Consider the following 69,470-nt stretch of genomic DNA (forward strand, 5'->3'; position numbering starts at 1 on the left):
ACCAAGGTATAGAGGGACAGATCCACCCACACTGCTGATGGACACGTGGCAGGCTCAGGCACCAGTGACGGGAAGAAGACAGGATTCACACAGATCTGGGGACCAGACACATGGCCTGGGCCGACATGTGAAAGCAGCAGGTAGGTAACCATGTGTTCTCAAAGGGAGCAAACCTTGGTTTTTGAGATGGGTAAATTTTTAGATGCTACAATGATTCCTTAAAGAGCCACAGTACATAATCATATATACAATGTATCTGTAGTCTTAGAACTTCAAGGGCAGGGGGTGGAGCCGGCAGGGGCAATTTGGTAAAACTCTGTCTAAAAAGTTTCCTTCCAAAACCAAACCAAGCCTCTTGCAGTCCGGTCAATTCCGACTCATAGCTACCCTACAGAACAGAGTGTAACTGTCCCATAGGGTTTCTAAGGAGCACTGGTGGATTCAAACTGCCGACTTTTTGGTTAGCATCTGAGCTCTTAACCACCGCACTACCAGGGCTCCAGAACGTTTCCTTAGGGAGACAATAATATAAAAATGGCTGAGAAACATTGATGTTGACTGAGATTCACACAGGGGCGGTGCATGTGTATGCTAGTGGGCACGCACACACACACAACACACAACACACACACACACACACACACACCTGTTGTGAGTCTACAAGCTGGAACTTGCTCACTCACAGCCCGCTGCCCCCACCCATCTCCTAGATCACAGGATGCAGGTGGCTGGTCACCTGGACGTCCTTCTGCTCTTCACCCAGTCCCAGGCCACTTCCGTCCCCATCTTTTCCAAACTTGGGAGCTTCAGATCAGCTGTGCCTACAGAACCTCCAGGCACATGGGGTGCTGAGGGGGACTCTTGTTCTTTCCTTCTATGGCTCCTCCCCAAAGCCCCATCACTGTCCCTGCCATACTCCCAACCCATTCCCAAAGCCACTGTCCTAAATTAGTGGCAGTTTGCAGTGACCATCCACCCTCCAGACACCTGACCTTGCACAGGCCTCCGGGCGCCCTGCCCCATGGCTCACTCCCTCACCCCCGCCCTGTCTCTGCTGCAGTACTCACTTGGATGAGCTTGCTCCTGCACCCTCTGCTCTGCCGGCCGGCCCAGCTCACAGTCCCCCAGCCACCCAGGGTCTAGGCCCCCACTTGCCGGCCCCTCCCTTGCCCCCCGGGTGCCAGGGGCCGCCTGCCTCCAGGGCTCAGCTCCTCCCTGCCCCCGGGGGAGGGGGGCACAAAGGGGCCCTTGTCACCATGGGGCTCGGACTGGGCAGCCTGACGCCTGGGTTCTCCTAGCTCCTTCCTAGAGGGGATTGGGGAGGGGGGTGGCTGCCTCACTTGCTCCCCCCTCCTCCATCACCATGCACCCTGATTCTGGGTCCCTGGGAGGAGGTTCTAATCCCTCTGAAAATTTCAGGTGAAGGACAGAAGGCTTTGTCCTCAGCTCCTAGGGAATCTTGGTGGCAATGTTAGGTGTAACCCTGGTCCTGAGAAGACAGCAGAGGCCAGTGTGGGCAGGAGGAGGAGGCAGAACCTTCCCATTCTCCACCTCAGTGTCAAATCCACTCTCTCTAGAGTCACTGTCCCTCAGTTATTCTTGGTCCACTCAGCCTGGTCTATTTTCTTCCAGGTTCTTACCGTCATCTGAAATGATCTTATGTATTAACTGTCTCCTCTTCTCAGAACATGGAGCCCTGGTGGTGCAGAGGTTAAGAGTTTGGCTACTAGCCAAAAGGTTGCTAGTTCGAATCCACCAGCTGCTCCTTGGGAACCCTACAGGGCAGTTGTACTCTCTCCTATAGGGTCACTGGTAATCAGACTCTATTCCATGGCAATGAGCTTGTTTTTTGTTTTTTCTCCTCAGAACACAATGTCCCTGAGGGCAGCAGGTTCTATTCTCAGTCTATCCCAGCTCATAGCACAGCTCTGGCGCAGAGCTAAGCTGAGTTGGTGTAGAGGGTGGGTGACCATGTTCCTCAAGCACCCTGCAGCACTTAACAACTCAAGGCCTTTGTGCTCGTTCCTCTTTGCCCCAGAAAGCTCTCCCCACCGCATCCCACTCCCCACTGGCCACAGCCCATTCCTCTTTCAGGCTCCTCAGCTCAGATGCCACCTGCCCTGAAAGCCATTCCTGACTCCGGCACCAAGCCAAGCCCCTCCGCTTAAAGGCTGTCTTTTCTCTCCGCAGCCCTCAGCTCCATTTGTCCGTTTGCTCGCTCTGTGTACTGAATCAGGGGCTAGCTTCCCCACCACCAGCACAGAGCTCTAGAGGGCAGGCTTCCTGTTTGTCTGTCTTGTTCACTGTTTCCCTAGAACACTGCCTGATGCACAGACGGGCTGCCTTGACTTTTGGGGCTGTGAGGACCTACTGCCACCTCAGCCTCACCCATTGTCAGGGGGTGTATGGAAGGGGAAGCTGGGGGTGGTGTGGTTATGTGTGGTAGTGGTTTGACCCCGCCCTGTTTGTTTAGCCACATTGTACATCTTCTGTTCTTCTCTAGGCCAGTGCAGTGGGGAGGAAGAGAGGGTCCTTTCTCCCAGGGAGAACCCGGGAGTGAGGGGTGGGGAAATCCCTCAGACCAGGGAGTGAGGAGCGGGGAAGGCTGGGAGGGGAAGGGGAGTCCCACCCCCTCCTCAGGCTCCATGATGTCAGCCTCTGCCTGTGCCTTTCCCAGTCAGGGACAAAGGCCCATTGAGAGTGGGGTGGGGCTTGAACACTCAGGTCCTGGAGAAGAGAGGGGCCTGGTGCCTGAGCTTTGGGTGAGGATGCCCAGACCCTGGGTGCTCATGTGCCACGGCCTCAGAGTCAACACCAACCCCTTGGAATTGTGCGCCTGTGCAGTCTGGAACTCCATATCCTCACTAGGTGTGACCTGAGGCTGCTCCTGGGTCGAGGTACACAGGCGCGTGCATCCAAGATCAGCGTTGGCAGCTGTCACTGAAATCGGAAATTCCCGGTCTGCAGACCACAGGAGTGAGGCCGGTGGAGTGAGTGTGTGGGCTGGGTGAGGGCTCCAGGGAACTGAAGAGCAGGTGCACTGTCTAAAGGGGTCAGCCACCCCTAGGTCCAGCTTCCAGGGTTGCCAGATCACCTGATCTTTTCAGAAAAGGCAGGAATCCAGGCTTTTGTGTGAAATGACCTAACTTTTAGGACTAAATTTCAACTAAAACATTGTACATTGTTGTTTTTGTTGTTAGGTGCCATCGAGTTGGTTCCAACTCATAACGACACTGTGTGCAAAAGAATGAAACACTGCCTGATCCTGTGCCATTCTCACAATCCTTGATATGCTCGAGCCCATTGTTGCAGCCAGTGTGTCAATCCATTTCATTGAGGGGCTTCCTATTTTTCACTGACCCTCTACTTTACCAAGCATGACACGCTTCTCCAGGGTCTGATCCCTCCTGATAAGATGTCCAAAGTATGTGAGAAGATGTCTCACCATCCTAGCTTCTAAGGAGTATTCTGGTTGTACTTCTTCCAAGATAGATTTGTTCGTTCTTTTGGCAGTCCATGGTATATTCAATATTCTTCAGCAACACCACAGTTCAAAGGCGTCAATTCCACTTTGGTCTTCCTTATTCATCATCCAGCTTTTGCATGCACAGGAGCGGATGAAAACACCATGGCTTGGGTCAGGCGCACTTTAGTCTTCATGGTGACATCTTTGCTTTTCAACACTTTAAAGAGGTCTTTTGCAGAAGATTTGCCCAGTGCAATACATTTTTTGATTTCTTAACTGCTGCTTCCATGGGTGTTGAGTGTGAATCCAAGTAAAATGAAATATTTGATGACTTAAATCTTCTGTTTACCATGATATTTCTTAGACCAAGCAAAACTCATCTCCAGCATTGAGCCCTCAGGCCCACCACTTAACGGTCTCCTGAATCAGATCTGGAACTTGGTCCAACCAAGAGGCACATGCTTCCCTCAGCCAGAGCTCGTAGCTTCACACCTGTGGTCCTCAAAGTGTGGGCCCTGAACCAGCAGCATCAGTGTCATCTAAGAACTCATTAAAAATACAAGTTCTGGGCCCCATTCTGCACCTACTCAATTGGGATTTCTAGGGGTGGGACCCAGTGATCTGAATTTTCACAAGCCCTCCAGGAGATTCTGATGCCCATTAACGTTTGAGAACCTCTGCTTCACACCTTCTCCCATTTCTAGGACCACCTTGGAGAAACTGCTTGCTAAGATGTGAGAAGCACACCAGTGTCATTAAACGTAATTAGCAACTTCAAATTTCCCACCTCCTAGTACCACCCTCCCCTCTTAACACAGGTAGTCCCCAACTTCCGAGGTATTGAGTTATGATGAACCACACTTACTACTGCCTGTTTTCTTGTACATCTTATTGTTAGTAATATGTACTACATATAGCCCTGCAGCATATAATTTGCTGATTTATCATTCTCAGATGGTCGCTCCCAGATGTTCAGTGTTATGATTTACTGTTCAAAACACTGCCATATAGCAGTTATAAAAAATAAAAATAAAGAAGACGTACTCCACTTACGTCAGAATTGACTTAAGACGGAGTCATGGGAGTGGAACCCCATCGTAAGTCGGGGACTACTGCACTATTCCTTTAACCTTTGAGGCTTTTGATGATTCCCAAAGCAATTTTACACTCATCCTCTTGTCTGAGCAGCTCAACAGCCAGAAGAGCTGAGTGCTGTACAGACACTTCTCTCCTTTAACAGATCAGGGGAAGAGTTTCAGAGTGGGGAGAAGCCGCATGGAGGATTGGGAAACTAAGAGAAAGCTAAGCTCTCTACTCAGGAGACCTTTTCTGCCAGTGCTTCAGAGGACAAGTCTCTCATAGCTTTTGAGGCAAAAGACAAAGTTGCTGGTGTACTAAGGATGAATGGGCCCCCAATCTGTGTGTATGAGACTGACTGGGCTTCCAGTCGGTGTATATAAGACTGACTATGCTCACAACAGAGGGTCCTGGACAGCGCTGGAGGAAAATGAAGAACAAAATTCTAAGTCACAAAAGAAGACCAGACTTAGTGGCCTGATAGAGACTGGAGAAACCCTGAGAGTTTGGCTCTTGGGCACCTTTTCAGCTCAGTAATGAGGCCGCTCCTAAGATTCACCCTTCAGCCAAAGATTGAACAGGCCCGTGGGACGAAACAAGACTAAAGGGACACACCAGCCCTGGGGCAGGGACTGGAAGGCAGAAGGGAACAGGAAAGCTGGTATTAGGGAACCCAGGGTTGAGAAGAGAGAGTGTTGACATGTCATAGGGTTGTTAACCAATGTCATAGAACAATGTGTATACTGTTTAATGAGAAACTAGTTTGTTCTGCAAACTTTCATCTAAAGTACAATAATAAAAATAATAATACCTTCCCTACCAAAAAAGAAAAAAAAAAAAATAGACTAACTGGATTCTCAGATGGTGTGTACAAGACTGACTGGGGTCCCAGGTGGTGTGTACAAGACCAACTAAGCTCCTAGTTGGTATGCAAAAGATTGACTGGGCTCCCAGGTGGTGTGTACAAGACTGACTGGGCTTCTAGTCACTGTGTACAAGACTGACTGGGCTCCCAGGTGGTGTGTACAAGACTGACTGGGCTCCCAGGTGGTGTGTACAAGACCAACTAAGCTCCTAGTTGGTATGCAAAAGATTGGCTGGGCTCCCAGGTGGTGTGTACAAGACTGACTGGGCTTCTAGTCACTGTGTACAAGACTGACTGGGCTTCTAGTCACTGTGTACAAGACTGAGTGGGCTCCCAGGTGGTGTATACAAGATTGACTGGGCTCCCAGGTGGTGTGTACAAGACTGACTGGGCTCCCAGGTGGTGTGTACAAGACTGACTGGGCTCCCAGGTGGTGTGTACAAGACTGACTGGGCTCCCAGGTGGTGTGTACAAGACTGACTTGACTCTCAGGTGGTGTACAAGACTGACTAGGCTCCCCGTCAGTGTGTACAAGAGTGATCTAGCTCCCAGTTGGTGCTACGAGTCTGAGCAGGCTCCCAGACAGTGTGTATGAGACTGACCAGGCTCCCAATCATTGTGTACAAGACTGACCAGGCTCCTAGTTGTGTACAAAACTGACTGTGCTCCCCGTTAGTGTGTGCAAGAGTGATCGGGCTCCCAGTGAGTGTTATGAGACTGACTGTGCTCTCCGTCAGTGTGTGTGAGACTGATCGGGCTCCCAGCTCCTGTGTACAAGACTAACTAGGCTCCCAGTTGGGTTTATTTTGGCCCACAGAGTATTGATTTAAAAAACAAATACCTTTATCAGTTGCCAATATTTTTAAAAATTAGGAAATTTCACATCAAAATTAGATTACCATTCACTTGAAAAACCAGAATCTCTAGCCACGTTGGGCGTGCCTTTGGGCATGGAAGCGATCTCCTGGAACCCCCTTCAGATGGGGCTCCAGACCACACCGCTCCTAGTTGATACCCAACATTGAGGTCAAGTGGCTGATGCTCATTATCATCACACCAGTGCTGTTGTTTTCTTGCGCGCTAAGAAGAAAATGAAATACTTCCTGCACCTCAGCTTTTCTCAGAAGTGGGAAAATCAGAGAGAGAGGTGTACAGTTTTCAACAACAGGGGAGAACTTAATTCCTGGTGGAAGTGGAGAATATTCTTATGCATTTCGTATGCAAAGTGAATCCTTGTTGAGAGACCGTAACTTAAGATACTCTTATTTAACAAAGCCAGCATGCCTCACTCATTTACTGTGCCTGTCTGGTCCCCAAAGTTCAGTGGTTCTCAAAGTTTTTGGTCTACAGAACCCCTCTACACTCTTAAAAATTATTGAGGACCCCAAATTCTTTTAAGTGAGTAATATCTATAGTTGTTTAACATATAGAAGTTGAAACTGGGAACATTTGGAAGGACAAGCTACACAAGCACAGAATGGGTAGGCCATCCGTGATAATGTCATCATGTGTCACGTAGCCTCTAGAAAACTCCACTGTATGCTCATGACAGTGAATGAGAGTGAAAACAGCAAGTAGCGTCTTAGTAGTTTCCACTCTGTGGATCCCTGGGAGGGGTTCCTGGATCTCACTTGGAACACTCTTGCTAAGCATTTGAGTTTGTTACCTGTTTTAATAAGGCTTCAAGGAAAGGAAACTTTAAAATGTTTATCCCCTGCTGTTGCAAGGTGAATTCCAAGACTTTTGAAGGGAGAAAGAAGAGAAAACAAATTTGCTTCATTAAACTTCCTGCAACCCCCAACACAGCCCACCAAGTACTGGCCCAAGCCTCTGGCATAGACCCTTGGCAGGAAGAAGGAACAACAGACACTCTAGTTTGGAAAATAAAAGAACCAGCCATTTTATTTCAAGACCTTTCAGCTCGCGTTGGAGAGCAGCAGGAATAAATAAGGAAGGGGGGCCAGGGTGGGGGCGGGGGGCTCTATGTCTTGCAGCACATCCCACACTTGGATCTGTGACAGCAGCCGCAGCAGAACATGCAGATGGGGAAGTGGGTGTCTCGGCTCCTTCGCCTCTGGATCACAGACTGTGGGCAGGAACGGGGAGTCGGTGAGGCATGGGCGCAGCCAGGGAAGGGGGGGTGGGTGGCTCGGAAGGGAGTCTTAAGTGGTCTCACCGTCAAGCTGGCCTTGGCTTCAGCTGAGTCCTGGGCCTGGAGGTCTGCAAGCTGTTTTGTCTGCGAAACAAGAGGGTGTTGAAGATGGAAGTGAGCCTGGCAGAGCTTAGAGTTGCCCCTACCCCCTGGATGGCATCCCACTGCTCAGCTGGAATCCTAGGACTGGTCTTGCTTTCTTATTTGTCTCACCTCTCACGGGAAGTTCTCCTACCCCAACACATCCCAGATCTGTCCCTTTCTTTTCCACAGTTGCTACCCTTCTTCAGGACGTCCTCCTCTCTTGCCTGGACAGCGAGAACAGCCTCGTAACAAGTGTCCCCATGTCTCTCCCTCCTTACAATCCATTCTCCACACAGCGGAGTGACTCACGTTATCAGCCAGATCATGTCTCTCACTGTCTTACAGCCCTTGCACTCAGAGGAGAACCAGCGCCTGCACAGCTGCCCACTGGACTGTGGGTGTTTGTCCGCCGGCCGCGCCTCCACCTCATCTCCAAGTCCCCTCTCCCTCGCTGGCTAAGCTGCCTGACCCTGGGGCTGCCCTGTGTTGCCCTCATCTTCTGCATGGTGTCCCTTTCGCCTGGACCATCCAAGCTATAGCTTAAGTGTCACTTTCTGACAAAGCAGCCTCACTTGACTGCCAGGCCCTTGACTCTAGCACCTAAAGCACCCCCCTCCCCCCGCCATGGTCACTCTACCACCCTCTTTTGTTGGAGCCCTGGTGGCGCAGTGGTTAAGAGCCACAGCTATTAAACAAAAAGGTCAGCAGTTTAAATCCACCAGCTGCTCCTTGGAAACCCTACGGGCAGTTCTACTCTGCTCCAAGTGATTGGGCATCCCCAGCTATCCTCAGGGTCCCCTCCCAAGGGTCTGGGTCTACAGCCCCTGTAGGTCCTGTAGGCTCTCACCTGGTGGGGGAGGACCGAGCCGCTGGTCAGGCTGGCGAGGAGGAGGAGCAGGAGGCAGGCAGCCTGGATCTGAATGTTCATTGCCACTGCGTGTCTGCCTGGCTGTCCTGCTGTTGAGTCCAGGACTTGCTCCGTGTCTGGGGTCCAGTGACAGTCACTTTTATGGGACCTGCTGGAGGGGCGGGGGTGCTGAGCCCCCTCCCCTTTGCCCTGACTCATTTCCAAGAAGGTGGTGGCGCCGAAGAGGTGGAAGAGATAAGCGGGAACAGACGACAGGGAACAGGGTTGTGTCACCCTCAGCCAGTGGAGGTGTGTCTTGGGGGTGGGGCAGATGGGGCCACAGACATGCACCTCCAGCCTGCCACCTGGGGACCCTTTCTCCAACAGGACATCACCCTATTGAGTTTAGAAAAATCTCACTTTTTTTTTTTTTTTCCCGGAAGCCGAACAGCTTGGTGAGCAGAAGCACAGTGGCCCCTCATCCCCTACCTTTCCCAGACACCTACATCCAAGTGTAAGACAGCTGTCACTTACGGGACGCCTCAGGAGTGCCTGGCATAGTTTAGGGGAGCTTCCCACTGCTTTGGGCTCTCTTCACACATGGAGATTCCCGGAGGAACCCTCGGAGAGCAAGATGCAGGGCGTTTCTACCAGTGTGAGCCTCCAAACTCACGCGGTGTTTTCTAAGTGTCAGCATTGTAAAAGTGGTCCTGCTATCTGAAGAACGAATGTAGGCAGGAACTTTTGACCAAAAAAGACAGCAATAACAGTCACAGCTAATATCTGATGGATGCATCCTATATGCCAGGCATTGCCCTAAGCATGTGTACTGACTTCGGTGTTCACTCAGCTGGCCCCCCTGTTCTCTATAAGCAGCTCCCAGCTGCCCAGGCCACCCTGAGCCCTGAGCTGAATTCAAAGCCCCAGCTGCCTTCTCAGCCACCCAACCCTGCTTCCTCTTAGGAGCCTCCTTAACCCACCATCCTCTGAGACATTTTCTTCACTTTACAGAAGAGGAACTGAAGGCAGAGAGAGGCACTGCCTAAGCTTGCCCAGCCTGGGGCAGAGCAGGAGTTTAGCCTGGGAAGCCCCCTCTGAGGCTGCTGCTGGTATCACCAGGCTTTCCTGCTGCTCAGCAGACACTGCAGGGTGCAGATGTGCTGGAGCTGGCTCTCAGGAGCAGACTGTGCGCATCCCACCTCTGCGTTCAGGGCATCCTTCTGGGGCTTTGATATCAGCCATGGCTGGAGTATTCACACAACAAAGATCTGAACACTACAAACCGGGGCTTTTTTGTTGTAGAGAGCACTGCTTCCCCAGCACACCCCTGGACAGGGATGACCTGAGGCTGCCTGGCTGCGGTGCCTTGATCCTCCACTGAACGTGGCCCACAGCCCAGACCCTTACCCACTCCGCCATCTTGCCTCTCCACCTCAACCCTATTACCTGGCTGGCTGCTAACTATAAAGGTCGGCAGTTCGAATCCACCAGCCTCTCCTTGGAAACTCTATGAGGCGGTTTTACTCCATCTTATAGGGTATGAGTTGGAATCGGCTCAACCGCAATGGCTTCAGCACCAATGCTGTCCAGGAATGAACACTTCCTCCTGGCCTACTCAAAGCCACGAAAAAGGAAGGGCCCCTATGACTGCCCTGACAGGTAACACCACAGAGAACCCCTGATAGAGCAGAACAGTGGGGTGCAGACCTCATAGTCCAGTAAAAAGACCAGACTTAATGGTCTGACTGAGACTGGAGGGACCCCAGAAGTCATGGCCCCTGGACTGTTAGCCCAAAACTAAAGCCATTCCTCGAGCCAACTCTTCAGACAAAAATTACACAGGACTATAAGACAGACTATGACACTGGTGAGGAGTGTGCTTCTCGGCTCAAGTAGACACATGAGACTATGTGGGCAGCTCCCGCCTGGAGGTGAGATGAGAAGGCAGAGAGGACAGGAGCTGGTTGAATGGACACAGGAAATACAGGGTGAAGAAGAGTGTGTTGTCACATTGTAGGGAGAGCAACTAGGGTCACATAACAATGTGTGTGTAAGTTTTTGTATGAGAAACTGACTTGAATTATAAACTTCCACTTAAAGCACAATTAAAAAAAAAAAAGGAAAGTCCCCTGAAGACTGCTTCCTGCCATCGGCCTCCCCACCCACTCCACCAGGGGCTCCTCCTCACTGTCCTGCAAGCATACCCTCTCAAAGACGAACCCTAACAGGGGAAAGCCATGAGGAGGAGGGCGGGTGGGTTCTCAGAGAAGAGCAAGACCAGCTGGGGCCATCTGGGGAGGGGAAGCGGGGAGAGCTCCGAATGTGCCAGACTAGCAGGCCTAGATCCTGCGAGCCAGTGGAATTGAGCGGGGGCAGCAGGACGAGGCAGGGCCCAGAGAATGGCCACGGGCTCACCCACAAGGAGACACAACAGCATCCCCCAGTTCTGCAGGCGTCTCTGCATCTCCGCTCAGGCCAGGTTTCATCATCAGTCAGGGGCAGGGGTCACAGCACAGGCGCCAGAGCCGTAGCTCCAGGCGACAGGCTGACGGGCCAAGCCTGGCTTCCTGGCCCTTGGCCCTCCCTGGGGGTGAGGGGCTCAAGGCCAGGCCCCATCATTGGCTGGCGCAGAGGGGAGGGCTTCAGCCGAGCAGGCAAGGCCAGGAGCCAGGCCTGATGTTAAGAACTGCTGACATGGGAGACCCCAGCTTCCCCCCCAACATCATGGGACTTGTCCTTGACCCCACCCTCGCATATGCACACCTGGGGCCTCAAAGAGGACATTCATTCCTTCATTCCTCCATCCAACCAACGGACTGGGTCTGGGTGGTACAGGGTGCAGGGACTGGCATGCAGTTGTGAACATGAGAGCTGAAGCCTGCCCGCACGGAGCTCCGCAGGCCTCAGCCGGCCCACCCATGAGATGGACAGACAGACAAGGCGGGGGCCACATGGGGCCAGTTTATTGCAGTTAAATACCTCTCTATTTTTTTTTTTTTTTTTTGTCCATTTTTCCATAAAGAAAATTAAAACACACACACCCAAAGGGGAGCGGGGATCCAGAAACAAGAGGTGGGGGTGGGACATGGCCTCCCTGCTTAGGTCCAGGCCTGGGGAGGACCCCCCCAAAGGCCCCCCGCCTTCCCATGAGCACCTTGTCTCAGCACCTCTAGAGACCAAGGAGGCAGCGGGATTTGGCGGGGCCCCGTCCCCTTCCCTCTTGCCTCCAGGCAGGACAGATGTGCCAGGGCTTAGTGGGGGCTGAGAGACGGGAGACAGACAGACAGATGGTGGGGATGTCGGTTCCAAGTTGAGGTGGGCGATGGGTGCTGTATCCACAGAAATGCATCATTTCTCCCCGTTTTTGTTAAAAATCTACTATAAAAAAACGCAGCTGGGGGAGGGGCATCTGTCCCTCTCTGTGCTAAGGGCTGGGGAAGGGGGCAGCAGAGGGCCCAGCGGAGGCTCCTGTTTGCACGGTGGGCTGGACGTCACTGCCGGGTGCTCTCGCTCACCATTTCTAGGTTGTGTTGCTGCAGCTGGGCTCGAAGCAGGGCGTTCTCATTCTTCAGCTCCTCTATCTGGTAGACACACAAGAGGGTGCGAGGGAGCAGGCTGCCTCCTTGTGTCTCAGGGGCTTCCAGCCCCCCGCCCAGCCCCAGGTCCTGGCACTCACCTGTTGCCTCAAGAGCTCGTTGTCCACCTGCAGCCGCTCAGCCTCCTTGAAGGTCTCCTGCATGCGCTGGTTTGTCTGGCGTAGCTCCCGGATGTAGTCGCAGGCCTTGGACAGAATCCCTCCTTTACTCTGGGGTGGGAAAGAGCAGCAGAGTGGGCACTCACCACCAGCCCCTGCCCCCCGACCACCCAGGACAACTCCTGCGCCTGGCGGGCAGGTGGTCTTCCGAGACAGGGTTGGGGAGCTGGGCCTACAGCAGCAACTGAGGTTCAGGGGGCACTCACCGCTCCCGTCTTGCTATTGTCTGCGTTACAGTCTGGAATGATTTTTGAAAGCTGGACGATCCAGTTGTTGATCTTGTCCCTCCGCCTCCGCTCCACTGTGGGGACGACAGCAACAGGACGGCTGTGCTTCCAGCGCTCACTGCGTGCCTGGCACGCTGCTAAGCCATTTACCTCTGGGGGAGGGTGCTGCCAGGCCTCAGCACACCGGGGCACGCGCAGGCCCCGTCCCAAATCGTACAGCTAGTGAGAGGCAGGGCCAAGATTCGACCCCAGGCAGCCTGGCTTCTGTGCCCACTTCATATTCCTTTTCCAGAGGAACACAAAAATCCTGACCCACAAACTCCCCACACACCTCTAGGGCAGAAATCAAAGCTGGGGACTGTAGGTGTGTTTTGCTGGCCTGCCCAGCATGTTTTTAAAAATTAAAACAAATTGAGCCAGCATTTAAAAATTGGAAAATTTGCCATAATAATTGGCATAAAAAATGGACTTCTGGCTATGCTGGGCACATAGTTTGGGAGGTACATTCCAATGGGTTTCTCTTCTATGTGGCCTTTCTGACCTTGGGTTTATAATTCTGCCCAAAATAAGTGGATGGGCCACAGCCTGCCCTGTGATTAGTCTATTTTACACAGCTTGCAGAGACTGGTCAGTTTACTATGCAAATTAGGCGACTCTGTGTCTACTGAGGGGGTTGGTCAGTTTTGCCATCCTGCTAGGCTTAAAAGGACCAATCGCACAGAGGTTGAGGGGGACCTCACTACTATCAAGAAAGGTCTGGAGCAGAGTATGTCCATCAGACCCAGGGTCCCTGCACTGAGAAACTCCTAGGCCCAGAAGACATAAACAGCTGTAACACTGGAAAACAGCTGTAACACTGGAGACGGTGCCAGACAGCCGCAGTAGGCTTACCAACCCATAGAGCAAGAGAGCTGAGCACATGCGGGCAGGAGGCTTGCTGGCAGAGTGGGGTGCCCCTAGGCATGTGTCAGCAGAGCTAAAGGTCTGTAACACTTGCCCAAGCAGGACAGATGCCAGGGACAGTGAGGCCCGGTGGCCGCAGGCCCAGAAGAAGGGCCTGCCTGTGGGCACGGCCGAGAAGCTGAGAGCTGTCATGGTTGGAAACTGCCCTGATTAAAGAATTGTATCCTGTCTCCCGAGCTGTATCCTCTTGTTTCCAAGTTGATCCTGATCCTGAATTGCAGCCTGTTACTTCCCCAATAAACCACAGAATCCTGAGTACGGTCTGTGAGTTGTGTGGCCGTTGCAACAAATTATCGAACCCAGCAGAGAAGTAGAGAGTGCCGTGGGGAGAACAGCTGGTGTCACGAAAGGTGAAAAAGTTGACAGTGGAGGGAGGTATGTCTGACCTCCACCTCACAGGACTCAGCTTTGTGCTGGTCTTGATTCTCATCCCTCCCTGTGAAACGAGGTGAGTTCAGACGTCACTTGATCACAGTAGGCAAGAACAGGCAGTAGCCCACCATACAGACCTGACTGCCTGCTCTCTAGTTCTCTATAGCCCCTCAAGTTTGGTCCCCATAGTCCTTGGTCTCCCCAAAGCTCTTAGCACCTTGATTTTATTTTTTCCTCATCTTTAAAACCGAAGTCCAACCAGGTCTTACCCCTACTTAAAATCCTTCCCAGGTGCCTCAGCATCAAGTGCCAGTTCCCCAGACTGGCACTGGTGGCTCTAGGTCTGGCCCCACAAGGGCCAATATGAACCCTACCCTGGAGACCAGTGATGACAAACCAAGAGAAGTACCCAGATTTGTGACTTTACTTGACTAAACTCTATAATCTCCATCAAGCTACCTCAGCTGGGCCGAGTGGCAGCTTCCTCCCTTCAGACAGGGTGCATGCTCCCTTCCTCTGGCCCATGCCACATCCTGGTGACACTGCCTGGGTCTGTTCACATCAGAGCCTGAGACCCTGGTTCAGGGCTAATGAAGCAAGGCTGTCTCAGCCCTTCGCTACCTTCCACGCACACAGCATTCAGGGCACACACGGCACTCAGGGTGGGCAGCAACAGCAAGCCCAGCTGCTCCCTCACCTCTGCCCCACACCCCCTAGTTCTCCTGCCGGACGGCTCCTGAAGGAGGCCCTTGTGGAGAGAAGAAACCCACCAGGTCCCACAGGGCTGGCAGGGGCCTGGGCCTACATCTAGGTGGGATTTGGGAAGGAGGGCAAAGGAGCATTTTCTAGGGCTGGGCGGTAGTGATGAGAGATTGGGGTGGGGGTGGTTTCAGGTAGGAGTGAGACAAGAGGGGTGAGCTCCTTACTCCTCACCCTCGGGCCCGCACTTCCTCTGGGGCAATCTCTAAGTTGTGTCCTGCCCCCAGTTTCAAGATGAATGGACATTGATGAGTCAGCAGCAATGCTTTCCCCCTCTTATGCTGCTGCCTCAGTCAAGTGCCTTTCATGTTTGTGGTACCTCGGAGTAGCATTCCATGCTTGTCTGGTGCCTCCTTGGACTTGCACCCCTTCTGCCCCCACCTCGCTATGCCTCTGATCTACTCCAAACCCTGCCATTCCCTCAAAGGACACTCATGACCCGCTAACAGGCAAATCCCGGTATCTTTTCTCACTAGTTGGTTTCATCCCCTTCCTACTGGCCAGCTCCTCCCCACCTCCAAGTGCCCCCTCGCAATGGCCTGGGTGACACGGCCCTCCACCTGGATTTCCCTCCTCCCTGGCCCCTTTCACCTTCCTCTTTCTTCCAAAAACCTCCCAAAAAACCCAAACCCGTTGCCGTCATATCGATTCCAACTCATGGCGAACCTATAGGACAGAGCAGAACTGCCCACAGGGTTTCCAAGCAGCGCTTGGTGGATTTGAACTGCTGACATTTTGGTTAGCAGCCATAGCTCTTTAAGCACTACACCCACCAGGACTCCAAGTACTAAGCTTCCTCCTGGCCCAGCCCTTGGCTCATTGAGTGCTACACACCTGGAGCACCATCACTATTGTGGTGAACCATCAAGGATGGCCAGGTTCTCAGTCTTCAGGAACTCCGTTGTCAGACGGGTGAAGTTACTGCCCAACAGAAGCAGCAGCATTGAGAGTCCCACCCAGGCCTGGCTGCACTGCCCACCACCTCCCTTGGCAGCACGCTCCATTCCCAACATTTCAGCTGAGGAAGTCTATGGCAGACGGCTTTTCAACTTCTTTCTCTACCTTCCTGCAGTTCAGTCTTCATGAGCTTGGGCACCGTGCCGCAGGTTGGCTCCATCCTCATCCCAAGCCATCGTGGGCAGGGACAGGGAGGGGAGGTGTGTCTCCTCCCCCTGCACTTGCTCCTTACCAATCATCTGCCTGCCCTGCTGGGTACACGGCACACCACAACGTCTGTGCCAACAGCGGGATGGGTCCCAGCCTCCATCCTCTGGTGCTCCCAACACCACTATGAAAGGCTGGCGAGCAGACATACTCACACCGCAGGGTGCGTGCTCTAACCAATAACATGCAAAGGGACCAGGGAATGGCAGGGGTAGAGCAATGATTTCTGTATGGGGATCGGGGTGTGAGGGAATTACCTTCAGAGAAAGGCTCAGAGAGGAAACATTTGGGCTGCTTCCTTGGAGCAAGGATATCAGACAGATAGGTGCCAAGATCCCAGAAATGGGGACAGGAAAGTACACTTGGGGTATGTGTGGTGGGCGAGGCGGGGGAGGGAAACGAGAGCCTGTGAAAATGCACTGTCAAGGCCTTGAACGTCACGCTGACGGGCCCGGACCTTGTGCTTTAGGAATCCAGGGCCTTCATTAAGGCGGGTGGCAACGTGGGCAGGCCTGTGGTTTACGAAGGCCAATACGGTACATTTGAAATGGAGGAAGATGCATTACGACCAAGGCTACATGTCTTCCACAGAAGTGCTTCAGTTATACCCACGTAACTTTCAAAACACAGCTTAGAGTCAAAACCTGCCAGAACTGAAGGGAGAAATAGATAATTCTGCCAATAAAGTTAGAGACTTCAACACTTCTCTTTCAATAATTGACAAAACAAAAACAGAACCAAACCCATTGCCGTTGAGTCAATTCCGACTAATAGGGACCCTACAGGATAAAGGAGAACTGCCCCATAGGGTTTACAAGGAGTGGCTGGTGGATTCGAACTGCTGACCTTTGGGTTAGCCGCTGTAGCACTTAACCACTGAGCCACCAGGGTTTTCTAACAAAACAAGTACATGAAAATGGGGATATAGGTAATCACCAACTTATAACATGTTTGGGTTACAATAAACCACACTTATGACCATCTGGTTTTTTGTTTTGTTTTGTTAAAGCCAATAGGCAGACTTGGGAAGCAATGAGATGTCACCATAAAATATATGAAGAAAAAAGAGAAGGACCATACAGGCAATTCTCACTAATTTTCTGACTAGAAATGCTATCCCCATTCCCAGGGATGATCCAGATGGTCCAGAACCTTCCACAAGTGGAGTTATTACTGCAGCTGACAAAACGCCAATGTTGTTCAACTCTTCTTCGTCAGTAAATTTTTATGACTTGTGTACTTTTTTTACATTTGCGTTAAATTATATCTGTAAATTTATATGTAATTTTTCCAACCCCCAAAGACAAAGGGATTGGATTTATAGGGACTGATGATAAAAAAGAATGATGATGAAAACTAAAAAAAAAAAAAAAAAAAGAGGTGGTCGACTTATGACAGAACTAGCTTACAATGGAGTCATGGAAACAAAACCCGGTTGAGTCAGGGACTACCTGTAGAGAAAACGTGAACACCATCAACCACGTGACCTAACAGAAGGTCATGGAACGTTCTACCCACCAGCAGCAGAACACACACCCTTCACCAAGACAGACCATCGGCTGTAAAATGCTGCTGTTGTTAGGTGCCATCAAAGATTCCGACCCGTAGCGACCCCGTGCGACGGCAGAGAACTGCCCTGTGGAGTTCTCTTAGCTGTAATTGTTACGGAAGCAGATCGCCAGTTCTTCCTCCTGTGGAGCCACGGGTGAGTTCAAACAGCCAATCTGTATTAGCAGTTGAGCGCTTAACTGTTTGCACCACCATTGCTCCATGGCCATACAGGTATCTGTAAATACCAAAAGACTGAAATCCCGCGGAGTAGGTTCTCTGACCACCACAGAATTGAAATAAATCAAAATCAGTAACAAAAAAAAATCCAGAAAATGCACAAATATTTGGAAATTAAGCAATACGCTTCTAAACAACCCACGGGTCAACAAAGCCACAGAAAAACTGGAAAATATTTTGATCTGAATGTCAATGAAAACACAACATATTCCAATGGGAAGCAGCTAAGTGTTAGAGAGAAATTTACAACTATAAAGGCTTGTTATTAGAAAAAAAATTTAGGCTTAAAGTCACTTTTAAAAGCTGGGGGAAAAAAAATCTGGCAAATTAAAACCATAGTATGTAGCAAACCAAAAAAAAGAAAACCAAACCCTTGCCATTGAGTCAATTCTGACTCACAGCAACCATTAGTAATATTAAAAGTGGAAACCAATAAGACAGAAAAAGCAATTCAATCCAGCCCTTAAAGACCAGATTTCACATACAGATCTAGACTTCTGGTTTCTCAGAAGTTGCGGCAACAGTGGGCCCCAATTCTGACAATGAGCTGGCCCTGAGCAAGGGCTGCCCTTCATTCACACCGGACACACATGTCCCAGTTCACTGGTAGCCCACAACTCCCCTTTCTGCCACACCAAGTGCTCTGTGCTCCTGCCAGTACCCAGGATCACTGGGGAAGAGAAAAAGGAGAAAAGGAAGGGGATCTGAAAGCCACAACAGCACAGATCCTGAGGTCTGCAGATGTGAGGCAAAGAGGAGAGAGCGAAGCTGAAGATGGCTCTGGCTTTCGTTTCTGCCTTGGGTACTTGCAAAGGGAGTGCCTTTCAGGGGGAGAGAAGTGATGCATGCGAGGGAAGACGGCACGTTTAGTTTTGAATAAGTTGGGTCTGAGGTGTCTCATCCAGGGATGGAGATTTTGAATGGGTTCAAAATATGGGTCTGGAGTTAGAAAGAGAAAAATGGAGCTTTGAGCATTACCAGCGCCCGGGTGGTACGGGACGCCCGAGGACCCTGTGAAGCAGTTCTTCCCGTTTTGTGGGTCACGTGCCCTCTTCCAGAGAAAACTAACAGGCCCCCTCACTCCAAAAAAATGACCAACACCTGCAGTTAGGGATAGTGTTTTGGGGATACTGACAAGAGCCTGGAGGGTCATCCCTGGGCTTATGGTTTCACATTTCTGAGACTGACAGAGGAGGTGGCCAGACCTTAAGAAACACCAAGAGCCAAAGTACTTTCTCAGACTCATGCACACTGAAGAATCACCTGAGGGCCTGTTGAAAATCCAGATTCCCGGGCCTTCCCCCGACCTACTCTGCCAGAACCTCCTGGAAAGAGTCCTGGACAGAGGTTGATATTTAACGAGCTTTCCAGGAAAGTTTGGGAAGCCTTGCTTTGCAGGGCAGGCCAGGAAAAAGCAAAGCGCACAGGAGAATCAGAGAGGGCAGAGCAGCGAGGAACATTCCCGCAAGGAGGGGAAAGGGCAGGGTTAGATGCTTGGAGCTCGGACAGGAAAGGAAGCCAGTGGATTTGGCAATGAAGTCATCACTAGGTGACCTTAAACAGAGCCGTCTGGCAGAGAAATGAGCCAGCCTGCCGAGCATACAGGGCAGATGGGCAGATGGTAGGTCAAACATTCTGCAGGTTAGGAGAGGAAGAGGGGCAGGATATACCTGGAGGGAAAGAGCCAGGCTAATTAAAAGATTGTTTTTATAGAACGAGAAAGATTCAAGACCATGTGCAAGTGGATTAACGCAGAGACGGGGCGGGCGGGCGGGGGGCGGGGCGGGCTGGATGATACCACCAGATAGGTTTACTGCATTGTTTCTACCCGGCACACCATACCTCTGCTAAGAGCCTCACATGTCACAACTCACTGAAACCCACTAGGAGCCTCCAAGGTAGCTGTGTCAACATCAGTTTACAAAGAAACAAACAGGTGCGGAGTTAAGGACCAGCCTACGATCATACAGCCAGTGAGTGTGGGCACCAGCCTCAGACTCACCCTACCCAAAACCAGGCCCAGGCTCACCTTCTTCCCTTCTAACCAGCTCTCCCCCTTGACCGTTCTCCCACGAGGCCCACCTAACTCCAGCGTGAAACCCAGATTCATGAAATCCTCATTCTTCAGTCCTGTTAACCACTGCATCTGAGCTCAGTGAGCTGCCTAAAACCAGGGCTTCCAACCCGTTCTGCTAATTTGCATTGCTAACAAGTTCCCAAACCAAAACCCACTGCCTGCTGAAGTTGGTACTCAGCCCTCTGCATGTACTCTTTCACTGAATCCTCACATAACCCAGAGCTAACCCACTGCCATGGAGTCGATTCCAACTCATAGCAACCCTATAGGACCTCACAGAACTGCCCCATAGAGTTTCCAAGGGGTGGCTGGTGGATTTGAACTGCCGACCTTTTGGCTAGCAGCCGTAGCTCTTGACCACTACACCACACTCGGCTGGAAAGGTTGGCCGTTTGAACCTACCAGCCATTCCACAGGAGAAAGATGTGACAGTCTGCTTCTGTAAAGATTTACAGCCTTGGAAACCCTGTGGGGCAGTTCTACTCTGTTCTGTGGGGTCACTAGGAGCTGGGACGGACTCCACAGCTACAGGGTTGAATGCTGCTGGTTAGGGATCAATTCTGACTAGTTCTCAAAATTTATCACACATGAGAATCTTGTTAAAACATAGATTCTGATTCAGCATATCTAGAATGAAAATACAAATTCTCGGTAAAAGTTGGAACCAGAATGAACCAGTTCAAAGCTCTGCCTAAAACACAACTTCACAGGCCAACCCTCGCCACCCTCACACCCTCTGCCACGAGCAAACCAGCGGCAGCTGCAGCAACCTGGCTCCACTCTGCCTTCCCCCTCCAATCTGTGCTCCCCTCTGCCTGACAGGCATTTCCAAAGACCACTTCCCTGAGGATGCTTCACCTAACCTCCCTACCGGTCAGAAACAAGTCCCCGCTCTTCCAAAATCCCCAAACACTTCGGATCAGGCTCCAGACCTGGCACAGGACACATGCTACTCAGCCCGGAATCCACGTTAGTAAATATTTGCTGAATGACGGGTGCTTGGGTGTGAAGTGTCCCTCTGGCCCTTGCATGCGGCTGTAAGGACTGATGTGGGACTAGGGGAACCTTTGCCAGCTACAACGAACTCAGGCTGGGATCTGGTGTTTCTGGGAAGGGCACATCTCTGGCCTTGGTCGGCCAGAAGCAGTTCCCTCGGGCTTGCTCCCCATCCAACAAGCACAGCCTCTGGGTGCCAGGCAGGTGGTGGAATGAGGATGGGCTAAACAGCTGCCGACCAGACCCTCTCAGGCAGCCTTGGTGGGGCTCACACCCCAGGAGGAGCACTCCACACCTGCAGTGGCTGCCCTATGCAAAGGTGGGTCTCAGGGAACCTAGTCACCCAATATTTCAAGGGGAGCACAAAATCCGTATGTGAGTAAGAAATCTCCCATTCGGGATATTGGCCGTTAATTCCAAATCACCGGCCAGGCATGACAAAACCTGGCCGATTCCAGTTCACGCCCCCTGCCGAACTGTTTCTATGAGGTCGACACCCTTCCCGTTCACTTTCTATCTCCCTGGTGGCATTCAACAAACAGCCGTCCGGCACCTGTGTGCCCAGGAATGGGCTAGAGTTGCTTCCCTCTTTGTGCCTCCAAATACCAGGACTGACGATGCCTGCATGGGCGGTGGCCTGGCCCGGCACAGGAGCCCCACCTGGTCCTTACCTTCATTGTGCTGAGCTCTCCTTCTCTCGTCCCGGGGCGTTCTGGTTCCATCAATTTTCCTGGAAAAACAAAAAAAACCGGCACGTGACATCTCAGGTCTTATTTACCCGAGTACTTGTTAAGCCATCAGACTTAAAAATTACCTTTGTAAGATCGATCTGGATTCAGAGAAAGAAAAGAAAGGAAGTTCTCTTTACTTACACAACAGAAGCAAAAATAAAACAGATACATCAAGTGCCTGCTGTGTGCTAAACTGCCCAGGTCCCAGCCCAGAAAGCCTTCTTTTCCACTAGGCCCAACCTCGGGCCCTCCCAGGATCCCCTGGCCCTGGGAGCAAAGCTCCTGTACGTACGGGGAATAGGGGTGTGTCCGGGGTGCAATCGTCCTCTGTGTTCCTGTCTGAAGCACATCCTGGGGGGTCATCATGACGTAGAATTGGCCTGCAGGAAAAGTAGCGGTTAGTGTCACAGGTAGAGCAAAACTGGCACTGGCTGGGGGCTTCCTTCCCTGCTAGGACTGCTGTCCCCCTTGGCCCTCTGTCCTGGCCCCTTTCTCCCCTTACCTCCGGCCTGCAAGCTCTGGTCTGTGGTCTGTACCGACACAGCCGTAGTATCTCCCACGCTGGAGGCTGGGAAATAGGCAAACCGTGCCTCCCCACTGACAGCCTCGGCTGCCGGGCTGCCACCATTACTGAAGGGGTTTTGGATTACAGCCTGGGTATAGGATACAGAGGTCACCCGTAACTATCTCTACTGCCCCCTTCCCAGCCCCCTGTAGGTGTATCTGATGTTTGCTATGCCTTCTGTGTTGACGAGGAACATCTGTGTGTGCCACTCTGTCCCATGCGTCCAGAGAGTCCTGGCACTTGGCAGATACTCAGCAAGCACTTGCTGAGACAAGAGACTATCCTGTTACCATCAAGCCCATTTTAGTGGGAAAAGCTTGAGGCCTGGACTGAGGATCTTGCCCCAGGTTTCGCCTTGCATAACAGGAATTTGACCCCAGATGACCTGAAGGTAGCACCTGTGTCCCATCTGCCCCACCCCCTGGGACTCCCAAACCTAGTATCCCTCTCCACGCCCCAGGGGCTGCTGGGTACCTACCAGAGGAAAGGGTGCTGCAGGACCTGGGGGCACAGAAGCAGCGGTGGGGCCCGGGCGCTGAGCCGCCCCGTCCACACCCACCTGGGTCACAGCCTGCTGACCCCCCGTGAAGGCAGCCGTAGACACCACACTGACCGCGCCAGCAGCGTCCCCCTGGCCATCCAGCTGACCATCAGTCACCTGGACTACACGGTATGTCACCTGCAGGGGGCGGCACAACAGCGAGGCCTGCCTGGGGCTTGGGCAGGGGGCCAGGCCCAAGCCCCCTCCCGGCTCTGGGCTCACCTATCAGCCTGCCCGCCCGTCCGCCTGCCCACCCGGCTCCCGGCCCATGCCTCACCTGTCCTCCATTATTCTCTGTGCGGAACTGGTACTGGATGTTGTGGTCGCCGAACGCCGCCTGCTGGACGCTGGCGATGGCCACTGCCGTCTGCTCCTCCGCCCCAGGGCCGTCCCCGCCTGGACTCGGTCGGAGGAGGGCAGGGGGTGGTCAGCGCGGGCCGGGCCAGGGCGCCCCGTCTCCCGTCCCCGGGCGGGCGCCAGCCGCAGCCCCAGCGGGCCCGCGCGCACTCACCTTCCTGCAGCTCGACAGCCTCTTCTGCTTCGGGTCCCTTGTCGTGGCTGCAGGGGGTCGGGGGAAGCGGGGTCAGGGCCGTCCGCCCCCGCCCCTCCGCTCAGGTGCAGGGTCTCCACGCCGCCCGGCGCGCTCCGGGGCGGGGGGCGCCCCTCGGGCCGGGGGCCGGAGTGCGGGGCGCCGGGTACCCCTCCCTCGCGGCCTCCATTTTGAGCTGGGCCCAGCGGCCACTCGGGATCATGGCGGCCCGGCCACCAGGCCGAAGGGCCGGGGCCCGAGCGCGCGGGGCGCGGGCCCGCCTGGCGCCCTTACCTGGCGGCGGCGGCAGCGGTGGCCGAGGCAGCGGGGTCCAGACCCGGGTCCAGCATGTCCATGGGGGGGTGGGGGCGGGGGGGGCCCGGGGCCCGGGGGGGAGGGGAGGGGAGGGGAGGGGAGGGGAGGGGGGGGAAGGGGCGGGGGGCAGGGGGGGCCCCTACCCCGGCGCTCACGCCGCGCGGCAGGAGGGGACGGAGGAGACACGGGAGCCGCTCGCGCTGATCACGGGGACAAACAGTGGGGTCATGTGAGGAGGCGATGCCGCCGCCGCCGCCGCTCCCGCCGCCGCCGCCGCTCGCGCCGCCGCCGCCTCCGCCCGCGCGCCGGCTCCGGGCGGCTCCAGGCTCCGGGGCGCAGCGCGGCCGCCCCCCGCCCGCGGCACGCGGCCCTCCTTCCCGGAGCAGCCGCCGCCGCGACTTTCCTCCTTCCCACAGGGCCCTGCCCGGCGGCCGCCTCCGCCCGGGTCGCCCGCTGGCTGGCGCGCCCGTGCGGCCTGGCCGGGTCCGGGGCGGGAGCTGCCGCAGCCAACGCCGCTTTCTACTGCCCCCCCCCCCTTTTTTCCTCCTTTACTGGAGCTGCGCGCACGCGGCGGCGGCGGCGCGGGCCCGGGACCGACGCGCGGGGGGAGGGCGGCCCCGGGGAGCGCGCGCGCCGGCTCGGACGGCGGCGGGCGCGCGCGGGCCCGGGTCTCCGCGGGCCGGGGCGTCGCTATTGTGTCCCGCGGCCGCCGGGCGCCAGCCAGCGCTCTGCCCTGGCAGGACGCGCGCCCGGAGGCAACACTGGGGACCCGGAGAGGGGTCCGGCCGCCCGGGACGAGGCAGGTCGCTGGGCTTTGGGGACAGTAAAGTAGGTCGGGGGGGCGGGGGCGGGTGCTGAACGGGGTGGAAGGGAAGCGGGCGCGCACGCGCGCTCCCGGCGCCCCGGTTGTTGTGGGCGAAGGCGGAGGCCCCGGCGCATGCGCACGTCTGGGCGGGGCCGGGCGCGCACGCAGGGCCTGGCGGAAGCAACGTGGGGCACGTCCTCAGGGCTGGAGGAGAGGGAGGAGGCGGGCCGGGTCCTGTCCTCACCCCGGACGGAAAGTTCAGGGCTGGGGGCGGGGAGGACGGGAGACGGGGGACCCCTGGCGGCGCCGCGCAAACCCGGGCCCGGAGAGGCCGCCCGCCCGCCCGCCCGGGTCCTCCTCTGCCCGGGTGCTCTGCCCACCTCGCGCCGCAGAGCGAGCTCTTCCAGACTTAGGCTCTGTCGTTACACATTTTATTAGATTCAGGAGGAGAGAGACCATCAGTAGACCCTCCTCGAATTAAAAAAAAAAATGTACAAAAAGCTACATATAAAACATGAGGTCAGACGACTAAACTTTCTCGACTCGGGGCCAAGTTCTGCAAGAGAAAAGGGAGGAGAGGGTGAAGGGGGGACGGGGTGCGGGGGGGCCGGGGTGCGGGGACGGGGTGCGGAGGGGACGGGGTGCGGGGCGGCTGGGGGGCGGGGACGGGGTGCGGGGGGACGGGGTGCGGGGACGGGGTGCGGAGGGGACGGGGTGCGGGGCGGCTGGGGGGCGGGGACGGGGTGCGGGGGGACGGGGTGCGGGGCGGCTGGGGGGCGGGGACGGGGTGCGGGGGGACGGGGTGCGGGGACGGGGTGCGGAGGGGACGGGGTGCGGGGCGGCTGGGGGGCGGGGACGGGGTGCGGGGGGACGGGGTGCGGGGCGGCTGGGGGGCGGGGACGGGGTGCGGGGGGACGGGGTGCGGGGACGGGGTGCGGAGGGGACGGGGTGCGGGGCGGCTGGGGGGCGGGGACGGGGTGCGGGGGGACGGGGTGCGGGGACGGGGTGCGGAGGGGACGGGGTGCGGGGCGGCTGGGGGGCGGGGACGGGGTGCGGGGGGACGGGGTGCGGGGACGGGGTGCGGAGGGGACGGGGTGCGGGGCGGCTGGGGGGCGGGGACGGGGTGCGGGGGGACGGGGTGCGGGGCGGCTGGGGGGCGGGGACGGGGTGCGGGGGGACGGGGTGCGGGGACGGGGTGCGGAGGGGACGGGGTGCGGGGCGGCTGGGGGGCGGGGACGGGGTGCGGGGGGACGGGGTGCGGGGCGGCTGGGGGGCGGGGACGGGGTGCGGGGGGGCCGGGGTGCGGGGACGGGGTGCGGAGGGGACGGGGTGCGGGGCGGCTGGGGGGCGGGGACGGGGTGCGGGGGGACGGGGTGCGGGGACGGGGTGCGGAGGGGACGGGGTGCGGGGCGGCTGGGGGGCGGGGACGGGGTGCGGGGGGACGGGGTGCGGGGCGGCTGGGGGGCGGGGACGGGGTGCGGAGGGGACGGGGTGCGGGGACGGGGTGCGGAGGGGACGGGGTGCGGGGCGGCTGGGGGGCGGGGACGGGGTGCGGGGGGACGGGGTGCGGGGCGGCTGGGGGGCGGGGACGGGGTGCGGGGGGACGGGGTGCGGGGCGGCTGGGGGGCGGGGACGGGGTGCGGGGGGACGGGGTGCGGGGCGGCTGGGGGGCGGGGACGGGGTGCGGGGCGGCCGGGGGGGGCGGGGACGGGGTGCGGGGCGGCCGGGGGTGCGGGGCGGCCGGGGACGGGGTTGGGGGGCGGGCGGGGACAGGGTGCGGGGCGGCCGGGGTGCTCACCCTTCTCAGCCTCCGCTCCCGCGACGCCTGCGACTCGGTCTCCGAGTAGGGCGTGTAGGGTGGAGGCTCTGACCCGCAGTAGGCCTCATCCTCGTCCTCCCTGCAGGCTCGCCTCCTCTCTCCAGCCCCCTTCCTCCTCAAGGCCTCCTCCAGCTGCCGCCTGTCATAGTGGGGACTCCCGGACCTGCGGCCGTCCTCCGGAGGGTCCCGGGAACGGGCGTGGGGGGCCCCGGAGTCAGCCTGCGGGCGGCCCCCAGACCTGAACTCAGCATAGTGAGGACCCCAGGCGTGTGGGAAGTCCCTCGAGTCATCTTGATAGTAGAGGTCATCGCGGCTGCGGCTTCTCGGGACTGCAGAGGCCCGGCCTCTCCTCCCGCTACTTGGGGGAGACCTCTCCGATTCAGGGGAGCCCGGCCGCGTCCGATCATCCAGAGCATCCACAGAGTGGGCTCGGGGCCGCCGAACCCCCCAGCCTCCCCCTGGCTGCTCTGCCAGGGGCTCCTGCTCCCACCTCCTGGGGCTCCGGGGGGAGCGTCGGCCCCATTCCTTATCCCGGACGGGGGTGAAAGCAGGGCCCCTGAAAGGCTGGGATCGCGAGTCGTCCTCGTGGAGGGAGGTGATTTCACTCAAGGCTGCAGAGAAGGGGGTGTCACTAACCGCTGGCAGGAGCCCCTGGATCCAGCAGTGTCAGCCCCACGGCTCATGCACTCTAGGGGCCCCAAGGCTTCTCATCTATTAAATGACGATATACACGGTCCTGTCCACGTCTCACTGTGGTGCTGGGAGGGAGGGGCTATGTCCTACTAATCCCACCTAGTAGGAAGCCCTCATTAGCCTTTACTCAGTGGTAAAGCCTCAATAGCAGTGGGTGTTGGGCTCCCTGAGGAGCCAGCAGGGGCTGTGGCCACCGCAGAAGTAACAGACCCAGTTAGGGAGTTCTCGGGGGCCTCACGATGGAGGATGTGTGGCCCTGGGACAGGCATCTGCAGTTCTGGCCTCAGCCCCAGGCTTAATTCATGGGGTATCAGGGAGATGGGATTCCCCCACACCCTCAGACCCCAAGGCTCCTGCTCACCCCGCTCCACACGGCCATTGGGCGGACCATGTCGTGAAGGGTCAAAGTTGGCCAACTCTTTCTCCATGTAATACAGGACCCGCATGGAGTCATCCTGCTGATTGGCCTGAATCCGGTAGCCGCTTCGCACCTCTAGGAGCAGGAGGCAGAGGTGACAGGCCTCAGTTTGGGAGGACAAAAGCTGACCCAGCCCCCTCCCCAACCCACATGTACCACCTGGTGACGATCAGTTCTCACCGGAGGTCACACTGCTGTCCGTGTCACGAAGCAGGGGCACCTGGGAGCTGTGGCCACCGACTAGGGGAGACTGGTTGTCGGTGGCTGCCCCCCTGGAGCCACCCCACATCTCCAGCCCCCTCCCAATTCCCTCTTCCTTCCAGCCCCAGGTTTCTCTTGGTGCCTAAATGCCCAGCCTACCCTTCCCCCCAGCTGCTCCTGGCTCACCCAGGCCTCACCTGAGCTGTTCCTGTCAAAATCTCCAGGGTAACCGTTGTAGACAGGGGCCATGGGAATCATGGCTGGTGGTGGCGGGGTCTTGGTAGCGGAGAAGTAGGCATAGGTGTCAGGGCTGTAGATGCTGGGGGCTCCTGAGGTGGCCGCTTTGCCAGCAACATACACTAGGGACACAGAGTCAGCATGAGAGACAGCCAGGAGCTGTGCTGCTCCGCACTGCAACAGGGCTTCTGGAGGGAGGTACGTCTGGACCTCCTTCCCGATGCCCTGGCTGTGCAGTCTCCCTGAGCAAATGGGCACTGCCAGTCCTCATTCCGTTTCTGCAGGGTGCTTGAGGCTAGGGGACCTCAGCTTCCAGGGGCCTTGAGGCTAGGGGACCTCAGCTTCCAGGGGCCTTGAGGCTAGGGGACCTCAGCTTCCAGGGGCCTTGAGGCTAGGGGACCTGTTTCATTGAATCCTCGCCTGTCGTACGGCTCCCCATAGAGATTCAGTGGAGTGCACCCTGGCCACCCGCAGCCCCAATCTGTCAGGCCGGTATGTTTTGTTTGGATAGTATGGTAACAGGCCAACATTGCATGATCAAAAGGTTTCACGTAAAATCCCAACTCTCCGGCCACCCTATCAAAAGATACCGGAACACTCTGGGCCTGTATTCTTACAGGGCGACAGTGGGTGAAGCTGGGCAGCACCTGCCCCTTCAGACAAGGCCTGTGTGCTGGGTCCACCACTCTTCCCACAAGCCAGGTCACGTATCCCTGGCTCTAAGAAAAAGGCTCATCTGGGGGCGCCCCACGCCCGCTCCCCTCTCGTGCCTGCTGGGTCCTCAACCCAGATGCACAGGAAAGGAGTCTAAGGCAAGAGCCTAAGGGCCTCAGGAGTTGATTTGCCTCAGCCCTGGCAGCAAAACATCTCCAGTTACTGTTTCCAACCCTTGGGCCACACCCACCTCCACCCTCCCCCACCACTGCTCCAGGCAAGAGACCTCAAGGCCAAGGCCAAGGCCAAAGCCTTCTTGCTGCTTCCACCCCACTGCAAGAAGCTGTGTGCTGCTCTTGCAGCAGTCCGTGGGCCCTAGGCAAGTCCCTTTCTTGGACTCCCAACTGGAAAATACAGTGTACAGACGGGCTCAGAGAGGCCCCCTTCACCTTCTGTTCAGAAGCAAGAGGCTGAGTGCTCAGCCCCACCTAGCAGGAAGCCCTCCTTAGCGTTTACTCATTGGTAATGCCTCCCTAGCAGTGGATGGCAAGACTTCCTCTCACGTACTCTGGGCATTTTATCAGGAGGATTCAGTCCCCGGAGAAGGACATCATGGTTGGTAGAGGGTCAGCAAAAAAAAAAAAAAAAAGGAAGACCCTCGATGAGATGGACTGACACAGTGGCTGCGACAGTGGGCTCAAACGTAGCAAGGATTGTGAGGATGGCACGGGACCAGGCAGAGTTTCCTTCTGTTGTACGTAGGGTGGCTGTGAGTCACAACAGACTTGACCACACCTAACAACAACAAAGTAGTGGCTACTGGACTCCCTGAAAGGCCAGCAGGGACTGTGGGCATGGCAGGAATAACAGACCCCCTATTCGGGGAGTTTGCAGGGCCTCAGGATAGAAGATGAGCAGCCTTGGGACATGGGATCTTGGGGACTTGGGGCTGCATTGACACCAGCTCAAGGCCAGGAGGATGATGAAGAGGGTGGCGACTAGGGCCTTGGCACTGGCACCTGCATTCCTGGCCCCGGCCCCAGCCTTAATTCGGGGGTGACTGCAAACGTTGTTGCAGCGCTTGGGGTTCCCTTCCCCTCTGTGAAATGGACTAACGTGCATCGCCTGAGCAAGAACTCTGCACTAAAAATGACAGAAAGGGCATGGCTGGCATAAGCCTCCGAAAAACCAAACCCGCTGTCAGTGAGTCGATTCCGACTCATAGCGACCCTACAGGACAGAGTAGAACTGCCCCATAGGGCTTCCAAGGAGTGCCTGGTGGATTCCAACTGCAGACCTTTTGGTTAGCAGCTGAGCTCTTAACCACTGCACCACCAGGGCTCCAGGGGGAGGTGGCTGTTTTCCAAGGAAGTGATATTTTGAGGAACCAGGTTACCCACCGAGTTCAATGCCTGTGGTGAACTCACACGCACAGCGCTTAGTGTGAGCCTGGCCTGTGTTAGAATTTCCACACCCATCAGCTATTAGAACATCACAGCTGTCGGTGTCAGTACTGACTGGGCCAGGACTCTCCCCGAAGCCGTGTTTCACAGAGGAAGCTGAGGCTTGGAGATGGGAAGTCACTCACTTGGCTTCCAAGCAGGTAAGTCATCAAGCCGGGCCTCAAACCTACACTGCCGTGCTTGCAACACTCACACCTGTTATTTTACTGTTAACGCATCCGGCACTGGGCCATGGGGATGCTGGTGTGCCCGGGCTCTCTGCAGGAATCCTAGGAGCTGGTAAGAGCTGTGGTCCCAAGGAGGGGGGATGGGCCAGTGGTAGGAGGAAGACTCTGTGTTCTTCTTTTCTTTCCCTTCTGTTTTACGTGTTTCTTTCCCCTCCTCATCTCTGGTCCAAGTTCTGCTCCCAGACACCCACAGGTACCCAGTTTTACTTACTGGATACGTCCTTAAACAAAGTTGTTGTGTTGCTGTTGTTGTTGTGTACCGACAAGTTTTTTCCAACTCACAGAGACCCTAGAGGACAGAACAATACTGCCCTGTAGGGTTTCCTAGGCTGTAAATCTTTATGGGAGCAGATTGCCAGGTCTTTTCTCCTGAGGAGCAGCTGGTGGATTTGAACCACCGACCTTGCAGTTAGTGTGGCCTAGCACTTAACAGTTGTACCACCAGAGCTCCATAAACATAGTGGTGGTGGTGTTGTTAGGTGTCATCAAGTTGGTTCTGACTCATAGCGACCCCACGTACACAGAACGAAACACTGCCTGGTTCTGCGCCATCCTCACAATGGTTGCTGTGTTTGAGCCCATTGTTGCAGCCACTGTGTCGGTCCATCTTGTTGAGGGGCTTCTCTTTTTCACTGACTCTACCAAGCTTGATGTCCTTCTCCAGGGACTGGTCTTTCCTGATAATATATTCAAAGTAAGTGAGGTGCAGTCTTGCCATCCTTGCTTCTAAGGAGCATTTTGGCTGTATTTCCAAGGCAGATTTGTTTGTTCTTTGGGCAGTCCATCGTATATTCAGTATTCTCTGCCAACACCGTAATTCAAAGGCGTCAATTCTTTGGTCTTCCTTATTCATTGTCCAGCTTTTGCATAAATATGAGATGATTGAAAATACCATCGCTTGGGTCATGCGCACCCTAGTCCTCAAAGTGACATCTTTGCTTTTCAACACTTTAAAGAGATCTTTTGCAGCAGATTTACCCAATGTAATGCGTCTTTTGATTTCTTGACTGCTGCTTCCATGGTATTGACTGCGGATCCAAGTAAAATGAAATCCTGCGCAACTTCAATCTTTTCTCCATTTATCATGATGTTGCTTATTGGTCCAGTTGTGAGGATTTTTATTTTCTTTATGTTGAGGTATAATCCATACTGAAGGCTGTGGTCTTCGATCTTCATCAGTAAGTCCTTCAAGTCCTCCTCACTTTCAGCAAGCAGGGTTGTGTCATCTGTATAACATGGGTTATTAATGAGTCTTCCTCCAATCCTGATGCCCCGTTCTTCTTCATATAGTCCAGCTTCTCGGATTTTTGTTTTCTTTATGTTGAGGTGTAATCCACACTGAAGGCTGTGGTCGTTGGTCGTCATCAGTAAGTGCTTCAAGTCCTCTTCGCTTTCGGCAAGCAAGGTCGTGTCGTCTGCATGTCGCAGCCGTGTGTAAGATGCAGTGTTTCTGTGAAAGTGTGTTTTTCTTTCCTTAATCTACTTAAATTATGCAGCGCTGTAAACCTTGTTCAACTCAAGAAACAACTTTTGTTTCTAAAGGGAGCCTTCCATTGCAGTGAATAATGTGCATTGCTTGAATTTTTGTTGTTGTTGTTACCATGTGCATGAACACTTTCAATAGAAAAAAATGCAAAATAAATGAAAAGCTGAAGTCAGCAAATGCTAACGTAAAGCAACAGCTCTTCCTGGGCCTACGTGCTCCAAAGTGCTGACCTCAAAGCCTCCAGACTAGTGAGTAGCGCTGTCCTGGGAGGCAAGCAGAGGGCCTCGTCCCCTGGGGCCAGGTGGGGTGGTGGCGTGAGGGGCACTTACGGGCCTTGGGGCAGCAGCACTTGTCCGGGCAGCAGGGGCACCTGACATAGCAGCAGCAGGTGTGGGGGCAGCACTGGCACCAGCAGATGGCCAGGAGGAGGAAGAAGAGCAGGCCGGCCAGGCAGACCACAACCACGAACAGCCAGTCTGTGGGGAGATGAGGGCAGGCCCTTAGCCAGAGGCCTGTGAGGACGTGGGGAGGGACACACAGTGGGGCAGTACAGAGCGGAGGCAGGCTGGGGGGCTAGCAGCAGACCCTGCCAGGAAGCTGCAGCCCTCCTGGGCTCTCCACGGCAGAGGCTGGGGTGCAGCAGCAGCAGCAAAGGAATACCCCCGCCCCCCCCAACCCAGGCTGGTCCAGAAATTGGGGAACTGCCCCTGGGCTCATGCCGACAGGGCAGAAAACAAGAGGTGACCTGGAGCAAGACAGGCTATACAGCCTCAGAGACAGGTGAGACCCAGCTGCCCATATCCCAACCTCCAGGAGCGTACTGCAGGCACCAGTCACAGGAGCCCCTGCCTACACCCCAGGCTCCGCCTCAGCCAGCCCAAAGCCCAGAGCCAGGTCACTAGGTGCTACCAATTGGGTGGGGTTAGTGGGGGCCCACAACCAGCAGTGTTTAGGATAGGGGAGAATACCAGAGACAGAAGCAGTAAATGGTGGGGGGTGGTGGGGAGGACTCCCAGAAGCCTCACTTAGGCTTCCATGCCCCCCATACCTTCCAAGGGCCCCGCCTGAAAATCAGGTAAGAGCTCAGCCACCCCTGAGGTCCTGCCTGGAGGGACAAAAGAGAAACAGGAGATTATGCCGGCAAGAGCCAGCCCAGGCCACCCTGCCCTGAAGCCCAGCTCTACGCTAATCAGGCGGAAGGTGATCCTGAAGTGGAAGAGGGGTTGGTGGCCTACGAGGTCCCAGCATGTGGTTCCTGCCCTCCGTCCCCTGCTCAGATAGAGAGCTGTTTTCCAGAAGGCTTCCATCACAAAATTCACCCACTCTCTCATACATCAAGGGTGTCTGTTGCCCCAAAGGGCTTTAACCAATATTCCATGTGGTTCTGAAGGTCTGACCTCAGTTTGGACCCTCTATCTGTGTGACATAGCCCTGGTGGCAAAGTGGTTAAGAGCTCAGGCTACTAACCAAAGGGTCAGCAGTTCAAATCCACCAGCTGTTCCTTGGAAACCCTACAGAGTAGTTCTACTCCATCCAATAGGGTCATATGAGTCAGAATCGACTTGACGGCATACAATAACAACATCACCCCAAAGGGTTCCACCCCATGTGACTGGGATGATTCCGCCAAAGGCCAACTAATCCAGCAAGCACAGTGGACACAGCGCCCTAGGGCCCACTATACTTCTCGGGGCCCAAGAAAACGTATGAATGAATATACTAATACTGAAAACGTAACAGTGAATTGTCTTTATAACAATGCAATCATAAAGTATACTTTTTAATAGTTTCTTTATGGGAGGAAGGGGGCCACAAAAGCAAAAGTACCTCCCAGCCCATGAAAATCATAACGTGGCCCTGGCTTTGTGACCCACAAGGGTTCCATCTTGGTTCATGCATTCTATCACAGGCCACGTACAAAGGTTCTGTGCCCCAGTTAGTGCCTTCCCTCAGGTGACAACGGAGCTCTGTGCCCCACAAGTGTCCTATCACCTGGGGCATACACACACCTGGGCTTTCTGCCTACAAACTGCTGTCCAGAGCTCATGCGTTCTCTCTGGCATGTCAGCCCCTGGAGGGGGCTCCAAATGCAAGTCAGCAGTTCTCAAAGTATGGTCCAGTCCACAAGGCCAAAACTATTTTCATAATAATACTAAGAGGCTCTTTGCCTTTTTCACTCTCGTGAGCGTACAGTGGAGTTTTCCAGAAGCTATGTGACATGTGATGACATCCTCACTCTGCTGGCCAACGGATGGTGTGCTTGTGCTTTGAAACTTTCTCAATTGTAATTTAATAAATATCTAGGGATATCCCACATAACCAAAAGCTCTTTGAGGTCTTCCGTAATTTTTTTTAGAGTGCAAACGGGTCCGGAGGCTAAAATTTTCAGAACTGCTGATGCTGACTGTGCATTTTACCACACACAGAGGACACACAGAGGCTGTCTGGGTCCCTAGCACACACGTCCAGGTGGTCCTGGCATCCTGGGGTGTGCCCCCATCACGTGTGCTCACTCACGTGCACCACGTATACAGTGCTGGCAGCGTGCCACCCAGCAGTCACACATAGCTTGTGCCACGTGAGGCTGTATGTGCTGGCCCATGGCAACAAGCCCTCTGCACATGGCATGGGGGTCCTGCTGGCTGACATTCCACTCCGCCCCTGGGCTTCTGACGTCGGCCTCATCTAAGGGAAGTGCTCACTGTGTACACCACACAGAGCCACCCCAACAGGGTAGAGGGGTTCTGGGTGATGTGTGGCCCTGGAGATGCAGCAGGGGGCGGGCCCAGTCTGCTCCCTTTATCCACAAACCCCTTCCTCACTTGCTGCCAATCAACTCTGACCATTTCTGTATTTTTTAAAAACAAGACTGGGAAGAGGTAGGGTCCCCAACTCTCTCCACTCCATATTTGGCTCTGGTTGATTTGGAATGTTAAGGGGAGCCCCTGCCTGGGGTGCGGGGCATGGGTAGGCCCAAGTGACTGGTGGTGCCGTGAAGGGGGAGCAAGCAGGCAGCAAGAGCCCAGAGAGCAAGCAGGAGGGCGGAGGGCAGGTACGCAAGTTAGACAGAAGCAGCAGACCCATTCTGTGCCCCTCCGCCGCCCCCGATCCAGGCTGCCAGGATGCAGCCCCACACTCACCCAGAACGATGAGCTCTGCGTAGGCCTCGTTGTTCCCCCCAAGGTCCTGGGCCGAGACCACAGAGCAGTAATATACGCCACCGTCTCCCCAAGCCGTCTGGTCAAACGTCAGGTCAGCATCTGGGGCAGGAGAAGACAGTGTGAGGGAACCTCAGGGGGAGGTGCACCCAGCCCAGCAGGGCCAGCTGCCCCCACGTGCACAGCAAAGAAGGAAGGGGGACTGCAAACGCATCAATGGGGAATTAAGTCATTCTTACTACCAAGGGTACACTGCCTTTCAGGCACTGTTCTATACTCTTGCAAGGAGCCCGGGTGGTGCAGTGGTGAAGTGCTTAACTGCTGACTGAAAGGTAGGTGGTTCAAACCCACTAGACACTCCTCAGAAGGAAGATGTGGCAGTGTGCTTCCATAAAGATTACAGCTTTGGAAACCCTATCAGACAGTTCTACTCTGCCCTACAGGGTTGCCAAGAGTTGGAATCGACTTGATGACAACAGGTTTTTTCTAAACACTTAACACAGGTTATTACAAGAAGTCCATGAGGTGGGTACTATTATAAAACAAAACAAACAAACCTGTTGCCACCAAGTCAATTGCGACCCATAGCAACCCTACAGAACAGAGTAGAACTGCTCCATAGGGTTTCCAAGGAGCGGCTCTGGTGGATTTGAACTGCCAACATTTTAGTTAGCAGCCAAGCTCTTAAACAGTGCACCACCAGGGCTCCCTGTTTTACAGAAAATAGGTCCCGAGGGGGTACTCAACTACCCTAAGTGGCCAGCCCATCAACCGCGGAGTGGGACAGCCTGACTCTAGGGCTAGAGCTCTTAGGCTAATGACCGTCCTCTGAACCACTTTCCAAAGCAACAGTCTCACCATCCCTGACATGAACTGCCACAGTACCTGCCATGACCCAGTGGGATGGGTCCAGGGTAAGGAGGCAGAGATAAATAGCCCAGATTCCAGGAATCAAAAGAGGCCCTGGCAGCGAGAGACAGTGGATGTGTGTGTGTGCCAGGGAAGGACAGGCCTTTCTAGGGCCCTAGTCTGTCCACTCACCCACAGTCCCCACATTCCAGGACAGGTCCAGGGCTTGGGGACTCTGGTCTCAAGCAGCCCCAGGCAAGGAGCCTGTTAACTGTGCAGTAACAAAAGTCTCCCAGCACATCTGGTTTCCTCTCTACTCCTCAGGCCCTAATTAGTTAAATTCCCTTAGCCACCTACAGGATGGGACCCACTGGGCAACTCTGCCTTAGGCTCACGGGAGATGCCGATAAGCTGGAGATGGGCATCCCAGCCAGGAAATCCCCACAGCCTGCCTCGTGGCCATTTCTTCCTGGCTGCTCCCCTCTCTGGCTCCTGCTGACCGCCTCCCACCTTGTCCCGTGTACCCACTGTTCTGCATGGCAGCTCTGAAAGGCAATACCCGTGTGTGCCCCAACCTACAACACCACAATATTTGCTGAGCAAATGAAAGAACCAGAGCCTTCTTCCTCTGTCAGGCCCCTGCCCAGGCTCATGTCCACAGAGAAGTCCTCCTTTCAACAGTGTCCACCTATGCCATTCCAAACATCTCACCCTGGCCCACAAGTCCCTTGGCATGATCTGGTCACTGGTTACCATGCCAGCCTCATCCCCACCATTCACCTTTGCTGTCCCCCAACAAGCTGAGCTCGCTCCTGCCTTGGCCAGCGCTCATGCTGCTCCCTCTGCCTAGCGCCGTGTCCTTCCAGAACTTTCCCAGCCTGGTGCCTTCTCATTACTCAAGCCTGGCTGAGAAGTGTTCCCTGGCTGTCCTAGCTCACGAAGCTCCCCCACCTGACTGCTCAGCTACATTCTCAGCCTTGGTGCTGACTGCCCACCTCCCACATGAGAATGTGGGCTTCATGCAAGCGGAACCTGATCTGTCCCGGTCACTGTTGAGTCCCCAGTGCCTGGCACAGAGCCTGGCTGGGAGATGGGCCTGAGAATAAACCCCTTCCCTCCTCTTGCTGGCCTTCTTTAGCCTTTGTTATCTGTTCCAGCATTCCGGGGACATGGCTGTGTTCAAATAGGCATTTGATTCATTCATTCAACTTTCAACAAGTAATTATTGAATGCCTACTATGTTCTACTGGTTCCCCTGGGTAGGGCAAATGGTTGTACACTCAATTACCAACTGAAAGGTTCATGGTTCAAACCCACCCAGAGGTGCCTTGGAAGGCTTGGTGATCTGCTTCACAGCTAGGAAAACCCTATGAAGTACAGTTCTACTCTGCAACACATGGAGTTGCCATGGGCTGGAATCAACACAACAGCAACTAGTTTACTGTGTTCTAGTCAGTATTAAGGCATCTGAGCCCTGGTGGCGCAGTGGTTAAGAGCCTGGCTGCTAAGCAAAAGGTCATTAGTTCGAATCCACCAACCATTCCTTAGAAACTCTAGGAGGCAGTTCTATTCTGTCCTATAGGGTTGCTATGAGTCAGACACAACTTGACGGCAACTGGTTTGGTTTACAGGTTTTTTGGTATACTAAGCAGTTCTCAAAGTGTGGTCTCTGAGTCCTGGGGGTCCCTGAGACCTTTTCAGGAGATCCCTAAAGTCAGTGTTGTTTTCCTGATAATACTAAGACGTTATTTGCCTAACTCATTCTATGAAGTTAATATTACCTTGATATCTGCCATGGATTGAACTGTGTTCTCCAAAAATGTGTGTTAACTTGGCGAGGCCATGATTCCCAGTATTGTGTGATTGTCTAACATTTTATCACCTGATGTGATTTTCCCATGCGTTGTAAATCCTACCTCTATGATGTTGATAAAACGGGATTAGTGGCAGTTATGTTAATGAGGCAGGACTCAATCTACAACATTGGACTATGTCTTAAGCCAATCTCTCTTTTGAAATATAAAAGAGAGAAGCAAGCAGAGAGACACGGGGACTTTGTACCACCAAGAAACAAGAGTCAGGAGACTAGCACATCCTTTGGACCCAGGGTCCCTGCACTGAGAAGCTCCTTGACCAGAGGGAGACTGATGACAAGGACCTTCCTCCAGAGCTGACAGAGAAAGAAAGCCGTCCCCTGGAGCTGATGCCCTGAATTTGGACTTGCAGCCTACTAGACTGTGAGAGAATATATTTCTGTTTGTTAAAGCCATCCACTTGTGGTATTTCTGTTATAGGAGCACTAGATGACTAAGACAATACCAAAACCAGAAAAAGACACCATAAGAAAAGAGAACTATAGACCAATATTCTTTATGAAAATAGATGCAAAAATCCTCGACAAAATATTAGCAAATGGAATGCAATAGTACGTTAAAAGAGTTATACACCATGAACAAATGGGATTTATTCCAGGAATGCAAGGATGGTTCAGCATTAGAAGATCAATCAGTGTGATATACCACAGTAATAGAACAAAGAAGAAGTACCACATGAGCATCTCTATTGATGCAGAAAGGTCATTTGATAAAATCCAACACCCTTTCCTGTTAAAGACCCACAACAAAACAGGAAAAGAAAGGAAGTTCCTCATTATGATTAAGGGCATTTATGAAAAAACAAAAGCCAATATTGCACCTAATGGAGAAAGATTGAGAGCTTTACCCTTGAAATCAGAAACAAGACAAGGACAGCCGCTCTCACTGCTCCTATTCAATATTGTACTGGAGGTCCTAGCCAGACCAATAAGACAAGAAAAAGAAATAAAAGGTATCCAAATCAGAAAACAAGTAAAATTATCTCTCTTCATGGATGAAATGATCTTATATACAGAAAACCCCAAAGAATCCACAAGAAAGTTTCTAGAGCTAATAGAGAAATTTAGCAAAGTTGGTACAAGTTCAAGAAAGCAAAAATCAGTCAGGTTTCTATACACCAGTAATGAGAAAAGTGAAATGAAAATTAAGAAAACAATTCCACTTATAATAGCATCTAAGAGAATACCTAGGAATAAATTTAATCAGGGATGTGAATGACATATTCAATGAAAATTAGAAAACACTGCTGAAAGATATTAAAGAAGACCTACCTAAATTAATAGTAGATAATCTGTGTTCATGGATCGCAAGATTTAATATCGTTAAGATGTCAGTACTACCCAAAGTAATCTATAAACTCAATGCAATCCCAATCAAAATTCCAACAGCTTTCCATAGAGATTTGGAAAAGACAATCTTCAATTTTATATGGAACGGCAAGAGGCTCTGAAAAGCTAAAGCAATGTTGAAAAAGGACAAAGTAGGAGGCCTCATACTTCCTGACCTCAAAACATATACACTACAGTAATCAAAACAGGCTGGTACTGGTATAATTAATAGACATACAGAACAATGGGACAGAATAGAGGATCCAGAAACAAACCCACACTTGTCTGGTCAACTGATTTTTGACAAGGGCACTAAATCCATTCAATGGGGAAAGAAGAGTCTCTGCAATACATGGTGCTGGGAAAATTAGATTTCCATATGCAGAAAAATGAAAAAATCCATGCCTCACACCATACACAAAAACAAACTCAAAATGGATTAAGGACCTAAATGTGAAAACTAAAACCATAAAATTCAGAGAAGAAAACATAGGGGCAAGGCTGTCAGGATGAGCTTTTAACAGATACAATAACAAAAGCATGAAGAGCGAAAGACAATAGATAGATGGGACCTCATAAAAATTAAATACTTTTGTTCATCAAAAGACTTTACCAGGAAAACTCAGAGACAATCTACCAATTGTGAAAACATCCTTAGAAACTATATATCCAATAAGAATCTAATAAGCAAGATATATATATATATATAACTTCAACAACTAAAAAAAAAAAGACAACCCAATCAAAAATGGACAAAGGTCTTGAATAGACATTTCACCAGAGAGAATACTGAAATGGCAAACAAACACATGAAGAGATGCACAATTTCTTTAGCCACCAGCAGTGCAAATCAAAACCACAATGAGATACTATTTTACTCCCACTAGGATGGCTAAGATTAAAAAAGCAACAGAAAATAACAAATGTTGGTGAAGATGTGGGGAAATTGGAACTCATCCATTGCCGATGGGAATGCAAAATGGTACAGCTGTTGTGGAAAATAGTGTGGTAGTTCCTCAAAAAAATAAAAAATAGAACTACCACATGACCCAGCAATTCCACTGCCAAGAATATTCCCAAGGGACTTAAAAGCAGTAACTCCAACAGACATATGTACTTCAAGTTCACTGTAGCACTATTCACAATAGCCAAATGGTGGAAACAACCTGAATGTCCATCAACAGACAAATGGATAAATAAATTGTGGTGCATCCATATGATGGAATACTGCTCAGCCAGCAGGAGAAACAAAGTCCTCATACACTCTACACCATGGATGAAACTTGAGGACATTATGCTGAAACAAGTCAATCACAAAAGGATAAGTATTGTGACTTCACTTATATAAAAATATAAGAACAGGCAAATGTATAGAGACCAAAGTTGATTAAAGGTACTAGGGATAGGAGGGAGGGGAAACAGTGTGCTATTGCTACAGAGAACTGAGTTTCTGATTAGGGTGATGGGAAAATTACACTGATTAAGGGTAATGGATACAGAGCCAACTGGTGGAAATGATGTCACTAAATTGTATACCTGTAATAAGTTACATATATATATATACACACATATATATATATTTTACCAAGTATACCTATTGCATCTGCTTATGTACAACAAAATACCTCATGGGATTTGGTTCTTTGGTTTGAGGGTTTAGGGTCACGGTTTCATGGGATATCCCAGTTAATTGGCCTAATATTGTTTTTAGTGCTTCTGTTCTATCTCCCGGAAACCCTGGTGGCGTAGTGGTTAAATGCTATGGCTGCTAACCAAAGGGTCGGCAGTTCAAATCCAGGCGCTCCTTGGAAACTCTACGTGGGCAGTTCTACTCTGTCCTATAGGGTCGCTATGAGTCAGAATCAACTCGACGGCACTGGGTTTGGTTTTTTTTGGTGGTTCTATCTCCTAGCTCATTGTGCAGTGTTTGGGGTCTTAAAAGCTTACAAGCAGCCATATAAAGTACAACAATCAGTCTCTATTCACTTGGAGTAACGGAGGAAGAAGAGTCAGGAAAAGGAGGAGGAAATGGAGTGTGTGGCCAGTTGCTTCCACAAACAACTGCCTCCTTTGTTATGAGACCAGAAGAACTGGATGGTGCCCGGCTATCATTACTAAATGTTTTGATCAAAGATTCTAAAGAACCCTGATCAAAAGGGCGGAAAATACAGAAGAGAATTTAAATTCTCATGGAATCCAGACTTCTGGAACCATTGAGGCTGGGATGAACCCCTGAAACTCCTGCCCTGAGATAATCTTTAACCCTGAAATCATAAACCAAAAATTTTCCGATGCCTTCTTTAAACCAAATAGCCTAGCTTAACTAGTAAAGAATGTTTGCCATGAACATTGTACTCATTTGAAGAACTTACTATATAGGATCAAACTGATAAGAGCAGCTTGAAAGGTTAGATAGGAAGCTTAGGGGGAAGGGAGTTTAATGTCAGCAGGGGAGGAGTAAACTGGAAAAGGAGGGTGAGAATGGCTGCACAATTCGAAGGATGTAGTCAATGTCACAGTATAACAAATGGAAGAGGAACAAAATTATTGTTGAAGCAAACACACTGAGTTGGAAGGAAACTGTAGATGACATAAAGAATAAGTACATGTCTTGCTGTGTATCTTTTCAACAACAACCAAAAAAAAAGTCAGGACAATTTTAAAAAAAGCATGTGAAGAGGCCCTAGGATGAGCTCAGATTCTAACTGGGAAAGAGAGACAAGGAGAAAATTAAAATATTTCACCTATCAGATGGTGATAAGCAGGATGGAGAAAGGAAACTAGGGAAGAAGGACTGAGTACCAGCGGTGGAGTGGCCAGGAAAGGGCTTGGATAAGGTGTCCTTCAGAACAGATGTGACAGAGTAGAGGACAGGGCACCCCTCCACAGGCACGCATCTAGCCGTCACCTACTGAGCTCTTACTATGTGCTGAGCTCAGCACTCAGCCCTCTGCATGTATCCTTTCATTGAATCCTCATATAATCCAGAACTAACCCACCGCCATCAAATCAATTCCAACTCAAAGCGACCCTACAGGACAGAGTAGAACTGCCTCATAGGGTTTCCAAGGCTGTAATCTTTACAGAAGCAGACTGCCACACCTTTTTCCCTCGGAGTGGCTGGTGGGTTTGAAAAGCCAACCTTTCAGTTAGCAGCTGAGCACTTAACCACTGCACCACCAGGGCTCCTTCTAACCCAGGACTAGATTCTTTTAAGCCCTCCAAATTCTCCCTAATGCCCTCTTATTTGTTGACATCGAGTCAATTCCCAGTCACAGAGACCTTACAGGACAGAGTAGAACTGCCCCACAGGGTTTCTAAGGAGTGCCTGGTAGATTTGAACTGCCGACCTTTCCGTTAGCAGCTAAGCTCTTAACTACTACGCCACCAACACCTTCTCAGCCCATGATTTCTCACGGTATCTTTAAATCAGGCTCTGACCACACCTCTCCAACACCAGAGCTCAAGAGCTGGTCCCTCCGTGAAGCTGAAGAGGTAGACAGGAACCCCTCTGCCAAGGCAAAAGAATATAGGCCAGGGGTTGAAATCTGGGCTCCCATAGGTCAGATCTATGCATTGTGTTTTGCCTGCATGATGTTTTCAGAACCCATGAAAATATGGCTTTCCGGCTTCTTTTGATAAATCCTAAGGCCCGGGTCCACCTCCTTCCTGCAGGGCGCACCCTGTTCCTGGTCCCATCTGGCTCTGAGATTACTCAGCTGGGCTCAGCTCTAATGTTTCAGGTACAGGAGCAGATGCCTGGCCTCGAGTCAGGAACTGAAGCCGGGCCTCCTGCACATCTCTGGTTCCTTATCTGTACACAGCAGAGGTGGCCCTCCTGATCTCAGGGGCCCTATGGGGCTCTACCGCCCAGTGCTGATGAAAGCAAGTGGGGACATATGGGCCCCAAGCGGCCTGAGGAGGTAGAAACAGGGCCTTCTATCCAGGCATCCCACATCACCCAAAACCAAAAAACAAACCCATTGCCATCAAGTCAGTTCCAACTCACAGCAACCCTACAGGACAGAGTAGAACTGTCCTATAGGGTTTCCAAGGAATGGCTGGTGGATTTGAACTGCTGACCTTTTGGTAAGCAGCTGAGCTCTTTAATCACTATGCCACTAGGGCCCCACATCACCCAAAGCAGGGAGGAAATGGAAGGGGGAGCAGGATCCACCCTCAGCTAAGGGATGCCTGGGGTGAGCAACGTTGCCATTTACCTGGGACTGAGAGGGTTCCTGGGACACAGAACTTTTGCTTTTAATACCAGGATGGTTGATCTCCCTAGGGGCACCAAAGGGGAATTCCACTTTTCCAGTCTTCAAACCGAAACAGCGGAAGCCCCCATGGCTGCTGGGTTTCCTGAAGGGCTACACACACAATGGTGAACACAGATCACAGCTGATATCAAACACGGGCCCAGTTCAAGAGCCAGCCCCGTGAGGCCTCCTGGGGCACGAAGAATTGGCCCAGATAGAGCCTGAGAGTCGTTCTAAAGATCTGTGCTCCGCGGAGGAGCCAGGATTCCAGCCAGCCTTGAGGGGTACTCTCAGTATTCGGACCGTCCTGCCATGGAGCCCTGGTGGCACAGTGGTTAAGAGCTCAGCTGCTAACCAAAAGGTCGGCAGTTCAATCCACCAGCGGGCCCCTGGAAACCCTATGGGGCAGTTCTACTCCATCCTATAGGGTGGCTATGAGTCAGAATCAACTCAATGGCAATGGGTTTGGATTTTTTTTTTTTTTTTTTTGCCTGATCCAGGCTGGAGAGGGCCCTGGGTTAAGAGAGGCAGGGCCTGTATAGGTTGACCCCTGACCTCAAGCACAGCAGGATGCTTAGGGCTAAACTGCCCGTGGAAATTCAGGGCAAATAGGTCCCTCCTTTGGAAACAGGACCAACAAGCTCGGCCCCTGGAACCTGCCTTTCATTTATGGACTGGACAGTGAGGAAGGAATGTGCCCCACGGCCTGGTCTCCTTGGGCTGAAACAGGTGCTCTCTTCCCCTCTCTGCCCCATGCCAGGGTTAAAACTCTAGTCCTTGCTTAAGTCAGCGAAAGGATAAATCCACCAGGCAGCTGACCTTCATCCCTGGCCCACTGCTGCCATTACCTTCACCTCTGCCTTCTTCCCAATTCTTGAGATTCCAGACCCAGCCTCTCCTCAAATCACAAGGTTAAGGTGGATATCCCGAGTCACTCCAGATAGCACATTACCTGGTTCCATTTTTTTTGTAGCACTTAGCACTTGCTAAAATCCTCTTACTGTTTAAACGAACAAACCAAGCCCACTGCCACTGAGTCAATTTCGACTCATAGTGACCCTACAGGACAGAGTAGAGCTGCCCCATAGGGTTTCCAAGGAGCAACTGGTGGATTCAAACCGGCGACCTTTTGGTTAGCAGCCGTAGCTCTTAACCACTGAGCCACCAGGGCCCCACTCTGTCTTTATCTGCTTACCTTCTACCTGTCTCACCCTACAAGAACTCCATTCCCTTCAGGGCAGGGACTTCGGCTGTCCTGATCACCGAATGGACAAATGAATGAACAGCTTCTCCACTGTCCCTTACTTAGTTCTCACAGACACACTTCCTGCCAAGAGGCAGCATTATGGCTAAGAAGAAAGAGTTCTCAGGGCTACCTGGGTTCGAATGCTCTCAACTCTAGCCGACGGACTTCACCTGTCTGTGCCTCGGTTGTCAGGAGTGTGAACCATGGCAGTGAGGGGGCAACGGGTGAACCTGAGGAAAGGACCTGGCAAGTCTCCGGTCTTCTCCGTTAAGACCTCTCACCCTGTAACTCACTCACGTCACCCCTCTGGGAGCCCTTGAAGACTAGACTCAAAGTGGCTGACTTAAGTCACTTTAATCTCTCTGTGCCTCAGCTCCCCCCATCCACTGTGAAGCGACAACTCAATTACTGTGTGGCCTGAACAACGTAACCCATGTAAAGCTCTTAGCACCTGGCACATAAAAAACAAAAACCAAACCCATCGTCGTCAAGTTGACTCTGACTCATAGTGACCCTACAGGACAGAGTAGAACTGCTCTGTAGTTTCCAAGGAACACCTGGTGGATTCAAACTGCCGACCTTTGGGTTAGTAGCTACAGTTCTTAACCACTACGCCAGCAGGGTTTAGGAGGCCCTTTATAAGTTTTTACTGCTAATTAATACAATCAGAGGTGGTGTTAGTATCACTGTAGTACCACTGTCTCCCTTTTAGGGGCCCTGGTTGTACAGGGGTTAAGAACTCGGGTGCTAAGCAAAAGGTTGGCAATTTGAATCCACTAGCCGCTCCCTGGAAACCCTATGGGGCAGTTCTACTGTGTCCTACAGGGTGGCTAAGAGTCGGGACCCACTCAGCGGTAACGGGTTTGGTTTTTCTTTTTTTGTTGTTGTTGTCGTGTCTCTTCATTACCCCCACTTCCTTTACCTTTAAGCCCCTGACAGCATGTGTTGTGTTTATCTCGTCTGGGTCTCTTACTGGAATGTGAGTTCCCTGAAGGAAGTGTTGTGATGGTTTGGTTGATCGCTGTATCCCCAGGGCCCACGACAGCGCCTGATAGTGTTAGATTCTCAAATCTTTGCGGTTTAGGAAAGGAGTGGAAAGGAATGTGCTGTCAGACACCGGCACTCAACAGTGACCACAGGCTGGCCGTAAGGGGCCAACACACCACAGAAGTGAGCCCTGTCCCTGTCCCCCACCAGGTCCCAGCCCGGCCCAACATACTTCCTGTGATGGTGATTCTCCGGCCCTGGTAGTAGTCACCCAGGGTCACAGCATTGCCCTGCTTGGTGGCCACGACCCTGACGGTACGCACGCTGTCGTCACACGTCACGTACGGGTTGTAGCCCGAGTTGAGAGTTGCCATCTGGCTGTTGATCTGGTTGTCCACGCTGGCCGGGGAGAAGGCATCAGCGATGCGGTCCCGGCAGAAAGACTTATACTTCCAGATCACGATGGGTACTGAGAGGGTGGAGGCCACCTGATAGGTGCAGGGCAGGGTCACAGGCTGGAACAGGATCACCACATGGTAGGGGTCCGACACGGTCACCTGGATGGCGCTGGCAGGAGCTGAGGGCAAGAGGACAGACAGTGAGGGCCACTGTGGGCCACCTCCAGGAGAACGCTTCAGCAGGAATGAGCAACGTCGCTTGTCGCTGGCTTGACACTTAGAAGTGTGTGGTTTTACAGAGTTCCTGGCACGCACTGTTCCTTAATCTCTGGGACCAGTGAGGTAGGTGTGAGAATCATGCCGGTTTTATAGATCCACAGGGCTTAAGTGGGAGGTGCGATGTCACACGCCAGCCTCCTTGGAGGGACTCCGTGGAACACCCTGTCCACCCCTTTCCTCTCAACATCCCAGCCCCCTCTTCCCTTTGCCAGTCTCTCTCTGTGGCGTGTACCGGCAAGCCCAAAGGGTTGCTGCAATGCCCCCAGTGCCCCAGGCCCCACTTCAGAAGGAACTGCCAAAAGTTCCAAGTTACCCTGGGTTTTTGTGAATTTAGGGGAAAATTTTTTGGAATTGTTTGACAGAAGTGCTGTGCCATGGAGTGGTTGAAGGCCCCACAGTATCTCCATCAGCCTCTCATCGGCCCCTACCCAAAGCCACCTTAAATGAATTTGCCAAACCACAAGACAAAGCCCTTCCCCGCTCCCACCCAAACACACCCCATCCAGGTAAAAGTTGCCAGCAGAAGGTGGTTTCATACAAGTCCCGATTTCCACCCCCATCAGATACTCTGGAGCCCGCGCAAGGTGAATGGGGCGGGGGACAGGAAGTCCCCAACTGTGCACCCACCCGAGGCCTGGGAGCTGTTTCTTGATTTCTCATTCTTGGAAGCGTCTGATCCAGCCCTCTCGTGCCGTCTCCCCATTACTCCAAGACTTAGAAACCCTGGGGTGCGCCCAAGTCCCCATCCCAGCCTTTTCCAGTGATCGGGCAATCCCCCCCTCACACTCCACAAAGGATTCCGTTCTCTCTACCACTCCCGGGCTCACGGTCCAGGGAGTTTCACTTCCTGTATCTCAGGACAAGGGCGGGGAGAGCTCCCCCGCACCGACGAGGAATTCCCCCACCCCGACACCCACGGGGTCTCCCGGGGACACAGGCGGCAGGTCCCAATCTCTTCGCTCCCCCCACACACCCCAAAACTCTCCCGCCTCCTCGGCCGCGCAGAACTCTATCCAGCCCCCTTCCATTGTGCCCTCTCGCCGCTCCGCAGTACCAGGGTCCCCTACCCCACCACGTACCTATACACCAGGTGCTGAGAAACAGCCAGACGAGTGCCCCCCGGCCCGAGGAGGCCGGGTGTGAGCCCAGCCTCCGGGAGAGGCCGCGGGCCACCAGCGCCATCACCGCCGTCTAGGCGCTACCCTCCCGCGCGTCCCCTCCCAGGTACAGGGCGGGTAGGGGGCGCGGCGCGTACCAAGGCTGGGAGGGGTGCACGCTCCTCCCCTTCCCGCTTCCGCCCCTTGTCCCTATCCCAACTCCACCCCGCCACATTTTAGGAGTTTTATGAGAAGAAACAATGTGGATGAAGCGCACACTTTTAACTTTCGGGGAGAAACTTGCTTGGCCCACAGTGGTTCTCCAAACACCACGCTTCCCCCCTGCGCGCTCTGGGGAATGGATGTGCCCAGGTATACGCAAGGGTGGGAGCCTAGGGCTGGGCTTGGGGGTGAGCGGCTGGGCGGGGCTCCTCCGCCTCCCTCCCCGGAAGTAGGCTGGCCCAGGTGCGCCCCAGCCGGGAGGGGCAGAACCAAGTGACCGGCCGGCCGGGAGGGCGCAGCACGTCGCGGGTCCCCATCGGCCCCCTCCGACTCGGACCAAACCCGGTGGACCGAGATCCACGAGCACTAGGACCCACTTGGAGTGATTCACCTGCTGAGAGAGGGCGAGTCCCGTTGCACACCTGTTCTCTCCCTGCCCACACCCCTTTGTCCGACTGGCGATGGACCGGCCTAGATACACCCTGCCGGGAGACCAGAGTCTTGAGCGAACTCCCGCTGGGAGAGACCAGCAGCTTTGCCTGACTTTTCCACTGGCACCGGGATTCGTCCCGTCTGGGTGGACGCGGGTGCTGCGGACCTCTTGTGGCGCCCACTTAGATGATTTAAAGAAGCAAATAAAGGGAAGCGCTGCTCCCCTGGGGACGCCAAGAGGGATGAGGCCCAAGAGAAGTTGGAATTCCACCTTGGAAGTTTTCTCCGCCCACCCCCATTCCCTACACATGGTTTGGCCCCCGGGCATCCCTGGCTCCAGGTCAAAACCCACTGCTGTCAATTCTGACTCGTAGCGACCCTATAGGACAGAGTAGAACTGCTCCATAGGGTTTCCGAGGCTGTAATCTTTACGGGATCAGATGGCCACATCTTTCTCCCACAGAGCGGCTAGTGGCTTCCAACGGCCGATCTTTAGGGTAGCAGCCGAGCGCTTTAACCACCTCGACACCAGGGCCCCTCGGCTCCAAGTCAGGCCCCGGAAACTTTGGTACTTAAAGGGGCAGAACGGAGGCTCCCGGCCAGGCACCCACTTCCGCCAAAACATTCCCAAGGACTGGGCCACCTGCGCCCGAGCGTGGGGCGCGGCAACAGGAACGCGGAGCGTCAACGCGGCTCTGCTGACCCCCGGTGGCGGCTAAGGAAAGCGCCTTCTGGGAACCTTGGGCTCTTCCTCTCCTCGGACTGCTACAGGTCGCAAACTGGCTACCGGCGGGCCGGCTCGGTACCCGGACACGTTTGGTTTGACTGGATCCTGTTAAAACCCAAGTCAGATCATGCGCTTCTGGCCCAAACCGTCCTGTAGTTCCCCTCACTCTCAGAAGATACCAAAGTCCTTACAGTGGCCTAATCTTACCCTCTTCGACCTCACCGCCTTCCTCTCACCCCTTCCCCGCCTCTCATCTTCAGCCATACTGGCCTCCTTGCTGTTCCCGAATATGCTTCTCACACTCCCACTTTAAACAACCTTCCCTCAGAAGTCCACTTGATCCCGCACCTCCTTTGGGGCTTTACTTAAGGGCCATTGTGATGGTTATGGTTGTTCACTAAGGAGCAGCTTGGTGGGTTCGAACTGCTGACCTCTTGGTTAGCACCCGAGCTCTTAACCACGGTGCCACCAGCGCTCCCTTTGAACCGACTGGCATCATGGAGGTGATTACATAGCTGCCAAACCACTGAGAATCATGGCCCCGTCAAACTGATACACGGCCTTAACAATCACAGTCATTTTTGCACTAACGCCTTCCCTGGCCACTTTTTATAAAATTTCAATCCGTTCTTAACCTTCCCCCCAGTTTCTTATGCCCCCTCCGTGCTTTACTTTTCTCCTTAGTGTTTATCATGCTATTCATTTTGCGTATTAAGTTATTATTGATTTTTCTGTATTTACTGAATCCCTAGAATTTGGAATAGTGTCTAAGAACATAGTAGCCATTCAATAAAATTTTGTTAAACAAATGATATCTCACATAATGATATGAATTTCAACTTGTTTTGAAAAACTACCCTGCCTTCCGCCCTGGCAAAAGTGAGCTAGGATAGAATAGCACACATTCCCTTTTCAAAGTGCCCACAGGCCCCACCTGGGCCAACTCGCATTCACATCACCTGCCTGGCCCCTGGAGTATTTGAACTTTGCATCACCACCCCCTCACAAAACATTATTAGTGACTGTTATGAGTTGCCTTGTGTCCCCCTAAATGATGTTGAAGTTCTAAGCCCCAATACCTGAGAATGGGACCTTATTTGAATATAGGATCTTTGCAGATGTAATCAAAGTGAAATGAGATCATACTGGATTAGATAAACCAAACCAAGCCCATTGCCATTGAGTTGAACAGCATATGTGAGGTCCCTGAGCTGGGAGTTTGGATAAAATGAAAGAAGTTTGAAATGGCTAGGAGAGAAAGGAGTGACTTTTATCAGCCAGGAAGAGCTGGGTTATGCTGGGTATCAAATAATTCCCGAAACTCAGCAGCTTAAAGAAACAGAGTTGACTTGGCACTCATTCTGTATGTCCACTATGCGTTGGCAAGGGGCCCTGAGTACCACTGTCACTCAGGGACCCAGGCAGACAAAGCCCATCTGGACATCCACCTCCTTGGTTGCAGTGGCAGAGAACAGCAGCAAGGCACACACATATGAACTCTGAAATGGTCCTGTCCCCAAGTGGCACCTGACCCTTCCGCTCACGTCCTCGACAGAAGTGAATCATATGACTATGCCTGAGTCAACTAAGCCCGGAATGTAGAATCTTCCAATAGGAAGAGGCTGCCATGGCCAGATCATGCCAGGGCTTAAAGCCACGCTAAGGGGCTGGAGGAATTTTAGAGTCATAAACAGGAAAGAGGCAGAGTCAGATTGGGGCTTCAGAAAAACTCCTCATGCTGCCCAGTGGCCAGTGGACCAGATGGGGTGAGGCTGGAAATGGGAAGGAAACTTAGGGCAGGGACCTCCAGCAGGGAGGCCTTGGAGACCTGGGTCAGAATCCCTTTGCTTTACGCCGCCTCATCTGCCACTGAGTCTAGGAGTCCTCATTGTAGAACCTTGTTGTGGCCTACCTCACCTCCACGCCTGTCATGGATTGAATAACCAGGACAGAGTTGTGTCCCCAAAAAATATCTGTCAACTTGACTAGGTCATGATTCCAAGTATTGTATGATTGTCTACCATTTTCTCATCTGATGTGATGTCTCTAAGTGTTGTAAATCCTATCACTATGATGTTAATGAGATGCATTAGCAACAATTATATTGATGAGATCTACAAAATTGTTGTTAGGTGCCGTTAAGGCAGTTCTGACTCATAGCAATCCTGTGCACAACAGAACGAAATACTGCCCCATCCTGCGCAAACTTCACAATCGTTGCTATGCTTGAGCCCACTGTTGCAGCCCTGTGTCAGTCCATGTCATTGAAGGTCTCCCTCTTTTTCACTGACCTTCTGCTTTACCAAGCATGATGTCCTTCTCCAGGGACTGATCCCTCCTGATAACATGTCCAAAGCATGTGAGACAAAGTCTCACCATCTTTGCTTCTACGGAGCATTCTGGTCATACTTTTTCAAGATAGACTTGTTCGTTCTTTTGGCAGTCCATGGTGTATTCAATATTCTTCACCAACACCACAATTCAAAGGTGCCAATTCTTCTTCCATCTTCTTTATTCATCGCCCAGCTTTCATATTCATATGACGCGATTGAAAACACCATGGCTTGGGTCAGGAGCACCTCGGTCTTCAAGGTGACATCTTTGCTTTTCAACACTTTAAAAAAAGGTCCTTTGCAGCAGATTTGCCCAATGCAATGCATCTTTTGATATCTTGGCTGCTGCTTCCATGAGTGTTGATTGTGGATCCAAGTAAAATGAAATCCTTGACAACTTCAGTCTTTTCTCCGTTTACCATGATGTTGCTTATTCGTCCAGTTATGAGGATTTTTGTTTTCTTTATGTTGAGGTGTAATCCATACTGAAGGCTGTGAAGTTTGATCTTCATTAGTAAGTACTTCAAGTCCTCTTCACTTTCAGCAAGCAAGGTCGTGTCATCTACATAACGCAGGTTGTTAATGAGTCTTCCTCCAATCCTGGTGCCTCATTCTTCTTCATAGAGTCCAACTTCTACGATTATTTGCTCATCATACAGATTGAATAGGTATGGAGAAAGGATGCAACCCTGACACACACCTTTCCTGACTTTAAACCACGCAGTATCCCCTTGTTCTGTGTGAACAACTGCCTCTTAATCTATGTACAGGTTCCTCATGAGCACAATTAAGTGTTCTGGAATTCCCATTCTTCGAAATGTTATCCATAATTTGTTATGATCCACACAGTCGAATGCCTTCGCATAGTCGATAAAACACAGGTAAACATCTTTCCGGTATTCTCTGCTTACAGCCAGGATCCATCTGACGTCAGCAATGGTGTCCCTGGTTCCATGTCCTCTTCTGAGTCCAGCTTGAACCTCTGGCAGTTCCCTGTTGATATACTGCTGCAGCCACCCTTGAATGATCTTCAGCATAATTTTACTTGCATGTGACATTAATGATATTGTTCAATAATTTTCACATTCAGTTGGATCACCTTTCTTGGGAATAGGCATAAATGTGGATCTCTTCCAGTCAGTTGGCCAGGTGGCTGTCTTCCAAATTTCTTGACATAGACCAGTAAGCACTTTCAGCGCTGAACCCATTTGTTGAAACCTCTCAACTGGTATTCCATCAACTCTTGGAGGCTTTGATGCCTTCAGTGCAGCTTGGCCCTCTTCCTTCAGGACCATTGGTTCCTGATCATATGCTACCTCCTGAAATTGTTGACCATCAACCGATTCTTTTTGGTACAGCGACTCTGTGTATCTCTTCCATCTTCTTTTGAGGCTTCCTGCATCATTTAATATTTTCCCTGTAGAATCCTTCAATATTGCAACTCAGGGCTTGAATTTTTTCTTCAGTTTTTTCAGCTTGAGAAATGTCAAGTGTGTTCCTCCCTTTTGGTTGTCTTTGCACATGTCTTTGCAATAATTTGTCTTTTCGAGCTATGTTCAGCTCTTTTACTTCATCATTTCTTCCTCTCGCTTTAGCTACTCGACTTTCAAGAGCAAGTTTCAGAGTCTCCTCTGACATCCCTTTGGTCTTTTCTTTCCCTCCTGTCTTCTTAAGGATCTCTTGCTTTCTTCATGTATGATGTCCTTGATGTCATTTCACAACTGCTCTGGTCTTTCATCACCTACAAGATTAGATAGTGTCTTAATCCAATCTCTTTTGAGATATAAAAGAGAGACGTGGGCAGAGAGACATGGGGACCTCATACCACCAAGAAAGCAGCAGTCCTTTGGGCCAGAGTCCCGGTGCCTGAGAAGCTTCTCGACTGTGGAAAGACTGATGACAAGAGCCTTCCTCTAGAGTCAACAGAGAGAGAAAGCCTTCGCCTGGAACTGACACACTGAATTTGGACTTCACAGCCTATTGGACGGTGAGAGAATAAACTTCTGTTTGTTGAAGCCATCCATGTGTGGTATTTCTGTTATAGCAGCACTAGATGACTAAGACAACCCCCCAACAGCGATACTGGCTGAGCTTTATATACATATCATCAAATCCTCGTAAGAGCCCTATGTGGCCAGAACGATTAAAATCCTCATTTTAAAAATAAGGAAACTGAAGACCACAGAGGGAAAGCCATTTGCCCAGGCCTACTTTTTTTTACTTAGTAGGAAGAGGCTTCAGTATAGTTCCTCAAATATGTGAGAAAGAGCAGCTCATGAGAGCCAGAGCTTGTCTAAAACTAGTAACTGGGTCTTGGTGTTGCTAGGAGCTGACCTAGAAGCCACAGCTAGGTTACGGTGTTCTGTTGAACATAAGCAATTTCACAGAACACTAACATCAGACAAGGCTTCTCTGTGACTGCGATGAATCAAGACAAAAATAAGACCACTCGGTGATCGTGTCTAAACAGAGACAAAACAGGAACATTGTCTAAGCCACAAAATACCAAACGTTCCCCTCTGCCAGCTAACATGAATGACTGCTGCTTCTTTACCAATTACGCGGTCTGTTCTTCCCACCCTCTAGACAAGATAGAGTTACTCTCACTTTCTGATAGCACCCCATCCAAAACAAGTCCTGCTTCCTTGAACCCTTCCCTGAATCAAGCCCAAATTCTGTCTTTTCTAAAGCCTTCTTGTTGAAACACCCTGCCATTCCCCATGGCGTATGACCTCCCTCACTGCAGTGAGTCAGTGGACCCCACTTTGCTCAACCACAGGGGTATTCTGAGGGTCTGCCACTGAAGAGCATTGACACATGCCAGATATGTTCTCACCTCAAGGCCTTTTCATGTGCTTCTTTCATATGCTGTGTGTTTAGTCAGACCTCACTTCTCTGGAATCTGCATGGCTCACCTTGAGCAGGTCTGCTCTAGTGTTACTTCTTCAGAGAGGCCTTCTGTCCCCATTCCCTTAAAATTGTATCCATCCCCATCACTCTTTCCTCACTTTTTCTTTTTTTCCTTCAAAGCCTTTACTTGATGTGGTCTTCTTCTTTTTCTTTTTTTTTTTTAGTAATGTTTTATTGTGTTTTCTGTGAAGGTTTACTGAGCACTCTAGGTTCCCATTCAACAATTTCTACACAAGTTGTTCAGTGACATTGGTTACGTTCTTCACAATGCATAACCATTCTCATTTCTGTTCTGGTTGTTTCATTTTCTTTTGTCTAGTCTTCCTGCCCCCTTACATTCTCGCTTTTATTTTAAAGTAATTATCGACCATTTGGTCTCATTTAGGTGATTTTTTAAAGGGGCACAGTACTTACAGGTGATAAACCCAGAAACCCAGTGCCGTCGATTCCGACTCATAGCGACCCTATAGGACAGAGTAGAACTGCCCCATAGAGTTTCCAAGGAGCACCTGGCGGATTCGAACTGCCAACTCTTGGGTTAGCAACCGTAGCACTTAACCACTACACCACCGGATAGTCATTATTTTTTGAGCCAGTTTTTTATTTAGCTACAAGATGACCTCAGGGATTAGTTTCGGTTCAAGGTTTAAAGAGTATCTCAGGGTAATAGTCTCAGGGAGTCCTCCATTCTCAACCAGTCCAGTAGGTGTGTTCTCTTTTTGGGGGAGGACAGGATTTGAGGTTCTGTTCCACATTTTTCCCTGATTCTGTCAGGGTCCATCCACAGTGACCCTGATCAGAATGGTCAGTAGTGGTAGCCAGGCACCATCTAGTTCTTCTGGTCTCTGGGGAGATGAGGTCACAGTTCGTGAAGTCTATTTGTCTTATTGCTAAAGTAGAGGGCCAGCAAAAGAGAAGAAGGCCCTCAAAGAGACGGATCGACACAGTGGCTACAACAGTGGGCTCAAGCATAACAATGATTGTGAGGATGGTGCAGGACAAGGCAGTGTTTCATTCTATTAAACATAGGGTCTCTATGAGTCAGAACTGATGGCACCTAACAACAACAATTTGTCTTATAGAGTAGTTTCTTCTTTGAGTCTTTAGCTTCCTTTTTTCTCTTTTGCTCTGGATGAGTAGAGACCAATAGTTGTAACTTAGATGGCCACTCGCAAGCCTTTAAGACCCAAACACTACACCCCAAACTAGGATGTAGAACATAACTCTATGAACTACATTATGCCAGTTGACGGAGATGTCCCACAAGACCATGATCCTAATCCTTTAATGTCTAAGAAACATCGGTAACTGTGTCCCCTATGTGCTTTGGTATGTATATGAATATATGCACATGCAATCACATAGATGCATATACATATGCATACACCTATATATACACATGTGTATACACATATGCCTATATATATACATATATGTTGTTGTTAGGTGCCGTCGAGTCGGCTCCGACTCGTAGCAACCCTATGCACAACAGAACGAAACACTGCCCAATCCTGCCCCATCCTTACAATCATTGTCATGCTTGAGCCCATTGTTGCAGCCACTGTGTCAATCCACCTTGTTGAGGGTCTCCCTCTTTTCCGCTGACCCTGTACTCTGCCAAGCATGATGTCCTTCTCCAGGGACTCATCCCTCCTGACACCTTGTCCAAAGTAGTAAGATGCAGTCTCGCCATCCTTGCCTTTAAGGAGCATTCTGGTTGTACTTCTTCCAAGACAAATTTGTTTGTTCTTTTGGCAGTCGGTGGTATACTCAACAGTCTTCGCCAGCACCACAATTCAAAGGCATCAATTCTTCTTCGGTCTTCTTTATTCATTGTCCAGCTTTCACATGCATATGATGCGATTGAAAATACCATGGCTTGGGTCAGGCGCACCTTAGTCTTCAAGGTGACATCTTTGCTTTTCAACACTTTAAAGAAGTCCTTTGCAGCAGATTTGCCCAATGCAATGCATCTTTTGATTTCTTGACTGCTGCTTCCGTAGCTGTTGATTGTGGATCCAAGTAAAATGAAATCTTTGACAACTTCAATCTTTTTTTTTTTTTTTTTTTTGTGGCAGCTTTACCTCTAGTTTTTGGAGAAACTGCCAGATTGTTTTCCATAACAGCTGTACCATTTTGCATTCCCAGCAGCGATTGATGAGGGTTCCAATTTCTTCATATTCCCTTCAACATTTGTTACTTTCCATTTTTTCATCTTGGCCATCCTAGTGGGAATGAAATGGTATTTCATTGTGGTTTTGATTTTCAATTCTCTGTTAGCAAATGACTTTGAGCATCTTTTCATGCGTCTGCTGGCCATTTGAATATTCTTTCCGGTGAAGTGTCTGTTCACTTCGTTTGCCCAGTTTTTGATTGGATTATTTGTATTTGAGTTGTTAAGTTGTAGACGTTTTCTATATATTTTTTATGTTAGACCCTTATTAGTTATATTGTTCCCAAAGATTTTTTTCCCAGTCTGTAAGTTGTCTCTTTACTCTTTGATGAACATAAATACTTAAATTTATAAGGTCCCAGTTATCTATTTTGTTTTCTTTTGCTTATGCATTCATTGTTGTGTTTGATAATCTATTGTTGAAAAAAATTAGGTCCCAAAGCTTTGTTCCTATATTTTCTTCCAACGCTTAGGTCCTTGATCCATTTTGAATTAGTTTTTGTGTATGGTGTGAGGTATGGATCTTGCTTCATTTTTCTGTATGTGGAAATCCAGTTTTGCCAGCACCATTTGTTGAAGAGACTGTTCCTTTCCCAATGAATAGATTTGGCACCCGTGTCAAAAATCAATTGACCCTAGGTGCTTGGATTTATCTCTGGATTTTCAATTCTATTCCATTGGTCTACGTGTCTATCATTAAACCAGTACCAGGCCGTTCCGATTACTGTAGCAGTGTAATATGTTTTGAGGTCAAGAAGTGAGGCCTCCTACTTTGTTCTTCTTCAAGGCTGCTTTGGTTATTTGGGATCTCTTATCTTTCCATATGAAATTGAGGATTAGTTTTTCCATTTCTGTAAAGAATGCTATTGGAATTTTGATTGGGATTGCATTGTACCTGTAGATCACTTTGGGTAGTATTGATATGTTAACAATATTAAGTCTCCCAATCCACAAACACGGAACATCTTTCCATCTATCAAAGTCTTCTTTAGTCTCTTTCAGCAGTTTTTTTTTTTAATCTGACGCTTTATTAGTCACGTATTTGTGTACCGTTTCTCTTCCCCCAAGGCGAAAACAATATTGCTCAGCAAATATTCTATGTGTTGCCCTACATTTCCCAGCCCCTCTTCAGTTAGGTGGGCTGTGAGATTCATTCTAGTGAGAAGAAGTGACGTAGGTCCTTTCCAAGCCAAAGCATTTAATTGCCAGTGCATGGCTCGCTATCTTCCCTTCTCCTGCCACAGTGACTAATGATATTGCAGGTGATGCAACCTCCATCAGCCCTAGTCTCTGAAGGGACTGTGTGGGGTAAAGCTCTCCACCAACCCACATTGCAAATGTAGCATGATTTAAAAAAAAAAAAAGTTAAGCCACTGAAACTCCAGAATTCTTTTGTTGTACAGCATAACCTAACCTATCCTAACTAATACATCCCCACTAAAATATAAACTCCAAGAGAACAGACATTTGGCCTGGATCTTTAGTGCTTGGTGCAAGCTGGGTAGTCAATAAATATTTTTGGAGTAAATGAATGTGAGAGGCAAAGGGAGGTAAAATCACTGGTCCCAAATTACTCTAATGCATGGTGGATCGAAGGATCAAGCTGACCCCAGAGCCTGGGATGGAAACCACTGGGCCGTATTCTCACCATCCTAACCACTATCATATCCCAAGCTTAGACTGTGCTAAGAATTTGACATGAATAATCTCTTGAAAGTTTTATAACAATCCTATGTGGTGATCGAGAGTTCTTGTGTCCCTGTGTTACAGATGAGGGAACTAAGATTTAGTGGGTATCATCAACTTGCCCAAAGTCAGGTAGCTTAATCCTGATCTTCCCCATCAGTGGATACTGTGGCAGACGAGGTTGGTTACACCAGGTAAGCATTCTCTTCTGCATCGCCTCTTTATGCAAAACCCCGATTTCATTTGGATTTTCAGTGGCCACTGTGATCAGAGAAGTTTACCCTTCCGCAGCTCTAGGGAACAAACTCTGATTGGTTTAAGACATTCATGGAAATTTCTTTCCCTTTCAGGAATCGGCTTGGATCTGGGCATGGGACCCAGTACTGGCCAAAGGGACTTTTGGGGAAATCTGATTGGAGGATTTTGAAGATGGTTTTAACTCTCTAACATGAAGTGATCGTGATGGTTAATGCTATGTGTCAACTTGGTTAAGCTGTAATTCCATTCCCAGTGGTCTGGCAGACACTATGTAATCGCTTCCCATTTTGTGATCTGATGCTGAGCAGCCAATCAGTTGGAGGAGGAGTTTCCTTGGGGGTGTGGCCTGTACCCATAATATAAATGAATGTTCTGGCAAAGCTTGCTGTCTCTCAATCCTGCAATCATCTTGTTATCCTCTGGCCTCTAGTTCTTGGGACTTGAGAAGGCTTCAGGCTGCTGCCTGATCTGCAGATGTTGGGTTTTTCAGCTCCTGAAACCACATGAGTTAGGAGAAGCCTTGAGCCTACCACCTACCCCACTGACTTGTGACTTGCCAGCCTTCAGAATTGTGTAAGCCATTTCCTTGAAATAAATCTCTATATATTTATATATATCCTTCACTGGTTTTGCTCCTCTAGAGAACCCAGCCTAAGATAGGGACAGACCAGATGAAACACTCCCTGTAATAGATACTAACTGTTGTAATCATTACTGTCCCTTAGCAAATGTTTCCTGGAACTAGTAAAATTCCACTTCCTTTTTTGGGGGGAGGGGAGGTGGTGTCATGTAATTAATTCTGGCCAATGGTTTGTGAGCAAGTGACATTTGTCACCTAAGCCAGAGTATTTAATTGTAGACATGAAACTCTACAGAGTTCTCTTTCTTCCTCCTCTGGCATGAGATAAGAAATGTTCAAGATGGCAGTTGCTCCATCAACCTGGGTCCTTAAATGATTATAATGCCAACTCACAATGGACATAGAGCATGTGAGAAATACATTTTTGTTGTGTCAAGTCTCTGAGTTTTGGGGAAGTTTATTATAGTAGCAAATCCTAGCCTATATTGATTGATACTTAAATTAGTACTAGGAGTGGGGCATTGCAATAATGAAAACCAAAAACACATGACATTGGCTTAGACACAAGACAATCAGAACAAGGAAATTTATTTGGAGTAAAATGGATGGAAACTGTTGTTTGACATACTTTGGAAGGCATATAATATACTTAATGTACCTAATATGTACTTATAACTTTAGGGGAATTAGTCAGAATACAGAACATCAGTAGTGAGTATTGCCCAAAGTTGGCTGGAAGTTGAGAAGGCCTTTGAGAGACAAAGGCCAATTAAAACTAAGCTTTAAAAAACAAGGGTAAAATCAAGTGTGTTGTTGTTAGTTGCTGTTGATTCCAACTTATGGTGACCCCATGTATTACAGAGTTGAACTGCTCCACTGGTTAAATCATTATTAATTATTGTTAAAATCTCTGAATGAATTAAGACAATCCTAGAAAATCCTTTCAGGTGGACAAAATGGCTCACTGAAAGAGAGATGAAAGACATGGCTCTCCAAAGACGTCTGATAGATTTTAAGGTACCTGCAGCTAGAGAGAGAGAGAAACCTGGAACATAACTGTGGATGATGTTTGGCATATGGAGTTGACTGGAGGTTTGTAAGAATCCTTAGGTCCCAAACTGCTGGAAACATGTTGAGAAAACTGCTGAGAGGCCAAGGGGGGCATATCTTTCACTGTCACTTCTAATGTGCCCAAGGAGGAAAAGAAGCAATCTCCCTGGAGAGTGGAGCCATGTGCCACAGAGAAAAAGTGTTTGTAAAATCCCCTCCCCCACCACCCAAAGAAGCAGATTTGGAGCTAATTAAGGAAATCTGCCCAACCGCAAGACAGGAGACCCTTAGTGTCTGCCCAGAACCCTGGTGGCGCAGAGGCTAAGAGCTCAGGTTACTAATCATAAAGGTCAGCAGTTCAAATCCACCAGCCACTCCTTGGAAACCCTATGGGGCAGTTCTACACTGTCCTATAGGATCGCTATGAGTTAAAATCAACTGGACAGCAACGGGTTTGGTTTTAGCATGTCTGCCCATTGGATTTTAGAAATGGCACCTATTAGTGATTACTGTGTCTCCTCTTCTTCCACTTTCTGGTGGGCATGAAGCCACTTTGTCCCTTTATATTGGGTCTGTGGAGGGCAAATAATGTGAATTTTTGGTTCACTTGTTGAGTTGGGGTCACTCATTCGTTTTTTGCCCGGCTCCTGTGGATATCCTGCGGATAACATTTTTGACCCTACATCTAGCTGTTTGATGACATCGATGGAATTGCACGTTCATTCCACTGCCCAGGGCTGAGGCCTGAGTTCTGTGGATGACTTCACAATGCCCAGGGTGGTTCCTTTTCTCCTGCTGTAGCGCCCATCTACCATGATGGCCACCCTGTGGCTGCTTAGCCTTTCTCTCCCTACTCTGGGGGCCCAGATATTAATCAATTGTGCCTACAAGAGTCTCTGCCGGCTGGCCCTACTCTCAGGAAATGAAGTTGTCCTGCAGTGTGACCACCCCAGGGCACTCTGGTACTTCTCTTCTGTTCTGGAGGAGGACGCCCTTCTACTCTCCTCAATGCCCAACATAAAGAAACTGCCTGGTGGTGGCCTACAATTGACCAACCCACAGCCCTCCCAGACAGGCCTCTACAGCTGCCAGGACAATGACAGTGCTCTCGTGGTAGAGTATGAGATTGACTTCCAGGATGTCACCACCATTCATATTACACACAAAAGCCTAGGCCAAAGGCCTCTACAGAATGAGACCCTGCACCTGGGTGGCAGGGTACTCATGTTCACCCAATGGGAGCCCTGGCAGGACTGTAACCGCTGCGGGGAACCAGGCGAACGCAAACGCCTGGGGTACTGCTACATCCAGGAGGATCCGCTGGAAAAACCCATGCCTTGCAGGCTCTATCTGGGAGAGGAGAGTGTGCAACCCAGCCGCATGCGACCTGAACTACAGGTGGAAGCCTGCCTTGTACCCTGCAACCCCATCAAGGAAATCAACCAGCCTTACTTCATCTTTGACATTCACCAGCTGAACAAGTTGACCAACGGCATGTGGCTCACCTGCCCCTTGGCCTCCATCTACAGGTGACGGGACCAGGGTGCCAGTCCCACCTTTGGCGCTTACCCAGGCTTTGCTTCCTGTGCCCATCTGGGCTAGGGGTTCACTCCCCAACAGATTATCAGGCTCTGTCTCCCAGCCCACCAGTATTGACAGTCAGCTTGTGAAGGAAAGAATCTCTTCCGGGGCTTGTTCAGATGTTCATTCAGCAAGAATCCCCTGGTGCCCACTCTGAGCCAGGTCTTGAGCTGATAATGTTGGGGACACATAGTAGCAACCAGCGGAGACCCTCAAAGGCTCCTGGTGTTCAAATGTAAAACATAGAGACTAAGATAGGCAAGCATAAGCTCTTGCCAAGATGGACTCTAGTGTGGTTGTGAGTCCTGACTGGAACTGACCCCCTTAGTCCATTAGTGCCACAGTGTCTGTGTTATTGTTTTTGTTGTTAGGTGCTGTCAAGTCAGTTCCGATTCACAGCGACCTACGTACAACAGAAAGAAACACTGCCTAGTCCTGCGCCATCCTCACAATCGTTGTTATATTTGAGCCCATAGTTGCAGACACCGTGTCAAGCGATCTCATTGAGGGTCTTCCTTTTTTTCACTGACCCTCTACTTAACCAAGAATAATGTCTTAATTATTATGCCTTTATAATAAGTCATGGTATCTGGTAGTATATGTTTTCCAACTTTATTCTTCAAGGTTGTCTTGGCTATTATTGGCCCTTTGCATTTCTATAAAATTGTTGGAATCAGCTTGTAATTTCCACCAAAATATCCTATTTTTCTTTTTTCCCCATTTTTTATTGTGGTAAAGTGTACACAACATAAAATTTACCATTTTGACTGTTTTTAAGTGAACAGTTCAGTCATATTAAGTACTTGACAATGTTGTGTAAACATTACCACTATCTATTTCCAGAATATTTCTATTCATCCCGAACAGAAACTCTATACTCGTTAAGCAATAATTCCCCATTCCTCCTGCTCTCCACCCTCTGGTAACCACTGTTTTATTTTTTAAGTGTACTTATGTAATATTTGCCCTTTTGTGTGGCTTATTTCACTGAGCAAAATGTTGTCAAGGATCATCACTGTAGCATGTATCAGAATTTTATCCCTTTTTATAGCTGAATAATATTCCATTGCATGCATATATCACGTTTTGTTTATCCATTCATCTGTTGATGAACACTTGGATTGTTTCCACCTTCCAGCCATTGTGAATAATGCTGCTATGAACGTTGGCATACAGGTATCTGCTTGAGTTTCTGCTTTCAGTTCTTTTTGGTATATCTGTAGGAGTGGAATTGCGGGGTCGTGTGGTAATTCTAAGTTTAACTTTTTGAGGAACCGCCAAACAATTTCCACAGTGACTGCACCACTTTACACTCCCAGTAGCAATGAACAAGAATTCCAATTTCTTCACTTCCTCGGCAACCCTTGTTATTTTCTGTTTTTCTGATAACAGCCATACTAGTGGGTGTGAAGTGGTATCTCATTGTCATTTTAATTTGCATTTCCCTAATGACTAATGGGGGCCCTGGTGGTGCAGTGGTTAAGAAGTTGGCTGCTAATCAAAAGGTCAGCAGCTGGGAACCCTGTGAGGCAGTCGTACTCTGTCCTGTAGGGTTGCTATGAGTCAGAATCAACTCAGTGGCGACAGGCAATGACTGATGACCTTGAGCGTCTCTTCGTGTGCTTATGAGCCACTTGTATATCTTCTCTGGAGAAATGTTTATTCAAATTCTTTGTCTTTTCTTAATTGGGTTGTTCGTTTTTTTATTGTTGGGGTATAGAATTTCTTGCCTATTTTGAACATTAATCCCTTATCCAGATATTTGACTTACAAATATTTTCTCCCATTTTGTGGCTTGTTGTTTCAGTTTGTTGATAATGCCCTTTGATGGACAAAAGTTTTTAATTTCGATGAAGCCCGATTTGTCTGTTTTTTCTTTTGTTGCCTGTGCTTTTGGTGTCATATCATTGAATCCACTGCCAAATTCAAGGCCATGAAGATTTTTCCCTATGTTTTCTTCCAAGAGCTTTATAGTTTTAACTCTTAGATTTAGGCTGTGCATCCATTTGGGTTTATTTTTATACGCGATGTAAGATAAGGGTCCAACTTTATTCTTTTGCACATGGATATCTAGTCTTGGCATTCTTGTCAAAAATCAATTGAGCATATTGTGAGGGCTTATTTCCAGGCTCTCTATTCTATTCCACTAGTCTATATGTCTGTCCTATGCCCATACCACACTGTTTTGATTACTGTAGCTTTGTAGTAAGCTTTGAGATTGGGAAGTGTGAGCCCTCCAACTTTGTCTTTCTTTTTCAATTTTTTGGCTATTTGGGGTCTCTGGGAATTCCATATGAATTTCAGGATGGCTTTTTCTATTCCTGAAAAAAAAAAACTCTATTGGGTTTTTTGATAGGGAGTGCCCTGAATCTGTATATTGCTTGGGGCAGTATTGTCATCTTAAAAATATTAAGTCTTCCAGTCCATGAACATGAGATGTCTTTCCAATTATTTAGGTCTTCAAATTTTTTTTAGCAATGTTTTGTAGTTTTTAGAATACAAGTCATTCATCTTGTTAGTTAAATTTATTCCTAAGTATTTTATACTTTTTTATGCTATTGAAAATGGAATTGTTTCCTTAATTTCCTTTTCAGATTGCTCATTGTTGGTGTATAGAAACACAACTGATTTTTGTTTGTTTTATATCCTGTAACTATGAAGAATATATTTATTAGCTGTAACAGTTCTTTTTGTATGGATTCTTTAGGGTTTTCTACATATGATATTCTGTCATCTGTAAACAGAAATAGCTTTACTTCTTCGTTTCCAACTTGGATAAATTTTATTTCTTTTTCTTGCCTAATTGCTCCGGCTAGAACTTCCAGCACTGTGTTGAACAGAAGTGGCTAAAGCATGTATCCTTGTCTGGTTGCTGATCTTAGGTGGAAAGTGCTAATTTTTCACCACCGAGCATAATGTAAGCTGTGGATTTTTCATGTATGTCCTTTTCTATGTTGAGGAAGTTCCCTTCTATTCCTAGTATATTAAATGTTTTCAGCATGAAAGCATTTTAAATTTTGCCAAATGCTTTTTTTTTTTTTTTTTGCGTCAATTGAGATGATTGTGTGGTTTTTTCTTTATTAATGTGGTGTATCACATTGATTGATTTTTGTTTATTGAAGCACCCTTGCATTGTGGGAATAAATGCTACTTGCTCGTGGTGTTTACTCCTTTTAACATACTTTGGGATTCAGCTTGCTAGTATTTTCTTGAGGATTTTCACATCTATATTATAGACGATCTTGGTCTGTAGTTTTCTTGTCTTGTGATGTCCCTATTTGGCTTTGGCAACAGGGTAATACTGACCTCATGGAATGAGTTAGCAAGTGTTCTCTCTCGTTTATTTACTTATTTTGTAAGAGTTTGAGAAGGATTGGTGTTGATTCCTATTTAAATGTTTAGTAGAATTCACCAGTGAAGCCATCTGGTCCTGGGATTTTTTTTTTTTTTGGAAAGTTTTTGATTACTAATTCAATTTCCTGACTTGTTATAGGTTTTTTCAGGTTTTCTATTTCTTCTTGAATCAGTTTTGGTAGTTCGTGTGTTTCTAAGAATTTGTCCATTTCATCTACGTTATCCAATTTGTTAGCACGCAGTTGTTCATAGTATTCTCTTAGAATCCTTTTTATTTCTGTAAAATCAGTAGGAATATCCCCAGCTTCATTCCTGATTGTAGTAATCTGAGCCTCCTCTCTCTTCTCCTTAGTCTATCAGCTAAATGTTTGTCAATCCTGTAACTCTTTTCAAAGAACCAACTTTTGGGTTTGTTCTTTTTCTCTATTGTTGTTCTATCCTCTATTTCATTTACCTCCACTCTAATCTTTATTATTTTCTTCCTTCTCTCGGCTTTGGGTTTAGTTTCCTCTTCTTTTTCAAGTTTCTTAAGGTGTATAGTTAGGTTATTAATTTGGGATATTTCTTGTTTTTTAATGTGTTTACAGCTATATATTTCCTTCTTAGCACCGCTTCAGCTGCATGCCATAAGTTTTGATATGTTGTGTTTTCATTTTTATTCATCTCAAGGTATTTTCTAATTTCTCCTTTTACAAATTTGTTGTTTAAGAGTGTGTTTAATTTCTGCACATTGTGACTTTTCCAGTTCTTCTATTATTGATTTCTAGTTTCCTTCCATTGTGATGAGGAAATATGCTTTGTATGATTTAAATCTTTTGTTTTGTGGCCTAAAATATAGTCTATCTTGGAGAATATTTCATGTGCACTCAAGAAGGATGTGTATTCTATTGTCGTTGGGCAGAGTGTTCTCTACATGTCTGTCAAGTTTAACTGGTTTATAGTGTTATCTGAGTTCTCGTTTTCTTATTGATCTTCTATCTGGTTATTCTTTCTATTCTTGAAAGTGGGGTATTGAAGTTTCCATTACTGTAGAACTGCCTATTTCTCCCTCAATTCTTAATTTTTTTGCTTCATATTTTTTGGGCTCTGTTGTCAGGTGCATATATGTTTATAATTGTTATATTGTTGCTGTGTTGAATCTTTTACAAGTATATAATGTTCTTTTTCTCTTGTAACCTTTTTATTTAAAGTCTATTTTGTTTTACAACAATAAGCCACCCCTGGTGTCTTTTGGTTACTCAATAAAATAGCCAGTCCCATTCTCTTGGTTCCTATTTACATAGAATATATTTTTTCTCATCTTGAAACTTCAACCTCTTTGTGTTCTTATATCTAAAGTGAGGCAGCTTATAGACGTATCTTATTGGGTTACCTTGGGGATTATAAATACCCTGTTAAACTTATAAAAATCTAGTTTGAGTAATATCAACTTAGTTTCAATAGTAGACTAATTCTCTGCTCCTATTTATAGCTCTCATTCCCTTCCCCTTTTATTATTATTGTCACAGATCATATCTTTATACATCGTATGCCCACTAACATGGATTTGTAATTATTATTTTATGCATTTTCTTTTTAAATCAAATAGAAAAAAGAGAAATAACAACCAAACCAAAAGTCCAATTATACTGGCTTTTATATTTACCTATGAAGTTACCTTTACTAGTGTTCTTCATTTTTTCTTATGGCTTCAACTTACTGTCTAGTGTCCTTTCATTTCAACCTGAGGAACTCCCTTTAGTATTTCTTGTGGGCAGGTCTACTGGTAATTGACTCCCTCAACTTTTATTTCTCTGAAAATGTCTTCATATCTCTTTCACTCTTGCAGGGTTGTTTTACTAGGTATAGAATTCTTGGTTGACTTCCCCCCCCCTCGGGACTTTAAATATGCCATCCCATTCCATCTGGCCTCCATGGTTTCTGAGGGGACATCAGCTGTTAATATCACCAAGGATCCTCTGTATATGATGAGTCATTTCTTTCCTGTTGCTTTCAGAATTTTCTCTTTGCCTTTGGGCTTCAGCAGTTTAACTATAATGTATCTTGGTATGGATCTCTTTCGGTTTACCCTGCTTGGAGTTCATTGAACTTTTGAATGTGTGATTTCATGTGTTTCAGCAGATTTGGGAAAACAGAGACTGTGTCTGTCAAATCCTTTTTTCCCCTATGAATGGGCTATAATTTCCTGTGTGTGTATGTTTCTTGTGTGTATGTTTTGTAATACTTTTGTTCAGAACTGGACATCCTGAGTATGATGTTGTAGTAATTCTGGAAACCTAATTCCCTTACACCTCAGGCATGGCTGATTTTTGCTTGTTGAGGGTTGGAGCTGTCCATTTGGGACTTTTCCAAACTATTTTTGCAAAGTGTGTATTCATTGTTGCATGGGGTCACCAAAGTTTCTGTTTTGTTATCTCTGCAGTCAGCCGGTGACCTGACAAAGATTTCCTTAAATGTTTGGCTCTCCAAGGGAAGGGAAAAAAAGTACCATTTCTTCAAATTCGCACATGGTGGTGAAGCTGCTTCAGCCTATGGGGATTGAAACAATGCCACGCTCTATGCTAGCCTCTCAGAAATTTAAAGCAGCAATCAAAACACATAACTCCAGTTTTGGGAGGACAAGGTACTTATCGCCTACTCTGGCACCAGTAAGCCGCACAAGGAGCATTGACCACATCCCCCTCAACAGCTGCCTGCTACAGGGATGAGGGTGAGAAATTATAGCTGAAACTCACTGAAAATTACCAACTTCTTCATCAAGCTATTCCCAGGATGCTGCAAGTGTTCCACCAGACTCCAGAGTTCCAAAATAGTTTATTAAGACAGTTCTTTCCAGCTAAATCGTTGTTTTGGTGGAGGGACTGATTCCTGAAGCTTCCTATTCCACAATTTTCTATGTTGGATTGTCCCTATTTTTTTAAACTGGAACTTTATCTAAAAGATAATTTTATCTAAAGATACATTTGGGAAGAATGAATGTATTACAAAATTTAGTCTTTCAATCCATGAACATGTTAAATGATTCCAGTATTTGGGCTTTCTTTAATTTCTCTCCATAATGTGCTGTTATTAATGTAGAGGCCTGTCTCAGTTCTCTAGTGCTGCTATAACAGAAATACCACAAGTAGGTGGCTTTAACAAGCAGAAATTTATTCTCTCACAGTTTAGGAGGCTAGAAGCTCAAATTCAGGGCACTAGCTCTAGGGGGAGGCTTTCTTTGTCTGTCAGCTCTGGGGGAATGTCATTGTCATCAATCTTCCCGTGGGTCTAGGGACCCCGGGTCCAGAGGGCATGCTCTTCTCCTGGCTCTTCTTTCTTGGCAGTATGAAGTCCCTCTCCTCTCTGCTTGCTTCTCTCTCTTTTATATCTCAAAAGAGATTGAATCAAGATACAACCTAATCCTATAGATTGAATCCTGCTTCTTTAACATAACTACCTCAAATCGTGCCTCATTAACGTCACAAAGGGTAGGATTTACAATACATAGTATACTAAAAAAAAAAAAAAAAAAAAAATTTTTTTTTTTTTTTTTAGTATAATAACATCAGATCACAAAATAGAGGACAATCACACAATTCTGGGAATCAAGACCTACCCAAGTTGACACACATTTTTGGGAGACACAATTCAATCCATAACAAGTTCTTACATATATTTTGTTATATTTATTTCTAGATTTTTTTATTTTTTCATACTACACCCCCTCCTCACTTATCACCATGGTTAGGTTCCAAAGACCAAGGCATTGTGCAAAAAATTGGTGAAAATTATTGGTGAAAAAAATTGCAAAAAATTTTGTGAAAATAGAAGATGACCACATTAGATCACAAAATGGAGGATGGACTACATCATTACATAACTGTCAAACCACTGATAATCATGGCCCAGCCAATATGACACGTAACCATAACCACCACAGCCAGCATTACTGCTGCCTCACACCGCAGCATTTCTTACTGCCAGGCATATATCATCAATGTGCAAAATAGTTGGAGAGTAGATTTTTTACTATTGTCACAAATGCAAAATGTCAGATAAGGAGGTTAGTTGATAAGTGAAGAGTGCGTGTATATAAATTGTGTCTCTTAAATTTCATTTTCTAATTGTTTGTTGCTGGTATATAAGAACACATTTGATACTTATAATTGATCCGCATCCAATAATTTTGCTAAATTCCCTTACCTCCAATACAGTACCATTCAGCATTTTACTGGAGGTAAGGGAATTTAGCAAGGTCTCTTTATTGTCTAAGAAGAAGTAAAGGTATGTATTCATATTGCATTCTAATTAGTTGAGAATTAATGTGGTAATCTCTAGAGTAAATACAAAATAATTAAAAATGCATAACTAGCCTTACTTTACCTGATTTTAGAACCTATTATACCACCACAGTAGTCAAAACAGCCTGATACAACAACAGAAACATGGACCAATGGAACAGAATTGAGAAACCAGACATAAATCCATCCACATATGAGCAGATGATATTTGACAAAGGCCCTAAAACAGTTAAACGGGGAAAAGACAGTCTTTTTAACAAATGGTGCTGGCATAACTGGATATCCATCTGCAAAAAAATGAAACAACACCCATACCTCACTCCATGCACTAAAACTAACTCAAAATGGATCAAAGACCTAAATATAAAATCTAAAATGATAAAGATCATGGAAGAAAAAATAGGGACAACATTAGGAGCCCTAATATATGGCATAAACAGTATACAAAACATTATAAAGAATGTAGAAGAAAAACTAGATAACTGGGAGCTCCTAAAAATCAAACACCTATACTCATCCAAAGACTTCACCAAAAGAGTAAAAAGACTACCTACAGACTGGGAAAAAGCTTTTAGCTATGACATTTCTGATCAGCTCCTGATCTCTAAAATCTACATGATATTGCAAAAACTCAACTGCAAAAAGACAAATAACCCAATTAAAAAAATGGGCAAAAGATATGAATAGACACTTCACTAAAGAAGACATTCAGGTAGCTAACAGATATATGAGGAAATGTTCATGATCATTAGCCATTAGAGAAATGCAGATCAAAACTACAATAAGATTTCATCTCACTCCAACAAGGCTGGCATTAATCCAAAAAACACAAAATAATACATGTTGGAGAGGCTGTGGAGAGATTGGAACACTTCTACACTGCTGGTGGGGATGTCAAATGGTACAACCACTTTGGAAATCGGTTTGGCACTTCCTTAAAAAGCTAGAAATAGAACTACCATACGATCTAGCAATCCCACTCCTTGGAATATATCCTAGAGAAATAAGAGCCTTTACACGAACAGATATATGCACACTCATGTTTATTGCAGCACTGTTTACAATAGCAAAAAGATGGAAGAAACCAAGGTGCCCATCAATGGATGAATGGATAAATAAATTATGGTATAGTCA

General features: G+C 49.6%; 4 protein-coding genes across 9 annotated transcripts; 1 reads left to right on the top strand and 3 right to left on the bottom strand.

The window, feature by feature from the left end:
* Positions 1 to 5,520: 5,520 nt before the first annotated feature.
* HAMP (hepcidin antimicrobial peptide) lies at positions 5,521 to 8,655 on the bottom strand. Its single transcript, XM_003420761.3, has 3 exons — positions 8,492 to 8,655; positions 7,585 to 7,644; positions 5,521 to 7,494 (listed from the first exon to the last, which is right to left on the bottom strand). The coding sequence occupies exons 1-3, from the start codon at positions 8,570 to 8,572 to the stop codon at positions 7,390 to 7,392; spliced, it is 246 nt and encodes an 81-aa protein (XP_003420809.3). The 5' UTR covers positions 8,573 to 8,655; the 3' UTR covers positions 5,521 to 7,389.
* On the bottom strand, positions 8,637 to 23,333 carry USF2 (upstream transcription factor 2, c-fos interacting). 3 transcript variants are annotated; one of them, XM_064293550.1, is made up of 11 exons: positions 23,252 to 23,333; positions 22,940 to 22,986; positions 22,706 to 22,824; positions 22,366 to 22,566; positions 21,825 to 21,975; positions 21,615 to 21,702; positions 21,263 to 21,321; positions 12,452 to 12,546; positions 12,168 to 12,296; positions 12,007 to 12,072; positions 8,637 to 8,660 (listed from the first exon to the last, which is right to left on the bottom strand). In XM_064293550.1, exons 1-11 carry the CDS (start codon positions 23,311 to 23,313, stop codon positions 8,652 to 8,654), a joined length of 1,026 nt encoding a protein of 341 aa, XP_064149620.1. In that variant the 5' UTR covers positions 23,314 to 23,333; the 3' UTR covers positions 8,637 to 8,651. The 3 variants fall into 3 exon arrangements, with proteins under 3 accessions (XP_064149620.1, XP_064149619.1, XP_064149618.1); XM_064293549.1 differs by having other exon boundaries at positions 8,637 to 8,663; XM_064293548.1 differs by lacking the exon at positions 8,637 to 8,660 and having other exon boundaries at positions 11,437 to 12,072.
* A 1,166-nt stretch (positions 23,334 to 24,499) lies between these two features.
* Positions 24,500 to 46,862, bottom strand: LSR (lipolysis stimulated lipoprotein receptor). Of its 4 annotated transcripts, XM_064293553.1 has the most exons (10): positions 46,733 to 46,862; positions 45,209 to 45,553; positions 34,416 to 34,535; positions 32,324 to 32,380; positions 31,605 to 31,751; positions 27,406 to 27,567; positions 27,188 to 27,247; positions 26,951 to 27,082; positions 25,876 to 26,507; positions 24,500 to 24,633 (listed from the first exon to the last, which is right to left on the bottom strand). In XM_064293553.1, the coding sequence occupies exons 1-10, from the start codon at positions 46,833 to 46,835 to the stop codon at positions 24,598 to 24,600; spliced, it is 1,794 nt and encodes a 597-aa protein (XP_064149623.1). In that variant the 5' UTR covers positions 46,836 to 46,862; the 3' UTR covers positions 24,500 to 24,597. The 4 variants fall into 4 exon arrangements, with proteins under 4 accessions (XP_064149623.1, XP_064149621.1, XP_023395593.2 ...); XM_064293551.1 differs by lacking the exon at positions 32,324 to 32,380; XM_023539825.2 differs by lacking the exons at positions 32,324 to 32,380; positions 46,733 to 46,862 and adding an exon at positions 46,281 to 46,697.
* A 12,993-nt stretch (positions 46,863 to 59,855) lies between these two features.
* On the top strand, positions 59,856 to 60,987 carry LOC100673040 (protein FAM187B-like). The gene has a single exon (XM_003420805.4). The coding sequence runs from the start codon at positions 59,935 to 59,937 to the stop codon at positions 60,652 to 60,654; it is 720 nt and encodes a 239-aa protein (XP_003420853.2). The 5' UTR covers positions 59,856 to 59,934; the 3' UTR covers positions 60,655 to 60,987.
* The last annotated feature ends 8,483 nt before the right edge of the window (positions 60,988 to 69,470 follow it).

The sequence above is a fragment of the Loxodonta africana genome, chromosome 11 (genome assembly GCF_030014295.1).
Source record: "Loxodonta africana isolate mLoxAfr1 chromosome 11, mLoxAfr1.hap2, whole genome shotgun sequence".
Taxonomy (NCBI): domain Eukaryota; kingdom Metazoa; phylum Chordata; class Mammalia; order Proboscidea; family Elephantidae; genus Loxodonta; species Loxodonta africana.

Bases quoted from the DNA above. Each gene is read 5' to 3' on its own strand.
- HAMP (XM_003420761.3), bottom strand. From the start codon at position 8,572: ATGAACATTCAGATCCAGGCTGCCTGCCTCCTGCTCCTCCTCCTCGCC. The intron at 7,645-8,491 runs GTGAGAGCCTAC...CTTGTTTCGCAG, and splicing joins GCTCGGTCCTCCCCCACCAG to ACAAAACAGCTTGCAGACCT. The intron at 7,495-7,584 runs GTGAGACCACTT...TCCTGCCCACAG, and splicing joins AAGCCAAGGCCAGCTTGACG to TCTGTGATCCAGAGGCGAAG.
- LOC100673040 (XM_003420805.4), top strand. From the start codon at position 59,935: ATGATGGCCACCCTGTGGCTGCTTAGCCTTTCTCTCCCTACTCTGGGG.
- LSR (XM_064293553.1), bottom strand. From the start codon at position 46,835: ATGGCGCTGGTGGCCCGCGGCCTCTCCCGGAGGCTGGGCTCACACCCG. The intron at 34,536-45,208 runs GTATGTTGGGCC...CTCCTGCCCCAG, and splicing joins GAGAATCACCATCACAGGAA to ATGCTGACCTGACGTTTGAC. The intron at 26,508-26,950 runs GTGAGCAGGAGC...CCTTCTCTGCAG, and splicing joins CAATGGCCGTGTGGAGCGGG to CCTTGAGTGAAATCACCTCC.
- USF2 (XM_064293548.1), bottom strand. From the start codon at position 23,313: ATGGACATGCTGGACCCGGGTCTGGACCCCGCTGCCTCGGCCACCGCT. The intron at 21,703-21,824 runs GTAAGGGGAGAA...CTTTTCCTGCAG, and splicing joins CCAGAGCTTGCAGGCCGGAG to GCCAATTCTACGTCATGATG. The intron at 12,297-12,451 runs GTGAGTGCCCCC...TTCCCACCCCAG, and splicing joins ACAATAGCAAGACGGGAGCG to AGTAAAGGAGGGATTCTGTC.